We start from the raw sequence: 63,277 nt of genomic DNA, 5'->3' as shown, positions 1-63,277 counted from the left end.
CCCATCTCTGCCTTATCCAGTAAGTTTGTTTTAAAAACTATGTTCACTATCAAATCTTAGAATTTAAGTGTTCAGCATGGAAAACAGATACTGAGTTTTGTATAATAAAAGATTGAGTACCAGTACATGTTATTCCTATATAAAGAGAATTCCTGCTGCTTATTTTAATACCTATTTCTTCTAGAATTAAAATTGCATATGTAGTCTTCGTCAGTACTTTTAGAAATACTCAATTGTTCTTGGTGGAGACAGTTAACTTAAGGCTTGTCACAAAACTGTAATGGGGAAGTACAGAACATTTTTGGTCTATGGTTCCTCCTACAGGCCAGGAGAAAGCTTCTGGAGATATTTTAGGCTAGAGTCAGATGAATATTTACAGACTTTTGAACTTATGGGTTAATTTTTTTCCCATGAGCTAGGGAAAATTTAAATTTGTGATTCCAAATGGAAAATTAAATAACAACCAATGGAAGTGGTTTAAGGAAATGAAGAACGTTAATTTAAAAATTCATTGTTGAAATTTTGGGAATGTTTTTTAGTTATTAGTATTTTCCAAATGTAAAATTAAAGCCAAGGAAAATTTATGTAACAAAAAAATTCTTCTAAGGTTGTCAGTTTTCAGAATAATAGATTTTAATAAAGAAACACTGAGCCAGAGCCACCAGTAATGAAAAAACTGAGTGAAAACAATATAGTTATAATGGAACCATTTAAAATGTATCATTTGAACTTGAAATAAAATTTCAGTGTGTTTTACTCCTGAAAACAGGAGAAAAAGAGAAGACCGATTGTATGGGGTCTTGGGGAATACAGTTTAGTATATATGAATTCATCTTCTCTTTTAAAAACCAGATATCAGAAATGGATTAACTTTCACAAATAAATTAAAGCTACCTAAAATAAAGAGCTGCAAAGTTACATTCAATTCTGTTTGTTCAAATATCACCATCAAATGAGATTAAAAAAAAAAAAATCAGACAATATTTCAAGTGTCTGGCCTCGCTTATGTCGTTCCTAATGCTATCTGAAAAATGTTAATTCATTCGACTCATACCTGGACTTTGGGAAGAGAATTCTTTCCTAAAATGTGCTATGGAGTTTCCTATTCAAAAAAGTCTGTTTCAATGTTTTCTAAGCTTATGAGTCACAGCCTTAGCTCAAGAGGATGAAAAGTCAAGGTGAGAAAGAGCACCATGAAGATGGCACACTGCATGGTGCCCCGGCCGCTTTCTGATTTGTAGGCAGAACTGACATTAACAGAACAACGCATACATAAATGAGCAGGACTACAAAAGCAAAACCAAAAACTCTGTTCTCTTTACCCTTTGAAATACGCTGTAATACAACATGTGTAATTAATGAGAAGATTTCAACTATCTGATGGCAAGTTTTCATTGGCTTCCCATGTGTCCTATTGCACATCAAAAAAAAAAAAAAATGCAATTTCCTGGATAGGAGAAACCCAAATGTTTTTTGTTATTAAAAGTTTTAGAAACACTCTGAATTTTTACTGTATTTTAGCCACATTTGGTTATACTTCGTGTGCTAAGTATAACTAAATAAAAACTAAAGGAAATAAAATCTCAATAGCAGTACTCATTTGAAGGGGCTTCTGAATTTCATCCCACTTCCCCTAAATGACTTTTATTTAACAGTTTAAACTGTTTCCAGGGTCTCATGGCTAGACGTAGTTTCCTACTTTGTTGTTTTAACAGACTTTTTTAGATAGCAAGCTTGGTCTAGTTTAGAAGAGCAGATTAGAAGGCCTATATAACTACTGAGAAAACTGGGGTTTCTGTCAACACTCTGAAAAGAATCTCTGAGAATTGCACTGTGCTCAACTAGTCACCATTTTTATGAACCTTGAGTTTTGATTTGAGGTTGGCAGGAATTCACCTTTCTCCTCTTTTGCTCACAAGACATTCACTGTAAATTTAAGACAATAATTTACCTTGTAAATGGTTACTTATAATCTAGATTTGGATTTAGAGTTCTCTTTTCTTTCTAAAGAGTAAAGTATTAATAATATATCTCAGGTTGAGTGTAGATTTATTCCTATCAATCTGACGAAAGATTTGGATTCATCATCTCAAAGCCCTGTAATAATCTATTTTTTCTTGTTGATACCAAAAACCCTCAGACACTTGCCTCCCATTTCTCACAAGAGGCCTGTCATCCATGTCAACATTGAGAATAAAGAAAACTAAGGTCTGCTTAAGACTGTGACACTTTAGTAACGGTATGTTTTGGAATAGTTCCTGAAAAGCCCCTTCTTAACTCTTTTGCTTGCATTTCTACACTATAATAAGCTTTTAATAATAAATACACTCAAACTAAGAGGTAACAGAAGGTTATTGTCAGGTTGTATCTTTGCTGCCTCCTCAATCCATTTCCCCTCATTCAAAATGCTTAAATATTATTACCCCTTATCTATTTGGAATTTCTTTTATTACATTACAAATTTGGTTCCAAGATACCATCTGTCATTTCCTCAAGAATCACACCTACTATTTCTTCTGTGTCTAGTAAGTTCCTGGACAGCACAAAGGGCAGACTGCAGTTTAAAGGAGTCTTCCTCGGCTGGTTTCCTCTTTGGATAACAATTCCATCTAATTTGTGTTTAGAGTTGTGCTGTGGTCCTTATTTAGGATGATGTTTACAATTTCACCCTCATGCTCTTTCATATGATCCAAGAGATTCTCTTTGCTGGTAGATTCAAAACCACAAATACAACAACAGAAGAGTAAAACGCAATACTCCACGCCAGGAGGGGCCAGACTGGAGTTTTTTTCTAAACTGCATGAGGTATTACTTGCAGGGCTTAGCTTCTCATTCTCGTTGGGACCTTTGACTTCATTGGGAGCCTGGGGAATCAGCTCTGAGGATGACACCAAATTTTCTGAACTTCGAGAAGTGAGAGAATCAGCTCTTCCTTCACTGTTGTTTAATACTGTCTTTCCAGAGGATTTCCCCCGAATCCTTAAAACAAAACACATCAAATAGAGTTGGTTATAATGCAGACTAGTAGATTTAACTCTAACTTCACAGAAAAAAAAATATATGTAACAGTAATTTCTTTATATCTAACAGTAAAGATCGAATACCTGCCACTTTGTGAAATGGCGTCATTAATAGCCTTGTTTACTTGTTCGTAGTTGTAATTTTGGTCACTGGCATGCTTCCACATGTGAGACTTCAAAGAAGGAGGATGGCTGCACACATACCCACACAATGAGCATCTGAAAAACCGACATGAAGGAAATCAGATGATCCCACGATTTTGTAACTGTTAAATTTGTTCTCCTGAGGACTTACTAGATATCACATTTCACTGAATCTAAGATGCCACTGATTATAAGAGACATACTGGTATCAGAGGCTAAAATGTCCTAGTGCAGATCTCTCAGAATCAATGAAATGAAAGTATTTTACATTATAAAGAAATAATAAGAGTCAGGACACAAACATCCCAAATTACTTTAGCTATTACAGTATTTGGAAAGATTTCTAATATACTAACATGCGAAATCTTTGCACTAAATTATTTAACCACACACATTCACAAATAGACAAAATCAATTCTCTATAGTACTTTATTTCTTAAGAAAGCAAAAAGGAATTAAATAATTTTCAACATTAACTCTGTGCTTACTTATAAATTCACAGAAAATGTAAGTAGTAGTCCTGAAATGCTTCAACAATGTAGATTTCATAAGTAAAACAGATATTTATCTTAAAGTTTCTAGTCCAAGTAATAATTGTTTGACGTAATTGGGCACATTCAGTAAAATCTGAACTGAATAAACTACTTAAAAAAATTAACAGGTTATTTTTAGAGCATGCTTATGTTTATCCTCTTTTCCTTCTGTACCCAATTCCTCCTATCATTAACATCTTGCATCAGTGTGGAATATTTGTTTCAACTGATGAACCACACTATCGATACATTATTATTAACTAGTGTCTACAGTTTATATTAGGGTTCACTATGTTGTACAGTTCTATGTATTTTGATAAATGCATAATGCCATGAATCCATCATAACATCATGTTGAATACCTTCCCAACCTTAAACATCCTCCGGCACTCCACCTACTTATCCCTCCCACGCCCTAACCACTGGCAGTCACCAATCCTTTTATTGTCTCCACAGTTCTGCCTTTTCTAGAATGTTGCATATTTGGAATCATACTGCATACAGCCTCTTCAGACTGGTTTCTCTCCCTTAGCCATTTGCATGTAAGTTCTTCCATGTTTTTTCAGAGCTTGAGAGGCCCCCCTCTCCATTGCTGAATAATATTCCACCAAGCTACCACATTTGTTACTGTTTTCTCTTTGTTGTTCTTGTTCTATTATTTTCTTCTACTCTTTTTCTGCCTTTTGGTTTTCACTCAGCATACTGTATGATTCAATGTTTCTCCTTTTTAGCATGTCAGTTATACTTATCTACTTTATATTATTGGTTTCCCTAGTGTTTGGCAAATACATTTACAGCTAATCCAAATCCACCTTCAAGTAACACTATACTGGCTTCATGGATAGCTCGGGTACATTATGATAAAATAAAGACATCTAGTTGCTCCCAAGTTTTGTCAATTATGAATAAAGCTTCTAAACATTCATGTGTAGGGTTTTCTGTGAATATAAGTTTTCATCATTTGTGTAAATACTTAAGAGTAGAATGTTTATCTTTTTAGGAAACTGCAAACATACTTTTAAAAAGTCATTTTTATTAAATACTTAATTACCAATCTAACAAATCAGGTAACTTAACTGAACTCTTCACCACAACAAGAGAGTCAGCAGAGGGGTAAAAGAACCACTTTGAGACATGCCAGAACATTCTGTTCCTAATAAGGTCTGCTCTCAGGAGAAAGTATTTAACCAGAGCTTAACCTACTGTAGTTTTATCAGAGCATAACTGACCTGAGGGAAAGAAATACCCAACTCCAGGACACTCCAGCTATCTTGTCAACCAGGGGCTGGGGAGGTAGGGGGCACAGTTCACAGCTCAGAGGCACAGGATCACTAAAAAACTGAGACCTAGTCATGGACAACAGAGCGTTTTCCCTCCCTTTACTTTTAACCATCACATTTCTAAAGTCCTACTGATAGCAGAGCCTTTTACCCAGTACATCATGCCTGATTAGCAAGAAAAAAAATTATAAGACATACTAAAAGGCAAAAACCAAAGTTGAAGAGACAGAGCAAGCACAGGAACAAGAGTCAGATACAGCAGGATGTCGGAATTATTAGACTGCTGATTTAAAACTATGATTAATAATTCTAAGAGTGCCAATGAATGAAATACATAGCATGGGAAAACAGATGAGTAACAAAGCAGAGAGATGGAAATTCCAAAAAAGAACCAAAAAGAAAGAGATCAGAACCCTACAAAATGAAATTAAAAAAATAGATAACAGAAATGAGGAGTCCTATAATGGGCTTATTAGTGGACTGGATACACCTGAGGAAAGAAATCTCTGAGCCTGAGGATATCACAACAGATAGAAACCTCCAAACCAAAAAGCAAAAAAAAAAAAAAGAAAAAAGACTGGAAAAAACAGAATATACAACTACAAAAGGTGTAATCTATGTGTAATGGGAATACTAGAAGAGAGAAAGGAACAGAATAAATTTATTTTAAACAATAATGACTGAGAAGTTCCCTAAATTAACATCAGCTATGAAACCATAGATACAAGCCTCTCAGAGAACACCAAACAGGATAAATGGCAGAAAGATTACACGTAAGCCTATCAGTTTTGAACTACAGAAAATAAAAGAAAAAAGGAGCCCAAGGGAAAGATAAGCAAAGAAGAATTAAATCTAACTTCTCAGAAACAATGCAAGAAAGTAGAGTGAACTATTCAAAGTGTTGAGAGAAAAATCAACCAACGTAGAGTTTTGTACCAGCAAACTTACTCTTCAAAAGTGAGCAGAAATAAAGACTTTTTCCAACAAACAAAGTTGAAGTAATCTGTTGCTGGTAAATCTGTCTTGCAAGAAAGGTTAAAGAAGTTCTTCAGAAAGAAGGAAAATGATCAAGTTCAGAAATGTGGATCTACACAAAGAAAGGGAAAACGTCAGATAAGGCATGTTGCTGCTGCTGTTTCATTGCTAAGTTGAGTCTGAATTTTGCCACACCGTGAACTGTAGCCCACGAGGCTCCTCTGTCCATGAAATTCCCTAGGCAAGAATACTGGAGGGGTTGCCATTGCTCCCTCCTGGGGATCTTTCTGATCCAGGGATCAAACCAGTGTTTCCTGCCTAGAGAGGAGGAATCTTTACCACTGACCACCAGGGAAGTCCCAGATTAGGTGTAAGAGCGGGTAAAATAAAAGTTTTTCATTTTAATTGATCTGAGAGATAACAGCTTATTTAAAATAGTAATAGCAACAATATATTCGATTATGTATGCTTATGTATGTGTGTGCACGCGCATACACACACACACACACTCTATGTATAAGTGAAATCAAAGAAGTAATGCAGATAATGGAACAGAAGAATTAGGTTATTTTATTATAATGTACTGGAGAAGGCAATGGCACCCCACTCTAGTACTCTTGCCTGGAAAATCCCATGGACTGAGGAGAATGGTAGGCTGCAGTCCACGGGGTCGCCAAGAGTCGGACACGACTGAACATTCACTTTCACTTTTCACTTTCATGCATTGGAGAAGGAAATGGCAACCCACTCTAGTGTTTTTGCCTGGACAATCCCAGGGACGGGGGAGCCTGGTGGGCTGCCATCTATGGGGTCGCACAGAGTCGGACACAACTGAAGCTGGGATACCCATGAGGCCAGTAATGTTACTTGAAGGTGGATTTGGATTAGCTGTAAAAGTGTATGCCAAACCCTAGGAATCCATTAATGAAAAGTAAAAAAAAATTAAGTACAACTGATATGCTAAGAAAGGAGAGAAAATGAAATCACATAACATGCTCAACGAAAACCACAAAAGGCAGAGAAAAGAGTGAAAGAAAAAAAATAGAACAAGCTCAGCAAATAGAAAATGGTAACAAATATGCAACTATGAATTCAACTATTATCAATGGTCTAAATATACCAATTAAAAGACGGAGATTGGGACTTTCCTAGTGGCTCAGGGGATAAGAATTGCCTGCCAATGCAGAGGACAAGGGTTCAATCCCTGTTCTGTGAAGAGACTCCACTGCAATGAGGAGCCCACGCAACACAATGAAGAGTAGCTCCCACTCAGTGCAACTAGAGAAAGCCCGCGTGCAGTCCCAGTGCAGAGCCCAACAGAGACCCAGCACAACTAAAAATAAAGAGATTGTCAGGTTGGATCAAAAACAAGACCCAACTACATGTTGTCTATAAGAAACTCACTTTATAAAGACACATATCAAATGGCTAAAGAATATCTAGAGTAAACCTAGAGGTAACATCATACTTAATAAGAAACTAAAAGCTTTCCTGATGAGTTTAAGAACAAAGCACAGATGTCTTGTCTCACCATGCCTTTTCAACATCATAACTGAAGTCCTAGTTAATGCAATACAAATGTGTGTGTGTATACATGTGTACAGTTTGTTCATGTATCATCTGATTGTCTACACAGAAAATCTTAAAGCATATGCCAAAAAACTCCTAGAACTAATAAGTAATTATATCAAGATTGGAGGACCCAAGATTAATATATTAAAAAAGTCAATTGCTTTCCTGTATTCCAGCCATAAGCAGTATTTGAAATTAAGAACATTTAATCCCACTTACCTTAGCAGTACTGAAAACAAAATACTTAGGTATAAAACTAACAAAATATGTACAAGGTCTGTCTTTATGAAGAAAACCACAAAACTCTGATAAATCAAAGAGGTATAAATGTAGAGAGTGTCCATATTCATGGATAGGAAGACTCAATACTGTCAAGATGTTAGTTCTTCCCAACTTGATCTACAGATTTAATATTATTCCAATAAAAACCCCAGCAAGTTATTTTGTAGATATTGACAAACTGATTCTAAAGTTTACACGGAAGGCAAAAGATCCAGAAAAGCCAACACAATATGGAAGGCGAAGGATAAAGTTGGAAGTGTGCCACCACACATCCATGGAATCAGTAAAAGATGAGCAGTCACCAAGGTTTGAGTCACTGAGCGGGAATAAACAGGTGGGATTCAGCTGATTTTTTTAGGGCAGTGAAACTACTCTGTATGATACTGTAATGGTAAATACATGTCATTATAAATTTGCTCAAATGCACAGAGTGTGCAGTATCAAGAGTAAAGCCAAATATAAACTACAGACAGGATTACAATGATGCGTCAATACTGGCTCATCAATTCTCACAATGTACTACTCTGGTGGGGAATGCTGATAATGGGGGAGGCTATGAATGTGTGGGGCACAGAGTATACGGGAGATCTTTGTGCTTCTGCTTGATACTGCAGTGAACCTAAACTGCCTCTAAAAATTAACCTATTAAAAATAAACTGAGAGTGGGGCTTCCCTGACGGTCCAGTGGTTAAAACTCTGCATTTCCACTGCAGAGAGCATCAGTTTAGTTCAGTCGCTCAGTCATGTCCGACTCTTTGCAACCCAATGAACCACAGCATGCCAGGCCTCCCTGTCCATGACCAACTTCAAGAGTCCACCCAAACCCATGTCCATTGAGTTGGTGATGCCATCCAATCATCTCATCCTCTGTTGTCCCCTTCTCCTCCTGTCCTCAATCTTTCCCAGCATTAGAGTCTTTTCACATCCATCAGCTCTTCACATCAGGTGGCCGAAGTATTGGAGTTTCAGCTTCAACATCAGTCCTACCAATGAACATCTAGGACTATCTCTTTTGGATGGGCTGGTTGGATCTCCTTGCAGTCCAAGGGACTCTCAAGAGTCTTCTCCAACACCACAGTTCAAATGCATCAATTCTTCGGCGCTCAGCTTTCTTCACAGTCCAACTCTCACATCCATACGTGACCACTGGAAAAATCACAGCCTTGACTAGATGGACGTTTGTTGACAAAGTAACGTCTCTGCTTTTCAATATGCTGTCTAGGATGGTCATAGCCTTCCTTCCAAGGAGTAAGCGTCTTTTAATTTCATGGCAGCAATCACCATCTACAGTGATTTTGGAGCCCAGAAAAATAAAGTCTGACACTGTTTCCCCATCTATTTCCCATGGAGTGATGGGACCAGATGCTATGATCTTTGTTTTCTGAATGTTGAGCTTTAAGACAACTTTTTCACTCTCCACTTTCACTTTCATCAAGAGGCTCTTTAGTTCTTCTTCACTTTCTGCCATAGGGGTGGTGTCATCTGCATATCTGAGGTTATTGATATTTCTCCCGGCAATCTTGATTCCAGGTTGTGCGTCCTCCAGTCCAGTGTTTCTCATGACGTACTTTGCACAGAAGTTAAATAAGCAGGGTGACAATATACAGCCTTTACATACTCCTTTTCCTATTTGGAACCAGTCTGTTGTTCCATGTCCAGTTCTAACTGTTGCTTCCTGACCTGCATACAGGTTTTTCAAGAGGCAGGTCAGGTGGTCTGGTATTCCCATCTCTTTCAGAATTTTCCACAGTTTATTGTGATCCACACAGTCAAAGGCTTTGGCACAGTCAATAAAGCAGAAATGATGAGATATTAATTTCTTTCCCTAAAGGCCTACTATTCCAGTGACTAAAGTCAACAGACTAGCCAGCTTCTTCATATTTAACTTAGCTTGTACCTTTAAAGTTTCAGAGACCTTTCTATAAAAGTTTTTTAAAATATGAAAAGCTTTTATAAAAAGAATATATATATATACATGGCATTATTTAAATACTACTACTGTTATTCTTTTAATCTACTATAAAAGCCTGTTTTCCAGCATTTTATTCAGGATACCTGCATTGACAGTCCTAAGTGAGATTGGTATATAGTTTTCTGTTGCCCTTGCCAAATTTTAGTATCAATATTATTCTAATTTTATAAAAAGACTTTGAAAGCCTTTTTATAAAGGCTTTAAAGAAACAAGAAAAAAACTTTTATAAAAAGGTGAAGGGCTTCCCTGGTGGTGCTAGTGGTAAGGAACCCGCCTTCCAATGCAGGAGACATATGAGACGCAGGTTCAATCCCTGGATCGGGAAGATCCTCTGGAGCAGGGCATGGCAACCCACTCCAGCATTCTTGCCTAAAGAATCCCATGGACAGAGCAGACTGGAGGACTACAGTCCACAGGGTCTCTCAAAAGTTGGACACAACTGAAGCAACTTAGCAGGCACTGCCATGTTCTTCATGGGAGGCTTATTTTAGGAACACAGAGAATTTAATAGGAAATATATTATAATAAATCATTATTTGAAAGGATCGGAAAGAGACAAGTCATTTTCACTGATGTTACTGAAGGAAAATTTTTATTATGGACAACTGAAGCAAAAACTAAAGCAGGAAAGCATAATGAATCTCCATTTCTCAACTCCAGTAATTACTGACATTTTGCTCATCTTGTTTCATGTATTCCCTCAAATTGCCCTGATTTCTGCAGAAGTGGTTTATTTGAATGAGGATCCAAGTAGGATCTATACAGTTATCCCTGGGTATATGCAGGGAACTGGTCCTAGGACCTCCCATAGATATCAAAATCTGAGATGCTCAAATCGCTCATGTGAAATGGTATATATAGTACTATACTACATTTGGTTGGCATCTTGAACTCTTAATATGTAATAATTCTTTCTTTTCCCCATCCCCCTCATGCCATTAGTATGTTGAAGACTCCAGGTCATCTGCCTCCTAGAACATTTCACAAGCTGTACTGATTACTTTCTGTTAGTGTCACATTTCTATATTCCCCACATCTTTTTTTTCTTTTTTGTAAGCGGTAGTGAGAGATCTAGAAAAGTTTCTAAACCTTTGCACTTGACATTTGGGCTAGACAATTCTTTATTGTAGGGGCTGCTCTGAGCACTGCACGATGGTTTCAGCAGCATCACTTTCCTCTACCCATTAGGTGCTGCTAGCATCTTCTCTTCCTCTTGTGATAACCAACAATATCTCCAGACACTGCAAAATGTCTCATCTGGGGACTACTGATGTAGAGGTTTTATCAGATTCAGGGTTAGTTTTTTCCATTTCTGTTCTTTTTCAAACATAACTTCATGGGTACAGCTGTGTTCCCTACCACATTTTAGGAGGCACTTGAATCAGGCTGATAACACCTGAACCCAATTAACACTCAATAAAATTTCTCACCAAAATATGCTAGGCAAATAATGCTTCAACATGAAAAAATGTATCTACCTAAACCCCCCAACTAGCATAAAGCTCAAAGCAGAAACATCAGAAGCATTCCCATTAAGCCCAAGAACAAAGTAAGGATGGTCACTATCCCCACAGTTATTTAGAATTGGGGAGGTATTTCGTCATTGCTGTTCAGTCACTCAGTCATGTCTGACTCTTTGCAACCCCATGGACTGCAGCACACCAGGCCTCCCTGTCCATCACCATCTCCTGGAGCTTGCTCAAACTCATGTCCATTGAGTTGATGATGCCATCCAACCATCTCATCCTCTGTTGGCCCCTTCTCCTCTTGCCTTCAATCTTTCCCAGCATCAGGGTCTTTTCTCATGAATCACCTTTTCGCATCAGGTGGCCAAAGTATTGGAGATTCAGCTTTAGCATCAGTCTTTCCGATAGAATACTCAGGGTTGATTTTCTTTAGGATTGACTGGTTTGATCTCCTTGCTGTCCAAGGAACTCTCTAAAGACTTCTCCAGCACCACAGTTGGAAAGCATCAATTGTTTGGCACTCAACCTTCTTTACAGTCCAACTCTCACATCTGTGTATGACTACTGCAAAAACTATAGCTCTGCCTATACGGACTCTGGTCGGAAAAGTGACATCTCTACTTTTCAATATGTTGTTTAGGTTTGTCATAGTTTTTCTTCTAAGCAGCAAGTGTCTTTTAAAAAATTTCATGGCTGCAGTCACTGTCTGCAGTGATTCTGGAGCCCAAGAAAATAGTCTGTCACTGTTTTCATCTTTTCCCCATCTATTTGCCATGAAGTAATGGGACCAGAGGCCATGATCTTAGTTTTTTTGAAAGCTGAATTCTAAGCCAGTTTTTTCACTCTCCTCTTTCACCTTCATCAAGAGGCTCCTCAGTTTTTGTTTTTTGCCATTAGTGTGATGTCATCTGCATAACTGAGGTTATTGATGTTTCTCCCAGCAATCTTGATTCCAGCTTGTGCTTCATCCAGCTGGGCATTTCACATGATGTACTCTGCATATAAGTTAAACAAGCAGCGTGACAATACACAGCCTTGACATACTCCTTTCCCAATTTTGAACCAGTCCGTTGTTTCATGTCTGGTTCTGTTACTTTTTGACCTGCATACAGGTTTCTCAGGAGGGATGTAAGATGGCCTGGTATTCCTATCTCTTGAAGAATTTTCCACAGCTTGTTGTGATCCACATAGTCAATGAAGCAGAAGTAGATATTTTTCTGGAATTCCCTTGCTTTTTCTATGATTCAATGGATGTTGGCAATTTGACCTCTGGTTCCTCTGCCTCTTCAAATCCAGTTTGTACATATGGAAGGTCTTAGCACTGACATATTGACTGCAGCACTTTAACAGCATCATCTTTTAGGATTTAAAATAGCTTAGCTGGAATTCCATCACCTCCACTAGCTTTGTTCGTAGTAATGCTTCCTAAGGCACACTTGACTTCACACTCCAGGATGTCTGGCTCTAGGTGAGTGATCACACCATCATGGTTATCCGGGTCATTAAGATCTTTTTGGTACAGTTCTTCTGTGTATTCTTGCCATCTCTTCTTTATCTCTTCTGCTTCTTTAGGTTCATACCATTTCTGCTCTTTATTGTGTCCATCTCTGTAAGAAATGTTTCCTTGATATTTATAATTTTCTTGAAGAGATTTCTAGTCTTTCCCATTCTATTGTTTTCCTCTATTTCTTTGCACTGTTCACTTAAAAAGGCTTTCTTATCTCTCCTTGATATTCTCCGGAACTCTGCATACAGATGGGTTTATCTTTCCTTTATTCCTTTGCCTTTTGCTTCTCTTCTCAACTATTTGTTCTCAACTATTTGTAAGACAACCATCTTGCTTTCTTGCGTTTCTTTTCCTTGGTGATGGTTTTAGTCACCACCTCCTGTACAATGTTATGAACCTCTGTTGACAGTTTTTCAGGCACTCTATCAGATCTAATCCCTTGAATCTATTTGTCACTTCCACTGTATAATCGTAAGGGATATGATTTAGGTTATACCTGAATGGTTAAGTGGTTTTCCCTACTTCTTTAAGTCTGAATTTGGCAATAAGGAGTTTATCATCTGATCAGCTCCTGGTCTTGTTTTTGCTGACTGTATAGAGTTTCTCCATCTTTGGCTGCAAAGAATATAACCAATCTGATTTCGGTATTGACCATCTGGTGATGCTCATGTGTAGAGTTGTCTCTTGTGTTGTTGGAAGACAGTGTTTGCTATGACTAGTGTGTTCTCTTGGCAAAACTGTTAGTTTTTGCCTGCTTCATTTTGTCCTCCAAGACCAAACTTGCCTGTTACTCCAGGTATTCCTTGACTTCCTACTTTTGCATTCCAGTCCTCTATGATGCAAAGGACATCTTTTTTTGGTGTTAGTTCTAGAAGGCCTTGTAGGTCTTTATAGGACCATTTAACTTCATCTTCTTTGGCATTAGTGGTTGGGGCATAGACTTGGATCACTGTGATACTGAATGGTCGGCCTTGGAAATGAACTGAGATCATTCTGTCGTTTTTGCGATTGCACCCAAGTACTGCATTTTGGACTCTTTGGTTGACTATGAGGACTACTCCATTTCTTCCAAGGGATTCTTGCCCACAGTAATAGATAAAATGGTCATCTGAATTATATTTGTCCATTCCCATCCGATTTATTTCACTGATTCCTAAGACGATATTCACTCTCTCCATCTCCTGTTTGACCACTTCTAATTTACCCTGATTGATGGACCTAACACTCCAGGAATATTGCAATATTGTTCTTTATAGCATCTGACTTTCCTTTCAGTTACTAGTCAGTACAATTAGATAACAGAAAGAATATGTGTAAATATCATAAGGGCATGTTGAGAAAAGTATTTGCAGATAATACAATTATGAACCTGGCAATCCAACAGCAATTAATTACAAGTAATAAGATAATTCAATAATTATATAAAGCTAACATGCTGTATACATCAAGTTTCCCCACATAACAATACTGAAAACTAGGAAATGATCCAAGTTATAAGAGCAATAGAAAAAAAAAGGAATAAGCCTAACAAGTGTGTGTGTGTAGGCAGTCCTTGCCCTGTAATATTTCTGACATGAATGGATTTTAGTTACTATGGCATATAGTTATGAGTCTCCTAACACCACTGTTCAAATTTCAAAGTATTACTAACTGTGAGTAACTGTAGTGTACAAACTTCACTAGGAGCTCTTTGGTCCACTCTGAAAACGATAAAACAAAATATAATCAGTGACTAATCTATGTCATTTCTTTCAAAGTCTGTCAGTGATTAGTCAGTTGCTTCTATTAATTCAGTCACAGACAGCAAAGTGTGTAGTTATGTTGCCTCCTTGTATCCCAGTGATAAATTCACATAACAATTTACAAAAATGGATGATCCAAAAAGAGAACTGGCCAACAACATGGAAGAACACACAGCAAGAAACCCAAAAGTGGTAACGGTGGAAGTGCAATTAGACACGAATGTAAATGGAGTTAGAGAACAGACAGCTGAGCAGAGGAAAGCCGATGCTGCCACTGCTGCCGCAGCTCTGGGTATGCAGCCAGTGATCGCCAGACACAAACAAGGAGAGCCGTGCCCAGGGAAAGTCACGCCAGGGAAAATTTCATGGAACAGAAACTCCTGGAGATGTTTCATGACAGCTAAAGAGCAAAGGATAAAATGTTCGGAGTTGATCCCTACTTAGAAAGGAGTATGGCCACTGGCCAGGGCACAGAAAAACTGCTCAGCCTGTGCTATAAGGCATACAGTGAGAACACAAGCTGCTGCTGCTAAGTCGCTTCAGTCGGGTCTGACTCTATGCGACCCCACAGACGGCAGCCCACTAGGCTCCTCTGTCTCTGGGATTCTCCAGGCAAGAACACTGGAATGGGCTGCCATTTCCTTCTCCAATGCATGAAAGTGAAAAGTGAAAGGGAAGTCGCTCAGTCCTGCCCGACCCTTAGTGACCCCATGGACTGCAGCCTACCAGGCTCCTCTGTCTCTGGGATTCTCCAGTCAAGAGTACTGGAGTGGGGTGCCACTGCCTTCTCCGAGAACACAACCACTGTGCAAACTATTCTTGAGAAGTTTCTTGCAAAGAAATAAAACACTCATTTTCAGTGTTTCTAAGTTTTAAGCTACAGTGTACTAAGTTAATATTACTTTTAGTATTTTTTCATTTCCTTATACATCTGTAACTTACAGTAAAAGAGCTTTTAATTTTTACTTAAAAAAATAATAGAACAATTGTAGCTTTCACCATTGGGATGGCTTTACATAATTTCAGCTTGCCAATCATTTTTATGATCCCATACTATTGGACAAACTGAGAACTATTTGTATACTTAATGCATACATGTATCTATGCATGGATATATACACATACAAAACAAGAAATGTTCACAATAATATAAATGGAGAAAACTCTGCATGCTTATGAGGGACAACAGGTGACTTGAAAAAAATGGAAGAGCCCAAACCTTATTTGTATAACGTTGTCAATTTTTTCTAAATTAATCTAGAAGCTTACCATGATCGCAATACAAATAGCAACAGAATTATTTTTAAGAGGAAACTATGACAAGCTGCTTCTGAAGTTCTTCCATGCACATATGTATTACCCAATCAAAACCTCAAACAAGAAACAGAATTATCCACAAAATCTACATACTTCAATTCCTTATCACCATTTCTCCCACAGAATTTGGAAGTTTGCATATACAATTGGAAAAATGATTTTTTTCTTTTGTGAAATGAAAAAGAGTGATATAAAGTGTCCATGCAATTTTACAAAATGATAAACCCTGGGTTCACAATAACTGCTGAAGGAAAAGACTACCTCTATCTTAAGACCTCGTTGTGGGTTCCTCCAAGATCTCATACCTGTTCCTCCTCAAAAGAGGCATCACTTCTTTGAATTTTGTATATGATTTGTTTACTTTTCCTTAGTTTTACCTTTATGTAGACCATCCCCATGGAAAAGAAATGCAAAAAGCAAAATGGCTGTCTGGGGAGGCCTTACAAATAGCTGTGAAAAGAAGAGAGGTGAAAAGCAAAGGAGAAAAGGAAAGATATAAGCATCTGAATGCAGAGTTTCAAAGAATAGCAAGAAGAGATAAGAAAGCCTTCTTCAGCAATCAATGCAAAGAAACAGAGGAAAAGAACAGAATGGGAAAGACTAGAGATCTCTTCAAGAAAATTAGAGACACCAAGGGAATATTTCATGCAAAGATGGGTTCGATATAGGACAGAAATGGTATAGACCTAACAGAAGCAGAGGATATCAAGAAAAGGTGGCAAGAATACACAGAAGAACTGTACAAAACAGATCTTCATGACCCAGATAATCACGATGATGTGATCACTAATCTACAGCCAGACTTAGAAAGCATCACTACGAACAATGCTAGTGGAGGTGATGGAATTCCAGTTGAGCTGTTTCAAATCCTGAAAGATGATGCTGTGAAAGTGCTGCACTCAATATGCCAGCAAGTTTGGAAAACTCAGCAGTGGCCACAGGACTGGAAAAGGTCAGTTTTCATTCCAATCCCAAAGAAAGGCAATACAAAAGAATGCTCAAACTACTGCACAACTGCACTCGTCTCACATGCTAGTAAAGTAATGCTCAAAATTCTCCAAGCCAGGCTTTAGCAATATGTGAACCGTGAACTCCCTGATGTTCAAGCTGGTTTTAGAAAAGGCAGAGGAACCAGAGATCAAATTGCCAACATCTGCTGGATCATGGAAAAAGCAAGAGAGTTCCAGAAAAACATCTATTTCTGCTTTCTTGACTATGCCAAAGCCTTTGACTGTGTGGATCACAATAAACTGTGGAAAATTCTGAAAGAGATGGGAATACCAGACCACCTAATCTGCCTCTTGAGAAATCTGTATGCAGGTGAGAAGCAATAGTTAGAACTGGACATGGAACAACAGACTGGTTCCAAATAAGAAAAGGAGTATGTCAAGGCTGTATATTGTCACCCTGCTTATTTAACTTCTATGCAGAGTACATCATGAGAAATGCTGGACTGGAAGAAACACAAGCTGGAATCAAGATTGCTGGGAGAAATATCAATAACCTCAGATATGCAGATGACACCACCCCTATGGCAGAAAGTGAAGAGGAACTAAAAAGCCTCTTGATGAAAGTGAAAGTGGAGAGTGAAAAAGTTGGCTTAAAGCTCAACATTCAGAAAACGAAGATCATGGCATCTGGTCCCATCACTTCATGGGAAATAGATGGGGAAACAGTGAAAACAGTGTCAGACTTTATTTTTGGGGCTCCAAAATCACTGCAGATGGTGACCGCACCAATGAAATTAAAAGACACTTACTCCTTGGAAGAAAAGTTATGACCAACCTAGATAGCATATTCAAAAGCAGAGACATTACTTTGCCGACTAAGGTCCGTCTAGTCAAGGCTATGGTTTTTCCAGTAGTCATGTATGGATGTGAGAGTTGGACTGTGAAGAAGGCTGAGCGCCGAAGAATTGATGCGTTTGAACTGTGGTGTTGGAGAAGACTCTTGAGAGTTCTTCGGACTGCAAGGAGATCCAACCAGTCCATTTTAAAGATCAGCCCTGGGATGAGTCAGAATGCTGAGTCAGAAGAAGAACAGAACGTTAATGTATCAATAGAAATCTGTGATATCATGATTTATAACAATATATATTTGGTCTTTATCCCAGTTCTTGGCACAGAGCTCCTATAACCCTTGAATTCCCCAAGAGATAGAGCGATAAAGATCTTCTGTATGTTAATGAGGTAATTTTTTAGAAAGTTTCTAGGTCAGTGGTCCCCAGCTTTGTTGGCAGCAGGGACTGGTTTCATGAAACACAGTTATTCCATGGATAGGGGGTGAGGGAGATGGTTTCCAGATGATTCCAGCACATTATATTCATTGTATACTTCATTTCTATTATCATTACATCAGATCATCAGGCGTTAGATCTCAGAGGTTGGGGATCCTAGGTAACCTAAGGATGGAGGCTGATTGCCAGAGGAACCAACCATGTGATTAGAGGGTTGGAACTTCCAGTCTCAGAGGACAGACTATTGAGATTCAGTTCAACCATCAGTGGCCAATGATTTCATCAATCGTGCTTATGGAATGAAGCCTCCATAAAAACTTGAAGGTTGGTTCAGAGAGTTCCCAGGTTGGTGAACACATGAAGGGCTGGGAGAGTGGCACACCCAGAGAAGGCACGGAAACTCCACCTCTCCTGGCTCTGCCCTCTGTGTCTCTTCATCTGATTGTACACCTGTATCCTTTCTAGCCAATCAATCAAGCCTGAGGAGGGAGTCACAAGAGCCTTGTTCACCTGACTCACGGCCAGCCAACAGCAGCACAGCTAACAGCCTAGACTGGCGACTGACATCTGAAGTGAGGGCAGTCTTGTGGGGCTGAGCCCTTCCCTGGTGGGATCTGATGCTGTCTCTGGGTAGACAATGTCAAGACTGAATTAAATTTGCAGGACACTCAGCTAATGCTGCTGAGAACTGAGTTGCTTGGTGGTATGGAAAACATCTGACATCAGAAAATCCAAGGTTTCTGAATCTGGCCAAAAATCTGAACTGAATTTTTCTACAGGCTTTCTCCCATTGCTAATAGGTCAGTTACTTTAATTCCTACAGAGCTAGAATGTGCTTTAACTACCCTATTTCCGTGGCCTGGGGCTTTACTTGGACATTACTCCAGATCTGATTTAATTAGAACAACTGTCTTGAGGGGCTGCTGCTGCTGCTGCTAAGTCACTTTAGTCGTGTCCGTGCGACCCCATAGACGGCAGCCCACTAGGCTCTTCTGTCCCTGGGATTCTCCAGGCAAGAATACTGGAATGGGTTGCCATTTCCTTCTCCAATGCATGAAAGTGAAAGGTGAAAGTGAAGTCACTCAGTCGTGCCCAACTCTTAGCAACCCCATGGACTGCAGCCTACCAGGCTCCTCCGTCCATGGGGTTTTCCAGGCAAGAGTACTGGAGTGGGGTGCCATTGCCTCCTCCGGTCTTGAGGGGCTAGGCAGAGGAAAGCAGAACCAGATGTCCTGCAGTACTGGAGGTATGGCTTGAACATATGTGAAAAGACTGAAGTAGAAACCTTGCAATAGAATTTGTCTTACCACATTCAATTAGATTTCTATGCTTTTAAAGGATACATAAACTAAGGCCCAGAGAAGATTCACTTTAAATTTTGTGATAAACCTAAGAACTCTTTGTGCCACTGTAAGAAACAACGTCCATCAGTTCATTCCTTCTAAACGAAACACATTTCTTTTCCCTCCAAATTAAACCGTAAGCTAAACTGTTTTCCTTAAAACAAATTCAGGGTTTTCAAAGACTTGAGATTTTTCCCAAGCTAATGCAACTGACTAACAATTCAACATGGTTTCAGATTAAAAGAGATTTAAGAAATCTGTAGGGGGGAAGGCGGAGTTCCCAGGTGGTACCAGTGGTAAAGAACCTGCCTGCCAATGCAGGAGACATAAGAGACGCAGGTTCGATCCCTGGGTCAGGAAGATCCCCTGGAGGAGGGCATGGCAACCTACTCCAGTATTCTTGCCTGGAAAATCCCATGGACAGAGGAGCCTGGCGGGCTACAGTCCATAGGGTCGCACAGAGCTGGACACAGCTGAAGCGAGTAAGCATGCACAGGGTGGAAGGTAGGTTTAAGAGTGAAGGGGCCTATATTAATATATACCTATGGCTGATTCATGTTGATACATGGCAGAAGCCAACACAATATTGTAAAACAATTATCCTCCAATTAAAAATAAATAAATGAAAAAAAAAGAAGTCTAAGTTGGTGGAAATGGTGACATGTGACTTCCATGGTATGTCATAAAAGGTAATACTGCTTTCATCTACTTCTTAGCTAAGCATTCACTTGTGGAACCAGCACACTTGGAAAAGTCCATGTGGAGAAATCACCTACATGTTCCAGCTGAGGCCCCAGTCGACAGTCCAACCAGTGAGGGAGCCCTCAGATGCCTGCAACCCCTGTCATCTCATTACCTTCAGACTTCAAGTCTTCCCTCTTGTCCCAGACCTCATGGAACAGCCATCCCTATAATGCCCTTTCTGAATTTCTGAGCTACAGAATCCCCGAGTCGAATAAAAGAGCTGCTGTTTTACACCACTAAGTTGGGGGTGGTTTGGCAGCACGCCTCATGAAGAGTTCTCTCTGGCAAAGCAGATACAGGTGGAGTGGCACAGCTGACAGGAGCAAGGGTTCAAGGCCTGGCGCTGCCACTTGGGGAGATCGTGGGAGATAGTTTCATCTACCCAGCCTCCTTTCCATATCTATTAATACAACATAAATAGCAGTAACATTCCCAAGTACTGGGCTGTCATGAAGATCAAGTGAGCTGATGCAGCCTGAGTACTCAGCACATTGCCTGGCCCATGAAAAATGTTTTTACAAAAAAATGTTAGCTATTATCATTGTGTCACTCAGTTGTGTCCGACTCTCTGTGACCCCAAGGACTGCAGCCTGTCAGGCTCCTCTGCCCATGGAATTCTCCAGGCAAGAATACTGGAGTGGGCTGCCATTTCCCTCTGCAGCGATCATTATTACCATTTGTAATATAGCTCTATAAAGACCAGACTTTTTACAATGACTGACCACATATAGGAGGCAACTCTGTCATTCCCAATGTCATTTCCATTGCTTAAACCCTTTCTGGGTTTTTTTTTTTTTTTTGAGATTTTTCTTTTACTTTTTGTGTCATATTATAAAACCAGGGTCATTAATGCATAAGCACACAGAATTTTTGACCTAGTGAATGTGAATCCCTGAAAATCAGGATCATTATTTTATAAGCACACATTTTTACCTCTCCTTCCATCATCTACCTTAACTGCACGACCACTTAGAAAAATCAGCATCAGTTTCAGAGTATAAAGATACATAAGGCCTAAGCACAAAGAAAAAGATTAATATATTTGATTACATTAAAACTAGAAATTTCTTTCTTCAAAAGATACCACTGAGAGTAGCATTAAGTATAGAAGATATGGGCAATACACATAATAGACCAACAAACAAACAAACAAAAAACCCTTGTATTCAGAACACATAAAGAGCTGCTGCAACATCAGTCAGAAAAAAGCAGACCACCAATAAAGAAATGCCACGTGAAAAGATGCTCAACTACATAAATCATCAGGAAATGCAAATGAGAACCACCACAACATAGGTACCTACCAGAAGGGTCAAAACTCGAGACTGATAAAACGAAGTATTGATGAGGGTTTGAACTGGTACAACCACTGTATATTGGTATAACCATTTTGGATAACTGTTGACAATATCCACCATACCTCAATGTAGCATGTTCTATTATCCCCATATTCCACTCCTGGGTATACACCAATGGAAAAGAACCCATTTCATGAAAAAATATGTAAAAGAATATTGGCATTATTCAGAATGGGGGAAAGTCTGGCCAATAATCCAAATATCCATCAACAGTAAATAAAAAGTAAATTGTGATATAATTTTAAAATGGAATACTACACAGTAATGAAAAGGAACACGTTAATTTTACACTGAATTACACACAATGGTGCTGAATGAAAGAAGCTAGATGTTAAAGAATATGTGCTATATGACTTCACTCATATTAAGTTCAAAAACAGGCAAAACTAATTTGTGATGTTAGAAGTCAAGATGGTGGTTTATCTGGTGGGGGATAGGGGTAGTGAGTGGAATGGCCAAGAAGAGGGTGCTGCTGAGAAACTGGCAATGGTTTATTTCTTGGTCTGAGGAATTACAATGATGGGTTTAATTTGTGACCATTCATCAAGCTGTATGCTTTTGATTTATGTAATTTTCAGGATATATGCTGCATTAAGTTATAAAGTCTATTTCAAAATTTTCAAAAAGAGAGAGAGACTTAAGAAACATATCAATCAAATGCAAAGTTTGGACCTCCTGATATAAACAAAATAACTCTAATAAAAGACACTTCTGAAACATTTAAGGAAATACTGGGTATTTTTAGACTAGGCATTAAAATAGGATTGGTACTAAAAAATCAACATATAGGAATATATCTGGGCGACTCTTCTACTTAAGGAAGAATATTGCCACATATTTATTTTCAAAACACAATAAATATATAGAACCAGAGCCTTTTTATAGATGAGAAAAACTAAAGTATACAGATAACTATCTGTCATTTGAGCCCAACACTGGGCTTCCCAGGTGGTGCTAATGGTAAAAAACCTACCTGCCAGTGCAGGAGACCTAAGAGATGTGGGTTTGATCCCTGAGTCAGGAAAATCCCCTGGAGGAGGGCGTGGCAACCCACTCCAGTATCCTTGCCTGGAGAATCCTATGGACAGAGGAGCCTGGAGGGCTACAGGCCATACAGCTGCAAAGAGTCGGACACGACTGAAGTGACTTAGCACACAAGCACATCAGTCGTTTACTGAGTATCTACTATGTGTCGGGCAGCGTGCCGAGTGCTTCAGTCCAAAGCCCATGTATGTCCCTCTCTGTCATGTCGTTCCTCCTGCCCTCCGTCTCGCCATGTAGTTTTGGAACCCGAGTACTGGTATAATTATGTTTCTAAGGGAAAATGGGCTCAAAGCCACAGTCAGGAGGAACCGTGGGGACACGAGGAAAGTGTTTTGTTGTTCCATCTCTAGCTAGTCATTCATGAAAGTGGTATTAGAGGAAGGAAACCAGCAGTAACTCTAGTACTGCACTATTAAACTAAACCAGAGACAATCTAATATCTGAAAATTTTGAATGCACCTTTTACTAATCTGGGGGTCAATGTCATAATTATCATAACTGGTATGTGGTTTACTTAGAATGTTCCTTACTAAAGCACTGAAAATAACAAAGTTTGCTACATTTGGTAGATGTGGGACAGGATGAGGCCTTTTTCCATCTTCCCCTGTCCTAACATGGGAATGGAAAATAGCTCTCTTCCTTCTGCAGTGAGGACAGGGTTTCTGAGATGACCTCATGAGCCAGGCCCTTCAGTGCTCCAAGAAACATGCTATCAGAAATGCGCAGTATACACACTCCGAGAAAGCAAGCCTCAACTCTGACCGTAAGTGTGCTAGGCAGCAAAACTGAATGAAGCATACATGAAACAAGCCAGGAAAACTACAATAACTCAATACTAAATGAGATATCAAGAAGGCTGTGCTTTCTAACAGTAAGTCCTAGAAACATACTGGAAAAGAATATGGTAACCCATAATGCTCTGTAGAGTGCACATCTCATGAAGACAAAGGAAAAGTATTTAAAGAAGATTAAAAGAAGAGTCACAGGATTTGAAAGTTGGGAAACAAGTGTTATGTGAAAGGTAATAATTACATGGAGGGCTTGGTGTGACAACATTTTTTCTAAGGTACTCAGGTCAAACCCAGTGAAAAAGTACAGTGTGAACAAATTTGGAAAATAACCTACTAAGGCTTCTCTGATGTAACAGGAAGAAGATTCTCACTGCATGTATTAATTATTTAAAACCATACATAATTATATACTCTCTAATTAAACCACACATATATATAAAGAGAGTGAGAGAGAGTGTGCCATAGCATGGGATCAAGCAATGGCAATTTAAGGTATAGTCTGCCAGGTCCTCATTTAGATATTAATACAGTAACTTTCCCACAGTGACCTGGGTCACACCTATAAAACCTGGGAAGAGAGTTAAAACAGGAACCAAGTTTCGTCAAGGGGATAGAAAAGCTCAGGGCACTGCTGAGCACGATCGGTCACGGTGACCTGGCTTAGCTCTGCCTGGAAACTTGATGTTCCCTGATGGCTACCAGTAGGAAACACTGCTCTGTGACAGCTGGACAACCTTTGCAAAAATATCTGTATCTTTACTATACATAAACAACAGGTAGTTTATTCTCCAGAGGCAAAGTTTATTTAAGCAGTAATTACTTCTATTTATCAGCCTATCAATCAACTGAGAACACCTATATTTTCTGAATACATATTAGAATGAGGTTTTGTAAAAAAATCAAGTAACAAAATTAAATGATCTTACTCTATACATGGTAAGATTTATTTTCAAAAATAGAAATCTTTCACAAGGAATTTTATTGCTTTTAAGTTTTAAGAGTCTTTTGCTGGAATATTGAATACTTAACAACCAAATTATTGAAATGTACTCTAAGCAATGAAAATTGCTATGATAATTTATACCCACATGAAACTGACAGATATAGGCATCTTCTTTTATTGCTACTAGGCAAAATCTAGTCAAAAATAAGCCTATCATCCTGAGACTAAAGCTTAAAATTCAAGTTCTTTAACAAACTACACAATACTCGTGAAACCAGGAAGTGAAAGTTTCTTAGTGCTTAACCTATGCTTAAACAACTGTTCTGAATTTTTAATTACTTCCACTTTTTTCTTTACAGTATTGTAATACAAGTATTAAAGCTCCAGGATCATCACACTTACCTGTAAGGCTTATCAGAGTTATGGATTCGTCTGTGGTTTCTGACACCAACGTATGTTGTACTTGTATAATCGCATACATCACATCTATACTGTTTCTGGACTGAAGACTTATTCCCTGGACAAAGCATTTCAGTTTTAGTGATGTGGTTGGATTAGATTAAAACAACAATATTTACATTCCACTGTAAATGAGAAGTTATACCACACAGTATTAACGTTTCAATGCGGGCTTTCTCACTGGTTAATAAAGTCAACAAGCTCGAATCTAGCTTTACTGGTTCTCCTGCATCTGCACTCTCTGTGGATATAAAGTGACTATCATCTGATCTGTAAAAATACATTGGGTTAGCTTCTACATAACCTTGTACAAAATTCTAAACTATGATGAACCTCATGCCAGCTGCCCTAATGACTGAGTTGCAACTGATTTAACCAGAGATAAACTGTGAATCTGAAAGGTGTTGGATTCATCCATATAGGATATAGCCTTCAGGAAACACTGATTTTCCAACCAGCTGTAATTTAATACTATAATCCAGTACTATAAAGTACAGCTACAACAAACTCAATATACAAAGTCCAAAGCTTTTTCACTCTGTAGGTTTCCTTTGTTTATAACTTACAACAGAAGGAAAGGCAAAGGCAAATTATTAAGTGCTATGTAATGCAGTGTAATTATACCCCGTAAACTGACAGTTTACAAGGACTAAGGTGAACACGCAGCTCTCTGAAATCCAGGAAACACAGATCCATGGAATTAGGCCCTGTTACTAAACTTACTCTGCAACAAGGGGCAGGGTGCAGGGGGTAGGCAGGATTCAAATCAGGGTAAGCAAGCAGAATGACTTGATCATAGAAAACTGTTCCTGAAGATATTCAACAATTTATTTACTCTTCTGTCAGCACAAAGTTCACAGGCCATTCATAGCCTGAAGGCTTCATATTCAGAATCAGAGCGAGCATAGAAATTGCAGAACAAGGCAGAACAGGAAGAAAGCTTAGGTGGAACACAGCACACGCTGCAGAGAAGTAAAATTGGTGATACAGAAGAACTCCCATACGGAAATTTTAACAAAACAAAGAAAATCCTTAGGTTAAATTTAAGCTTTCTAAAATTGCAATCTTCTTTGGCTAATAACTACTTTTGCCAGGCGGAACAAAATGTCCTAATTTCCTGGTATAAATCTGTAACATTAATATACACACTAATCATAATTATAATCTAAGTACTGCTCTTAATTGGTGGGTTAAAAACTTGGACTTGATTATAAGTGGCACTACTCCAGATAAGAGTTTAAAAAAAAAAAAACCCTGAAAAACAGAAGTGTGAAATATTGTATAATGGTTCTGTGTGAGAAATAGTGCAGATCAATGACAACTAATAAAAATGACAGATGGGAAAGCTTAATATAGCACAGGATGAGAGGCTGTGCTACTTCAAGCAACTGTTTCCAACGGAAAGGATACTGGATTTACATTTCAAAACCTTGGGCTCAGTCCCTGCTCTGCCACTTAGTATGAGTGTGATCATGGGCAAATTATTTCCCCTCCTGAGGACCTGGTTTCCTCACCTACAAAATGGGAATCCTGGAACCTCCTGGCATGGTTTGTAAGCCCAGGAGCATGCTTTACTTCACCGCAGTCTGTATGTTACCTGTGGGCTGGTGTCAAGTCTGACCCGTCACTAGCTGGAGCCTCCCTGAGGGCAGGGATCTGCTTGTTCTGCTTACATAAAATCCCCAGGGCTTGGCAAATCATAGGTTTACAATAAAGAACATTTAATTAAGTTTCGTTAAGAAACTCCATGTGAAAGTGCTCTGTCTACAGCTCTTTGAGTATCTGTGGTGTTTGTTAATGTACTCGTTAATACCGGTGTGCGTTCCTCACTGGGCTGGGCCCCTCGAGGGCACTGACGCCTCGACTGCACTTCAAGCGCTTAGCACAGGATCCAGCTCACGATGGGCACTCCATACCTTCTGGCAGAACAAATGTCTGAAGTGCTATTACACTGGGCCTCAGTCAAAAATGAGCTACAAGTTACCTGGGCTATCATCGTGACAAGAGACTCGAAGCCACAGAAATATACATCTCCCCTCTTGTTTAATAAGTTTATTAAATGGTTTAAAATGTTTGGATAAAATGTGAATCATTTTCACCTTCTTTGTGAGCTAAAAACTTGTTCTTCACCCCAACCACCAGATTCTGAAATATCTAATATAGAATCAATAAAGTGTGCACATTAAGCAAGCAGGAATTCTGTCATCTGAATTGCTATCCTACCTGCAAAAAGAGTTGAATGGCGGGGCGGGACGGGGGTGGGGGTAGGGGGGCCGGAGGCATGAAGAAGCAATTTAAAATCTATACGTGGAACCCTAAGACACAAGAGTTTGAGCCACAAAGGAAAGCTGCTGCAAAATGGAATATGGTGGAGAGATGTAATGCTATGAAGCCCAAACTGGTTATTCTAATTTTGAGCTGACATTTCAATCTTTTTAATTCAAATTGTGGGTTTTAATTTGTTAACCCATTTGGACAGTTTTAAACTACTGCTTTTGGAGATGGTGCTAGAAAAGACATATTCCACCGCTGGTAGTAACCGCAGGCGGTACCAGTGAGTAGTACTTACTTTATTCCTTCATTAGGGATTTACGGTCCAAAGATATCAAATGTTTTAATGTCTCCTTTAAAGGGGATATGGAAACATAATGAATTAAAATAAAAGGAGGCAGTTAGGGCTATTTTGTACAAAGGAAACAAAACAGTTTTAGCTCAGCCATCTATTGCGGGAACAGATGCTATGTCATAAACTCCCTTTGTTTTGGATAGTTTTACAGGGATGACATCTGTTTGACAAGGGAATTTTGGTGCTACAGTGGTGTCAAAATCAGTTCTTTCAGGAACATTCTAGAATCAGTTATGCTTTCTGGGGTATAATTTAATGAAACATTATGGTAAAACATTTTACTCTGCAGTTGTTTCTAACTTTAATTCTGAGGAAATCTAAAAAGGAAAGTCACCCCAATATGTTTTATTTCCCATAAACGCTATGTACCACAATTGAGACATTTAAAGTATATCAATTTAAGTGAGCTGATGCAAGGAAGCACAGCTTATTACACTTTATCCCTAATTCTCCGGATGTGGCATCCGCCTTTTCATGGAACTCTAATTAAATCTTTTGATTCTAATATTACTATTAGCAGAAACTCGGCCGACTGGCACCTAACTGGTACATAAAAAGAGCCTGTGTTGTTTTTTTTTAAATAATGCAGATGAAATCTGGCAGTCACACTTGGATAAGAATAAGATCACAGCAGGAAGCCTCAGTTAAAGTTTGAGGTGGGGGCCTACCATCTGCAAAAGCTCCATTCTCAGTGGGTCAACCGGTGCTGAGAGAGGGAGGAGGCTTTCCTTCCACGCTGCAGCTTCCCTGGCTTGCTGGCTGTCACCTCAGGGTTTCTGCTGTACCTGGCTCTTAAAGGACAGCGTGAATTTCAGAGTACATCTACCTAGACAGGTAAGCTGAGTACTTACTAACAAGATTCACTTAGTACTCAAGAGAGAAGATTCACTCACATAGTATAAAAACAGAGAAGAGACGCAGCCTTAGTCCTGAAAGTAACACACGTGACAACAAAGGGCATGGTTTTCACTTCGTATGCTAGTCAACCTCATCTATATATACATTAGAAGAATGCAGATACCTTCTTGAACACATTTTCCATCAGTTTTATCACTGGAAATTCTGGACTCATTAGAAGTTGCTATTGACAAGGTATCTGGAAGACTGTGTTGCTCCCTCTCATGGTTCCTCAGTTGACTCTAAAAAATTGAGAGAAATTAATATGTAGTTTTCAATAAACACACCTGCACAGTTAGTAGGAGGCTACAGAGAGGAGGGAACTGCTTTCATGGCCTAGTACCTAGAACACATGACCAGTATTTAAAAACCAAATGCGCTAAAAGATAACCTGACACATTTGACAACTTACAGGAAGAAATTCACTAGAGAAAACACAATCTTATCAAAAAGGCAAGTTAGTTCCTCTTTCCACGTTCTCTGAAAGGAAGCCACTGCTGTCTTAGGGGCGCTTGTGCAGAGTGTGTGTACGCTTCCTGAACCCCTGCTGAGCCCAGAGGAGGAACAAGCAGTCTTCAGAGTAACTCAATACCTTCACGAAAATCAATCCAATCAGTTAACTTCTGCACTTCTGCCTTTAAATATCAACTAAATGTGTAAAAGAGACTTAACTGAATTGTGACTCCAAGGACCTCTTCCTCCTCACCCCCACCCCCGTGAATCAAGTGTATCAGCAGAAGAAACTCCTGGAACTTGCCTCTGCGGCTCATCTGTATGGGCTGCTAGTCCAATGGCCAGAGGCCACTTCAGAATTACATGAGAGCAATCCAAGTGACAGTGACAATCTCTGACTCAGAGGCTTTTTTTAAACTCTTGATTACCTATTAATTACCAGTGGACCTGGACCCCAACACCAGCTAATCTAAGAGCAAAAATCTACATCTCAGTTACCCCTTTAGGGATACATTCCCTCCTCCACCCCCTCAGCAGTCAACTGGCACACTGAAGAAAAGTTCTAAGCCAGTGATTCAATGAATGCAAATTTCCTTTACAAAATCAGTATTTCATACTGGTTGCTGGTTTTAGGTGGCACATAAAATGAAAACCAGCCAAGGTAATCCTGGAAAGTCCTGTAAACTTCCCATAAAATGCAACACTCGTGGCTCCGTTTCCACTGCACTGTCTTTCACTGTATCTCATACAGTCCGTTTCTCCCTGTGCAATGGTATGACTCACCCTTGGCTCGTTGTCTAGCAGCTGAAGTGAGTGACTTGCATTTAGGGGCCAGGTAAGATTAAAAATAGGTATTTTTGCGCATCGATGACATGAGGCTAAATGTGAGTCAGATGTGTGTACAATGTCCCTCCGCAGTACATCCCCTTGCAATTCCCTTGCACTTTAAAATCAACACAATTTTAAAAAGATATACACACGAAAACACTAAAGCAATAAACACAGAGTCTGTTAAAGATGCGGCATGCGGGGGAAAAAGAATCCTATGCCAGACATCCTGACGACCCAGATTCCAGTCCCAACTTTAACACTAATTAATAGGGATCCCCTGGGCACATTACCAAACTATTGTGGGCCTCAGTTTCCCTATCTATAAAATGAGGTGGGTGGACTGTACCTAGAAAGCTCCCTCTTTGCTCTAAAATGCTACAGCCTTCTGAAGCACTTCACGCGCCCATGCTTACCTTATAATGGAAGGAGTCCTCACACTGCTTGCACTGGTATATTCTTGTTTTGCAGTGGTTGATCATGTGGCTCTCCAGGTCTTTGCTGTTGTCGGCAATGTGCTCGCAGATGGGACACTGGTAGGGCTGTCTCTGCCGATGGACTCGCAGGTGCTGCTTGATGTAACCCTTGTTACCGCTGCTGTAGTGGCACAGCCGGCAGCGGTAGGGCTGCTCGGCGTTAGGGATGTACTCCACCACGCTGCTTCCCGACAAACTCGCATCGCTGTTGGGTTGGCATTGGGCGTTATCCTGCAACTCTTTCAAAATGTCATCGTCGGAAGCATTTTGGTCTGTCCTTTCCCGTAACTTTTCAATCACAGTGAGTAGGGACATGCTGATGCCTGTCTTAACCTGCCCGTCTGCCAGCTCCTGCCTACCCTCTGGGAGTGCTACTAAGGTAGAGTTGCTTTGGTTGAAACTAGCTAACCCCTCAGGAGTGTTTTTCAGTGGGGACATCATTTTAGAATATGCTGCCACTGTCCCGTCTACTGGCCTTTGTCCGGTGTCCGGATCTAAAAGGTTTATATTCCCATAGTGCCCAAGGTTGGTTCGTGTTAGTTCTGCAGCTCTTATGGGCATTGTAACCAGGGCTTCTGCAGCTAGTGAGTGTAGTCTAAGAGACTCAGAATTCGTCCTTCTTCGGCCCGGTGGGGCATTCTCATCAGTAGCCAATCCTTTGTTTATTAACTCGCTGTCTTTCTTCTCTGAGTTGCCCCAGCCTATAATCAGCCCCCCGATATCGACAGTGCATTTATCAGCGTGGTAGACTTCATCTCTTCCTTCGCACCCGATCTTGGCTTCTGTCGGGTGCAGGCTCTTCCCCTCCTCGATTTCGGCGTTCATGAGGAAATGCTTCTGTGAAAGCGCTTCTTCAGCACTCGGCAGGCGCTCCACTATCACGTTGGCGTGGCCTTTTTTATGTGGGCTGCTGCTGATGATCTTCTGTGCTGACGAAAGCAGGCTGTCAGCAGCCAGGTTCTCCTCGGCATCAGAAATCACCTCAAGCATTTCTTCCTCGTTAGGGTCCAGGGTAACTGACTGACTGAGATGAACCCCACCTTCTGCACTGTGTTCTAAAGGGGAGGAAGATGACAATGCCTCTGAGCTGCAAATCTGCACCTGCACTGATGGCCCGTTGTGGATACTCAGTTCATTGTCTCCAATGGCAATGACTACTGCGTGGACACCGCTGGCTGCAGCAGCCACTGAGGAATCCAGTAGGCCTAGGGGCTCATTCTCATTTTCAAAGATTGGATAGGAGCAGTCGACCTCCCCGGCATGTTTCCAAGCATGTGTTTTCAACATTCTCTGCTGGCCACAAGTGTAACTGCAAAACAAGCATCGATACATGCCATACTGTTCATAGGCATACCATTTCCTCTTACCTATTTCCGCCATGGAAGCCGTTTGGACAGTATGAGGCTGTGGGTTGTCCACACTTGCTGGGATGTCAGGAATCGTTTCATTCTTTCTTTCTGAGGTTCGGTGACACAAGGGGTTGGTGGGGCTTATGCACTGTTGGGCTTTGGACTGAGTGTGGCTGCTGGCATCATTTTCGTGGTCATTTACCACGTGAGCTTCAAGTTCCTCTTGGCTTTTTGATGTAATATGGCACTCTGCGCACATTAATATCACTTCATTCTGCTGACCATGCTGCTTGATATGATCTTTTAACACAGAAAAAGATGATGATAGAAACTTACAAAGGCTACACTGGTAAGACATAGCCTTCCCATCACTCTGGGCAGGAGAGTCAGGGGTAAAATGTATTTGAGACATCTCAGCCCTTCTAATATCAGTAGCAGGTGACTGGGTTACTTTAGCTGGAATCTCACAAGATTCTTGACTTTCAAGAAGAGAGTGTGCTGCAGCACTGGCACGTGGCCGTTTTTTGCCAATTAAAAGGCATTTTTGTGACTTTTCATGTTCCACTATCTTGCTTAACTTCTGGATAACATGGATTAATGGATCTGTTTTGGCTTTTCTTTGTTCATCAATTTCCAGTGATGAACTGATGACAGTTTTGGCAGTCAGCATAGCTTCCTGTTCCCCAATATCTGACACCAACATGGCGACACTGCTGCTTTCTTCCATATCTAAAAAAACAGAATATATGACAGAAAGAAACACCAGGTTACAGGATCATTATAGGAATATAATTCAGGAAATCTTAACTACTCTTTAAGAGTTTAAGCTGATCTAAGTATTTTCTAACCTGGGAGCTCCATATTGATATACCTGGCTATCCTCAGCAGAGACTTAAATTGCTTAGAATTTTTCTTTGGAGTGTTGTCCCCTATTGAGACTGATGATCAAGGTCTTTCAATCCTTCATTTCTTTCTTTGGAAATAAGTTAACTACATCTCCTTTTTTCTTGACTTACTTTCCCCTAAACATCTAGCTGGACCTAATCAGTACTCCTCTTTTGTACAATGCCAGATTAAAAAAAAAAAAAGGCTGCTATTCCATTATTAAAGGGCTATAGTCATTCTCAGGGTATGTGCAACCACCTCAAGTATTATGAAACACCATTCTGTAAATTCAACACATGAATGATGCAATTCTCAGGAGACAATTTCTTGCACCAAGTATGCTGCTGCTGCTAAGTCGCTTCAGTCATGTCCAACTCTGCGCGACCCCATAGACGGCAGCCCACCAGGCTCCCCCATCCCTGGTATAATTGTGATTTATTACTGTAACCATAAACTTTTTTTTCCTCCCCAGATCTTCAGAACTGTGAAAGTATGGGCATGTAACTTTATGTAAAGGGCATAGAGAATTTTGAGAAGTATTATACAAATGAAACTAAATAAAAGCAATGATCCAGTTCCTCCTTTTATTTATTTTCCTGACGATAAACCACAAACTACGCTGTGGTTTTTTTAGAGGTCATATTAGTGGTCAACTATTACTCATACACACACACACTCATATACATATATATATATATATATATATATTTTTTTTTTTTCTGAAAGGGAAAGGGGCAGCAGAGAAAGCAAAAATTGATATCCTAGTTGTGTTTCAGGTCTAAAAAAAGCACAGAGGCCTTAAAAGGGGTTATCTGTAGGTTCAAGTAATATGTCATGGCCAAGGAAGGCATTAAACATGAAATGCTTTATCTTTTAGCCTAAATCTTGAATGTTTTCTGGCAGAACTTTCAAGCATTTCCTTTGGCTTAAAGTGAGATTAACTTGTTGACTTGGAACACATTTTTAAGTTTAGGCTTTTTTCCAGCACCAAGTTTTGTTTTTCCACATTTTAGGTGCATTCTGGAATCTTACTCACAACATTCAGTAAATGCCAGCAAAATTACTAGTAGAACTAGCTACAGGCCAAAGATCACATTCTTAAACCTCAGTACAGGCTCTGAATTCATTTCAGAAGGTGAAGCAAGGCTCCTCTTCCTGCAGGTGGCTGAATCAACTTTTAGGGGCCCATTAGCTGCTGCCAAGATGGTACCTGGATTCCTGTAAGACCTCACCAGTCCTCTGTCAGTTTCAGGCCCTTTACTCCCCCATGAGCTGACAGCAGTTATGGCCTTCCTGCTCTTATTTTCTACTCTTTGCGGCACACTAACTTTCTATAGCCAGATCCATATCAGGCTAAAGGCAAGCATTTTACTCTCAGTTTCTTTAGTACCACTTCTCCCCTCCGTCCGGACACTCTGCCTTGCGCGATGGGGTTTTTCTCTCTTCTACTTCTAGCTGGACTCCCAGCAGGGTATGCATTCCACAGCCATTACAGCAAAGACAGCTATGCCAGCTCCCCCAGGCTAGTGGCCCTTGGGTCACTGTCCCACTAAACAATCTGAGGGCGTTACCTCTCAAAAGACTATCTCCCTTATATCTCTCTCAAGCAGGAAGAACAGGGGTGATTTTAAATCTCTACAGTCAATCTTAAGTCACTAAAGAAGGGACTATTGGGAGAACAATTTGTTTCTTTAGAAAAATCCTTTGTGGCTTCACAGTGAAAATGAGTGTTAGTCGCTCAGTTGTGTCCAACGTTTTTGTGACCCCATGGACTGCAGCCCGCCAGGCTCATCTGTCCATGGGATTCTCGAGGCAAGAATACCGGAGTGGGTTGCCATGCCCTCCTCCAGGGGAATCTTCCCCACCCAGGGCTCGAACCCGAATCTCTCGTCTCTTGCATTGGCAGGTGGGTTCTTTACCACTAGCACCACCTGGGAAGCCCACACTGTCTGAGAATTCCACATCTGTAGGCCAAGGGAAGCTTTGGCTCTTCAAGTGATTACTGATTTCCCTCTAGGGTCATTCACTTAAGGCTTTATTTCTTTCAGTTCAATTGATTAATGCAAATTTCTTAAATAATAGTTACTAGGACTCCTTGAACATTCCATTTCTTACGTAAGATTTGGTGCCCTACTACAGATGGAAGGTCTCCTTCCCAAGAAATGAGACAGCTACGGAGGCTGATTGATAATCTGGAGGTTAACAAGTGAATATTTGCTCACAGACTCTGCACACCCACAGGGTTACAAAGGTGACTCATATTATCCTTCTACTATTTAATGACATAATAGGAGGGAGACAGAGCAGTACAAATTGCTCCCTGAGGATATTTCAGCACGTACCTTAAAAGAAAGTGAAATGAAGAAGAGGAGGAGCTCATCTCATTGCAAGAAAAAGACTAATACAAAAGAATCTGACAAAACATTCAGATTTTAAAGCTGTGTCTGCTCAGGCATTAAGAGCTAATGGAAATTTGCAGCAGATGCTCCAATTTTCCCTGAACATTTATGCAAGTATCTCATTTTAGAGACTGCATACATTCGGGGGAAAGTACAGAAATGGCACCTATAAAACAGATATCACAACATAAAATACATCAAGAAGCACCTGAAAAACCAGTCTGGGTCCACATGGCAAAGTCGACACACAAGCCTCATGATAACAAAAGCCTCTGTTAGAAAAGGTTAGATAAACAGCTCATAATAAAGTATGCTAAGAGAGGAAGTTAAGGTGAATACTGGCCAACTCTTAAAATTTTCACATAAAATTTCACGTAGGCCACCAATGTGCATGTGCATTTGAGATCACATGTCCTAAGGTAAAATCTGCATAATAAAGAAGATAAAAATAAGGAGTACAGATACAATCCCAGTGGCTCAAGAATGCTGACAACCTGGATTAAGATAATCTGCATACTATCCATGGCCTCCAAGAGATCAAGGCAAATGCAACTTAAAAACAGCATCACCAAGGGTGGAGGAGTAGGGGCGCTCAGGCTGACAAACCAGGTAAGAACAGCAAATTTTCTAACTGGAATGATGAGTCCCTTGGAGTTCATTATTATTCTTTCTACTTGTGTAAACCTTAAAGAATTTTAAAACTAAAAAGCTAAAAAATAAAAAAGTTATGCACAAGGCATCAAGCTAGGTGTCAAGAAAAAAGGGAAAAAATTGTATTCACACAGTTTAAAACTGAGTTGAGTGGGAAAGACTCACATACTTAGAACTTAAAAAGAATTAACCACTTTTAAATAACCCAGCAGTACCTAAGGTGAGAAGGTCAGTTTTCATTCCAATCCCAAAGAAAGTTCAAACTACTGTACAACTGTGCTCATTTCACATGTTAGCAGAGCTATGTTAAAAATCCTTCAGGACAGGCTTCAGCAGTAGGTGTACAAGCTGGGTTGAAAAAAGGCAGAGGAACAGGAGATCAAATTGCCAATATTCCTTGAATCTGGAGAAAGCAAGAGAATTCCAGAGAAACATCTAGTCTTGCCTCACTGACTACAGTAAAGCCTTTAACTGTGTGGATCACGACAAACTGAAAAACTCTTAAGAGATGGAAGTACCAGACCACCTTACCTGTCTCCTAAGAAACCTGTATGTGGGTCAATAAGCAACACTTAGAACCACACATGGAATAACTGTTCAAAATTGGGAAAGCAATACAAGACTGTAATTGTCACCCTGCTTATTTAATTTCTACTCAGAGTATATTATGTGAAATACCGGGCTGGATGAATCACAAGCTGGAATTAAGACCGCTCTAATGGCAGAAAGTAAAGAGGAATTAAAGAGCCTCCTGATGAGGGAGAAAGAAAAGACTAACAAAGCTGGCTTGAAACTTAACATTCAAAACACTAAGATCATGGTATCTAGTCCCATCACTTCATGGTAAACAGAAAGGGAAAAGTGGAAGCAGTGACTGATTTTATTTTCCTGGGCCACAAAATCACTATGGACAGTGATCACAGCCATGAAGTTAAAAGACGCTTGCTCCCTGAAAGGAAAAGCTACGACAAACCTAGACAGTGTATTAAAAAGCAGAGACATAACCTCGCTGATAAAGTTCTGTATAGTCAAAGCTATGCTTTTTCCAGTGGTCATATATAGATGTGAGAGTTGAAGCATAAAGAAAGCTGAGTGCTGAAGAATTGATGCTTTTGAACTGAGGTGCTGGAGAAGACTCTTGAGAGTCCCTTGGACTGCAAGGAGATCCAACCAGTCCATCCTAAAGGAGATCAGTCCTGAATATTCATTAGAAAGACTGGAGCTGAAGCTGAAGCTCCAGTACTTTGGCCACCTGATGTGAGGAGCCGATTCATTGGAAAAGACCCTGATGCTGGGAAAGATCAAAGGCAAAAAGAGAAGGAGGTGGCAGAGCATGAGATGGTTAGATAGCATCACCAACTCAATGGACATGAATCTGAGCAAACTCCAGGAGACAGTGGAGGACAGAGGAGCCTGGCGTGCTGCAGTCCATGGGGTCGCAGAGTCAGACATGACTTAGTGACTGAACAACAATCACCCAAGGCGAAATAGAAGGAAACAGCCAATGACCAAATCCTAACAGACTGAACTCATTTTGGTTAGGAAGGGAAACAAAGGCTCCCTGAAGAGGTAAGATGCATACTGCATTCCGACAGAAGAGCCTTCTGGATGTCATCCATCTACCCCTGTGGGCTCACTGACTGACTCCACTCTGCTCTCTATTCCAGGAGGAATTACATCATTAGGCTCCCATGCCCTCTGGCTGAGTTATGCCAACGGGGCGCTGTAACAGGAAATCAGGCGGAGGCAGCAAAGGGAGATCAGATACTCATTTTTTTGGTTCCCTCCCTTGAGGTCACCTTGAACTAGCTGTGATCCTCAACAGAAGGCCATTATCTCCAGGCAGGCTGTTCTACAGGACTCTCCTTTCTCCTGATGCTGCTAGCTCCAGATAACTGAATGATTCCTGGGGCTTGACTACATAGGTCCTACATCTTTATAAGTATCTTTTAAAATACATCCTCCCTGAATTGTCCTAATCTGAGTGTGCCTGCCATTTGCTTTCTTGGAATTTGGTGACAAGAAAGCAACCATAACATCAGTAGATTTTCAGAAGAGAATACGCATGCTATCTAGCGATTAGAGAAAAGACCAGTATGGCTGAACAGTAAGGTTTACTAGGATGAGGAAAGATTACAGGCATCAGCAAAACAGGGTGTTTCTCATTTGAAATCTTTAGACATAACATTTGACCAAATATATCAAATTGTTATAAGTAAATAAATGTTGTATCCCAAACCAGAAATGTTCTACAAGCTTTTCCACTTTCCTAAACAATAGACTCCCACAGGCAAAAGCTTGTAATTAATGTCTTTCCCAAGAAAAGAGCCAACTTTTATCAGCTGTCTTTATTTCCTTACAATTTGCTATTTGGCTTATTTGTACATCTAATTAGTTCCTTTCATTTACAGCAGTATGGTTATCATAAGTAAAAGCAAGTTGAACAATTCATGTGGGCCTGGGTGGGACCGGATAAAAGCTGTAATTTTCTGTGGAAGAAGACAGTTCAGTATGTTATATCAAGCATCTTTTCTTTCAGACTAAGATTGTTCTTCCAATTATTAAAAAAAATTATGTTACAGAAGTAATGGTCAATTCCTCATTCTTCCACATTATTGTAATTCTGAAAGAGCAAAGTATTTATTTTGCTCTAGCCAAAAGGTGGCAGGGGGCATAGCTAATGGGTTCCTCTCCTAGAGGAACCTCAGTTGTGTGACCTTTGACAAGTCACTGTTTCTGAGCGTTTTACATTCTGCAGCTGTAAAACTCCAGAGTTGTGCTGGACAAATTTTCATGTTTCTGGGTTATAAACTGAAAAGTTACTTTGAAAATGCTTACATGTTATTTGTAGATTTAACTTACTAATGCCTCTAATATACTTGAGTTAAAATCTCCTTAGCTTAATGTAATTAACTGCCCACCAAGAAAAAAAATGAGTGTAAATATTAAAGTATGTCTAATATTCCTTAGCTGGCATCTAGCCTGACAGAATATTCGAAGTTGGCAGCTGCAATTAAGACATAAGGTGAAACTACTGTTAACCAAGATTCAGATTTAACACTCACTGAGCACCTATAAAGTGCCAAGCAATGTGCTGGAGACTACCAAAGTAAGAGGGAATCTGTGCCCTTGAGGTGCTCAGACCAGAGAATAGTGCCAGCACAGATTCTTGTATTACTAATATACCTGGTAATACTGGCCTCTTTATTTGCAGATGAGGAAACTGAGGCTCACAGATGTAAAGTAATAGCTAGCTTAAGAATTAGAATACAGGTCTATCTTATTCTAAATTCGTTTCTCAGTTCAGTCGCTCAGTTGTGTCCGACTCTTTGCGACCCATGGACTGCAGCACACCAGGCCTCTCAACACACCAATTTTCCTCCTAATTCTCAGCGTGAACAAACAATGTACAAAGTATAAATACTGAAAAGAGCAGTAGCCCCTTACAGCTAGGCAGTATGAAGCATGTATGTTTGAGCTTCATTAAGTCTTTGTGACAGGTTACCTGGATGTTACATAATTCTACAAATAACGGAACACTCAGTGTTCTTGCCTGGAGAATCCCAGGGACAGCAGAGCCTGGTGGGCTGCCGTCTATGGGGTCGCACAGAGTCGGACACAACTGAGGCAACTTAGCAGCAGCAGCAGTGCAGTTTACGTGACTTACCCAAGGTTACATGGCTGTTAAATGGCAGAGCCAGTGTCTTTCAAATCAATTCCTGAAATTAATACAGTCCCTTGGATCAATCTTCAAAATCCAGCTGTAGCCAAGAATGAAAGTATACAGTATCAAACATTTCTCTTTCTTGGTGAAACCAAGTAGTAACTTTCCGGGTGGGGGGGGGGGCGGGGGCAGGGGATGACAGTGAAAAATTACCCAATATTTCATGTAAAGAAATTCAGAGGAATGTTCATTGAACCCAATTATGTGATGCAAATTTACAAAATTTACCTAACAAGCAGACTTGAGGATTTGGCACAAGTTGGAAAAAAACAGCTCTGGAAATTTCTCCAATAATCGTATATTTCATGTTTTAGCTCAAAATTTATCTAATTGACTCAAAATACTATGGGCTTTACTGATATAACTTTCTAATGAATAAAAAGCAATAAGCTGTACACTGCCATTTTAATCTTAATCAAAAATACAGTCTGAATGGTTGATTCTGCAAACTTCCAACAGTTCTACAACTGAAAGGCAGCATGAACTGATAAGTCACAGTCGACTGACCTACCTATATCATTTAAGGCACTTTCCTGCCCCGGTCTTACATATCTTTGCTATTTCTTATACTAGCTAGAATGAATTTAAAAGATCAAAGAATAGTATTCATTTCACCTATAATGCAACTTTATCGACTATGGTTAAGTAAACAGTTCACTGCCAGGGCAGAAAGCACATATTTGGCTGTTCCCTGAAATTAATTTTAAACGAGTTAGTGGGGTAAAGGAACGCAGGACCAGACTTTCTCTTTAATCAATAATGCAACCCATACACTGAGTCACAGCAGAGGAGAAAGTACAGACTGAAAGAGGTGTTAAGTCCAGTAATTGCCGGATAAGAGAGATGCAGACCGAAAGCAAATTACAGCCCACTGCGGTAACTAAAGAGATCGCCTGCGGGTTGGGATGGTGGCCTCGGCCTAATTAATCATACAGGCCTTCCACACACAAACCGTTCACTCCGGATGCCCCCAGGTCTTAACGGTGGGGAGCTTTTCCCAGTGATTTCAGTGACTGATCAGTAGGGAGACCACTTACTTCATCGAAATGGTTCGAAATAGGTGCAGAGACCAGAACTGCTTTTCTACTAGTTCTTCCTACATCAAGCAGTGGCCGAAGGGCAGGGGCGACAGGGATTGAGAAAAGTAATCAAGAGACGTGGGGAGGACACCGTTTTCGCTCCATCCCGTCTAGGCGAAGCGGTTTCACCTGTGCAAAGGGAAGGAAGCGACGGCCGGCGAGCCTGCCTGCGGGCCAGGCTGGTGAGAGTTAAGCCGGGAGCAGCAGGTTCCCCCCACCCGCAGCTGCAGGGCAAGCCCGGGGTCTCCACAGTCCTTGCTGTGGACGGGACAAAGGACTGGAAAGGGACACGGAACTTGGGGCATGTGGCGAGCACCGGGAGAGTGTCGACCTGCTGAGCAGGAAGCCGGCGCCGGTAGAGGCCTGAGGGGAGGACGCACATGGCCGGCGGCGGCGCTAACAGCGGGCGGAGGGACGGCCCGGGGACGCGGTACCTGCGGTCGGGCGGCGGCTGCTGCTTCCGCGAGCCTCTTTTGCCGGCCAGGAGCCGGCCGTGCCCTCGCCCTCGTCCTCGCCCACCTCTCTCACGGCTCTTTTCCCTCTTTTACCCCGCTTTCCCCATCCTCATCAGGAGCTCCAAAATGGCGGCGCTGGGGACGGATCACGTGAGCTGCGGGCAGGTCAGGTGACCCGAGTGGCGGGCGGCGAGGGCGGGGCGATGTTTAGGCCCCGCCCATGGGCATTCCGGGTCCTGGGGCTGGGCGGGCGCGAAGGCGATGCCACACCCACTCACTGCCATCCCTGCCTTCTGGGTGGGTTTAAGGCGCCAGTTGTCGGGCTTCTAAGGTCCCATGGCGAGGCCTTGTCAGCGGTCTTTGGTTGTTGAAGTCAGTGACTCTTCTCTTTGGAGTCTCCACATGTCGCCCAAACCCTCTGTGGGCTGTCTTTATCACCCCATCCTCTCCCTCACTGGCTTTCAGCAGTGGGCCTTGACATTCTTTCAGCCCCATACTTATGTGTTTGCTACTGCTTTTGGCTGGGCTATACTTTTTTGTGGTGTTCTTGGCTAAAATGTAGAGGTCATACCTAGGTTCATGGCTGGACTTGAAGTGCGCTTGGTGAGGAGTAGAGCTGGCCCTGGGAAATCTATCTGTTGGTGAGATTGAAGATTTTCAGGAAAATCCCGGAGGTTGTAGGACCAGGCTTGGTAACTTGCTTGACCCAGGAGCACAACTGCAGTCCTTTGAGGGCAACATAGTGTTGGTCATTTGCATCTGTCTTATGGCATACACACCAGCTTTATAAGCAATCCTGTTTTGCCCTGGCTAACAGAATAAAATGCAGTGTGAGTGAAGCTTTCTGCCCAACTTCAGGAATGCTGTACAGGTTGAGTGTCTTAGCAACTGAACAGCAGGGTGCTTGGATTCGGGCTGAGAAGGAGGGCCGTGAGTAGTAGGAAGGGAGTGAAACTGAAGATCCCACTCATAGTGATGCACTTTTTCATTGAGATACAGGTGTACCTAGAGGCCAGTGTGGATTTGACCATTGCACTGAAGTTGAGATGAATTGGTTTCCCAGAGGATATAGAAGTTATATTTATACTCGACTGTGCTCTAATAAGTGTGCAATAGCATTGTACCTAAAAAGCATTATTTGTTGTGTTGTTGAGTCACTAAGTTGTATCTGATTCTTTTGTGTCTCCCCCCTCCGCCCCCACACAGGCTTCTCTGTCCACGATATTTTCTAGGCAAGAATACTGGAGTGGGTTGCTGTTTCCTTCTGGCAGGAGAGGGGGAGTCTTCCCAACTCAGGGATGGAACTCATGTCTCCTTCATTGCAGACAGAGCAAACGCTGTTGAAAAAATGGCACTGGTAGACTGAGTTGATGCAGGGTTGCCACAAACTTTCAATTAGCAAGAGACACAGTATCTGCAAAGCTCATTACAAGGAAAAGATAAATGAAGTGCAATAAAATGAGTTATGTCTGTATCTCTTGGGGATTTCCAGGTGTATACAGAGACCTTTGCAACAGGCTGGGCCCTCAATTATCAAGTGGGAGAAAGGTCCGGAAAAACCTAGTCATTGTTGAGACAGGTCAGTAATTCCTGAGATGAGGTATCTGAGGATACAAATTCATCTGAATTGGGTGGGTGGGGGCGAGGTTGGGAAACCAGCAAAGTTAGAATTCTCCTAGTCCACAGAATTCTTTGCCAGGTGGACTAAATAGCTAAGAAGAAGGAAAGATAAAGGGGTGAGTAATTTTTTTCAATAAAAGAGATTGAACAGGAGACTAGCATGGAAGGGTGGAAGGAAGAATAATCGAGGAAAACCAGAATGCATGAGAGGAAGAAAGTGAGGACAAACAACTAATGGGCAAATTTCTTTTTTTTTTTTCTTCTGGAGCTACTGACACGAACAATCCTTGTTTGTAACTATTGGAATAGAGGCTTTTCTTCAGTACTGTCTTAACTGTAATGTCCATGGATATAAAAATGGACAGAACAGAAATCAGAGTTATTTTATCAGAGTATGAAAAAAAGGAGAGAAACCGTAAACGAGGGAAAATAAGGGAATTCTAAAACAAGTGAGAGGTTCAAGTCCCTGTGGTTGTCTTTTCTAATATTCACAGGCTATTTCCCAATGTTCCCCTTCCAACACGAAGTAAACTTCCTGGCTCAGAGGTGTGGCCTGTGACTAGTGTTGGCTAATGAATTGTGTTGCAGAAGTCAGAGCCACCTCTTCTGTCCTGGAGCACTTATTGCCAGGGCAGTTCCCTCCAGAGTGCCCTTTCCCTGCTGGCTTTATGACCAGCCAAATAATGAAATGGTTTGAAATGGTGGCCACCCTGTCAGCCCACATTTTATGTTTTTTGGTCATGCCGCACAGAATGCAGGACCTTAGTTGCCTGACCAGGGGTAGAACCATTGCCCCCTGCAGTGGACATGTGGTGTCTTAGCCACTGGGGGACTGCCACTGAAGTCCCCCAGCTCACATGTTAGAGTGGTGGTGATGAGCTAAGCTTCTAGTTGACCCACAGCATAAATGTAGAATGGGGAAGTCACTGAGGTTTTGGAGCTGTTTGTTACCACAGCACCATATGGTCACTGCTGATTGACACTCCTCTTCCCTACACTGAAGCAACTGGAAGAGACAGAATCAATAAGAAGAAACCATTACAGGCAGATAGGAATGTTAATAAAAGAATTAGGACCTTAATTCCTGAGTGCAGAGAAGGTATGGGATGCAAAGTCCCATAGGAAAACCTAGGCAACTTCAAAAACTCAGTGGAGCAAAACTCACTGTTTTGCTTTCATATCCAAAAGCTCTCCAGAAAATTGCAGTAAACATTTTTATGTCGGGGAACACAAAGACATTCAGGTGTAGTTCAACTGAACTTGTGGACATCTCACCAAAATCTCTTCTAGGCACCTTCTGCTTGCCATAGCATATCATTTGTCATGATTTAATTAACCAATCCTAGTAAGATTTAGGGTTATAGATAGGAAACTTGCTTACCCAGTTATCTAGTACCTACTCAGTGGAATCCTATGATGTCTCCAGATGAGAGATGACCCAGATAACTGAATCCTATCTCCACACATCTCATTATTCTACTTTGGGGTCATTAATTAGCTGATCAGCTTAAAGGTTTCACTTCTACCATCCTCATGGGTCTGTATCTTTTAGAGTGAATAGGTTGTCTGATAATACATTGTGTGTGCTTGACAACTTAAGCCAGAGCACAGTTTAAATTTGGGGAACATTCACAACAGTGCAGTGAGCAAGTTGCCAAAGTGATGACTGGTTATAAACTGAATGATACAGGGAACCAGTTGAAACTTGTGGAGAAGACCAACTTGTTTCCACCCATGATATTCATGAAGGACACCTTGTCTTTGGTGTAATAGGATTAGGTTAGATTTCTTTTAAAGGGATGATTATATAAGTCTTTGGCACAGCACAGAGTTACAGGAGACATGTTAGCCTGCATTTCTTTTAGTTGTCATTTTTATCATGACCTTTAAAAAATATACTTTGGATGAACTGCCTCAAAAAAAGGAAAGTTTAATAGACCCACAGACATAGAAAACAAATTTATGGTTCCCAAAGGGGAAGGTGTGAAAAAGTGAAAGTGTTAAATCGCTCAATTGTGTCTGACTCTCTTCGACTCCATGGTCTGTACCAGGTTCCTCTGTCCATGGAATTTTCTAGGCAAGATTACTGGCATGGGTTGCCACTCCCTTCTCTGGGGGATCTTCCTGACCCCGGAATCAAACCCAGGTGTCCTGCACTGCAGGCAGATTCTTTACCATTTGAGTCACCAGATCAGGGGAAAGTGGGGGGACTGGTAAGTTAGGAGCATGGGATTAATATATACATGTTATTATATATAAAACAGGTAACCAACAAGGACTTATTGCATAGCACAGGGAACTATATATTTTATAATAACTTATAAGGGAAAGATTCTGAAAAAAGAATATACATATGCATATATAGATATAATTGAATAGCTGTGCTGTACACCTAAAACTAACATGACACTGTAAATCAACTGTACTCCAATAAAAAAAAGGGAAGATTGTGGAAGGGTCAGAGATGGCAGGGGACTAAATGTGAGGGGAAAAGGATGTGATGGTTTGAGTGGAGAAGGTACACGCAAATTCTTTTCTTGACTTTCTATTTAGCCATTGTGGGGCTGTGAGCAGGTGGGCTGTGTCTTTCTGGTGTTTCCATCCTGTCTGTAAAAGAAGTTCAATTTATCCTCTTCTTTAGCTTCAAATGTCTGGTATATGGAAGTACAGAGTTTAATTATAGGAGTCCTTTGGGTTCAAAATGGGACTTCATCATTAAGAATAATGGCAAGGCTTGATTTTATTAATGAATGAAAAGATTGCTTGATGTAAGTCAGAAGGAATGTAAGATTAAAAGACATGATATATTATTATATATACAGCTGTCAGTAATAAATTAACATTAGCACTAGGTTCCTTACACTTTGCATCCTGAATGTACACCTAGAAATACTTCATAATTATAGTTCAGGTCTCAAGAATCATCATAAATTATCCATCTGTCATTCATTCTCTCCTAAAAGCCACAGACCTACATCATTTCAATAGCAGACTGGCATCTAAAATCTCTGGTGCTACGAGGCGCACATATTAATTTATTTCTTATTGGGGACTGGATTAAACTAGAAGGATACACAACTGATAATGGCCAGGAAGAACCGGAGGAGGAGCAGGGGGCATCTGTTTGTGAGAGGGGGGGTTTGTTCCTGCTTAACTTTCAGCTCAGCAGTTTTGGGTCTGAGCTGTTAACTGGTTTGGAAGAGGCCCCCAAGGAACTCAGACCGTCACAACATCTGAAGCAGCACTGTGGTGCAAATGGTGATGGAATTCTGTATGGAGTTCCCTTAACCCTGGACTGCCTTATACCAGCACCTGTGAGTGAGGACAGGCGTCAATGGTGGTGACATCTAGTGGCTTACCTGGGATGTTGCAGTCAAGCCACAGAGCCCTCCAGTGGGAAGCAGGGAGTTTGCCTTCTCCAGCTCACCCAGGTCTGACCCCTGGGGCTCTGAATCAGTCTAAGAGATTGCTTTCTGATGGAGCTGCCCTGCATTCATGTTGATTTATGGTTGGGGTCCAGGAGAGGCACTGGCAGGCTGAGAGTGGAGGTGGAGCGGGGCTATTCAGGAGGGTGTCAGGAGGCTCCCTTCAGTCTGGTCTGCATACGCCTTGGACTGTGGGCTGGGCGGAACTGCATGGAGGAGCAGGGAGCTGGTCTCCTCCGCCAGACTGTCTCTCTGCTTCAATGCAGACTGGTTATTGGAGCGCTCAGGCAATTTTCAGTCGTCTTTGTCAAGAAAGTCTTTTCCACCAGCGGAACGAAAATGAGATTTTGAGGCCTCTGGAGGGCTGTCTCCTCTGGGCACTTTATCTGCCCAGGAACCTCAGCTGAGTTGGGTGGCAGCTGTTCACTGTGTGCACAACCCTGTTGACAGGTAATACCACCTGCTTCTGAATGAGACAGTGTGATTCTAATAGGGCACTGTTAAATTCTTCTCACAGAAGCGGTTTCCTTAACGCAGTGACCTTTATTGATGAGAGGGGTAGAGGAAGAAAATGAAAAGGAGGAGATGAAGAAGGACACTAAGAGGAAAAGTAGCTGCTAATCAAACCAAGAGGGCCTGGCTAAAGGATAATCCTATGACCTCCAGATGTGTCATTTGTTATTTTGACAGGTCCTCTCGAGGTGATAGACTGGGAGAAACCGGCAGGGAGTGCCACCTCTTGCTTCCTTAAGACATTAGTAACTGGATAACCACAGACAGTAAGTAGAATACCTTCTACGGTCCTCCAGTCTGAGCTCTTCATATACTATGGGGGACCAGGCATAAGGAATGTTATTTGATCTTCTGGGATGTTTCTTTCTTTGAGAAAAAGACATGAGTGAGAAAGGGAAGGGAAAATGCATATAACACTCAGAGATGTTCTACACTGTAACTGTCATGCCTTTTCTGGCAATGAGGCCAGAACTGGTCATCAATGGCTCCAGCAAGCTATAAGTTTGGGAGGACCCACCAGAAGTCTATTGCGAGATGGGAGTGGCATATCCAGGGTCAGGCATGTGTGAGATTGCAGGGCACATGTGAGTTTCATGAGCAAGTTTCCATGTCATCTTCATGCAGGGCACAGGTGAGCTTCATGAGCCAGGCTTCCATGTCATCCACCTCTCTTGCACCAACATCTCTCCCTCAGCTTACAACTCTGGGCCCCAGAGAGGGAGATCCCTATGCCCGGATGATGGGAAGGGAGAAACTTGAGCTAAGGTCTTGGTATGTGGAAGAATATGGACAAACATGAATGGAAGTGTGAGGTGAGGGTGAGCATCAGGCATCTGTCTGGATTGTGCAGACACGTCTGCCTGACATAGAGGGATTGGAGTGGGGAGTAGGGAGATCTTTGGTCTGAAAGGCACACTGGGGTTGAGGCTGACCTAGGTAAAGACGAGCAGCGAGCATCTGTCGGGGGACCTCGTGGTGTAGGGCCCTGTGTTAGGGGCTCTGCTTGTCTTGTTTCACACGTCTTTGTGGACTTGGCTCAGCGATCATTAATTACTTACATAATCTCTGCCTCAGCATCTGTCTACCTTGGCAGGGAATGAGTTCCAAGAGCCCAGGGAGCTTGCCAGTCTTGTGCATCAATATTCCTTGTGGCCTAGAATAAGACCCTGAATGTAGTTATACTCAGTAAACACTCGTTGATTGAATGAAAAAGTGATTTCATTCAGCAGATGTGCTCCCAGACCTGAGATTTATTTGAGGAGCTTCTTGAAAGCTGTGTTTGGGGAGCTCAAGCATTCAGTTGAGAACTAGGGGCCTGGGAGGGACGGGGAGTTGGCCTCACCGAGGTTCTGAGAATCCAGGCTGTGGACTGGGTATCATCCTGAGCTTCCAAACCTATTGGCACTCACTGGCTGTGTGATCTGGGCCAAAGAACTTAACCTCTCTGTACTTCTGCTACTTCATCTGGAAAATGAGGATAGGGACACCTATCTGGCGAAGTGGTTGAAAAATTTTAAAGGACATAATGTATAGGAACCACTGATGTGCTCGATTGATAAACAAGTATTATTATTGTAAAGGTTTAGACTAGAATAGCATGAAGTGGATGGAAGAGATAGAAGTGGGACTGTGATCAGAGAGCATGTAGCATTTGAGGTTAATTGCAACTAGGGTATGAAGTGGCGGGCAAGTGATCACCTCTGTTCTTTCAGTGTGCCCTGAGTGGGAAGGACAGACAGCTCTGGGCTCCAAGACCCATGACAGAAGCAAGCACAGAAGTCAGAGGACACGCGGAAAAGAAGGGGGCAGAATCACCCAGCTACTCTGCAATCAACTCATCAGTCGTTAGCCCTGTTTGTCATGTCACATATGACTACATGGGTTTCCAGCCTATTTTTCCTAAACGCAGATTTTATTGGCAACAGAATGTGTGCTGACACCCTAAGATTTAGTTACATTATGGTTAAGAAGTCCAGAAGACTTTGGACTTGGCTTTGAAAAATTGAAAGTGAATTGAATTTGCATTATTTAAGTGGTTTATTCAGATTAACACTGCTATCTCTTCAGATTTAGAATTTTAAAGACTCAAGATTTGATATTTCAGCAGCAACAATGACATCTAGGGGTTGGTTTGTACAGGTTTAATCTTAGATATATGTCCTCTACATTTTGAAAAAAAGGGGTGCTCACACATTGATTCCATCCAAAGTGTCTGGACTGTGTGAACTTGGTCGGTGGCCAGAGCAACACTGATGGATCAAAGTAAGCAAAGAGCCAGAAGTGGCTTCTGCTTCATCTAAGAAAACGAGTTTCCTTCTAAAACTGCAGCACCTTTCAGCTTACTGAAAGTACTCATTTCCCCCATGACCTTTTAACTAATGATATAATAGCATCCTTCTCCGTTCTCCTGCTTGAGTCTCGACTGCTCTTCCTGGGAGTGACAGAATTGCCTTTCCTGCTTGGAGAGGGGCTGGGACCACAGGTTCTAGCTCCTTCCAGTTTTTTCCATTCTTTGATTGTTCACCTCTTTCTATGCTATGATTTTATCAGATTCTTTTTTTTAATGCATCAGTCTGTTGACTTTGGGGCTTTGACTGTCAGACTCAGAGTAAGCTTTTGGTCTGTTGTCAGGGAGTCAGTCAACTGACTGTTGATTGAACACCTTCTGGGTAGTCTTATCTGTGTGCATACATGTGTGTGTGTGTGTATATATGTGTGTGTCCCATGGGACTGATAGGGGCCCAAAAAGCAATCCTCCTAGATTAAGTCCATGAAAAACAGTTTGTTTAGAGGATACCAAGCATACATGTTAATAGGAAATAAATTATACATGAAAACTTCTATGAACATACTAGAAAAATTCACAAACATTCAGATGATGTTTAAAGTTCCTCTCAGCCTGAAAATTCTGTGATTTTGTGCAGATTAAAATTAGTACCCTGTTACACTGATGCATAATAATGTTGGTAGCAGTGCAAGAATTATAGTGTTGCTTTTTTTTATGTTCTAGTGAAAGCAATGCAAAATTGGATCCATCTCTGTGGGTGAATATGAGCTGACCTTCATCATTATCAAGCTGTGAGGCTCACTTCTGATTTGCAGACCTGTACAGAGTGAACTGGGAGAAGGCAATGGCACCCCACTCCAGTACTTTTGCCTGGAGAATCCCATGGACGGAGGAGCCTGGTGGGCTACAGTCCATGGGGTCGCTAAGAGTCGGACACGACTGAGCGACTTCACTTTCACTTTTCACTTTCATGCATTGGAGAAGGAAATGGCAGCCCACTCCAGTGTTCTTGCCTGGACAATCCCAGGGATGGGGGAGCCCGGTGGGCTGCCATCTGTGGGGTTGCACAGAGTCGGACACGACTGAAGCGACTTAGCAACTTAGCACAGAGTGAACTGAGGCTTCCCAGGTGACTCAGTGGTAAAGAATCTGCCTGCCAATGCAGGAGATGCAAGAAATGTGGATTTAGTCCTTGGGTCAGGAAGATCTCCTGAGTAGGAAATGGCAACGCACTCCTGCAGTATTCTTGCCTGGCATGGACGGTGGAGCCTGGCGGGCAACAGTCCATGGGGTCTCAAAGAGTCAGACACGACTGAGCATGCATGCAAGGACAGGGTGAGCTGAGGGTTGGGGGAGCTGGCCCAAGTGTGCCACTCTGGAAATGCGCACCCTGACTGTTTAACTTTCTGATTATTAAGATGGGCCGGGAAATCTTTTCTTATCAACCTTTGCTGTTGAACTTCTGTCTCTTTAGCTTGATTGTCCAGTTTCCTGCCATAGCGAATGCATAGGACTGACTGTTAGGCTGTCCGTTTCACCTTCCCAAGAGTCCTCGAATAGTTCCCTTTCTGATGGTGCCTCAAAGTCTCCAGTGGCTCCTAATAGAGATCCAGACCTTTCTCCTGTCTTCGATGTCTGTCCTGATGCCTGTGACTTACTGCTCCAGCCACGGTCCCATCACACCTGCCCATCCTCAGATGTACTTTCTGGTCTCCCAGCTACACCTGGTGTCCTCCAGCCTCTTACCACTACTCTTCACATGGTTATCTCTTACTCTGCCTTAGGTCTCAACAAACAGCCATTTTCTCAGGGAGGCCTTCCCTAACTTTCACAACCAGGTTAAATCCTTTTACCCTCTCTTAGAGCCTTGTGCCCTTCCTTTGATCACAGCTCTTGGCATTGCTGTAGTTTATCTCTATGTCTATTGCCTCCATGTCCATCCTCCTTCATAAACATTGGATTCAGTGGCATCAGCCAACATGTGTTAGTGTAGTGCCTGGCACTAGTAGATGCTAGTGAAGAAATGAACAGTGAATGAATGAATGATGAATATGGTGGTTTGTCGTAAATGACCGAGATTCTTATAGTGTTTCAGTTTCATTAATCTAATATCAAATCACTCTGATTTAGTCCATCCCAGCTGCTACCACAGAAAGCCATAGACTAGGGACTTATAAACAACAGAAATTTATTTCTCACAGTTCTGGAAGCTGGAAGGTCAAAGATCAAGGTGCCAGCAGATTTGGTGACCAGTGAGGACTGACTTCCTGATTCATAGGCAGCTGTCTTCTTGCTGCATCCTCACATGGCAGAGGGAGCAAGGAAGTGCTCTGGAATTCCTTTTATAAGGGCACTAATTCCATCCACGAGGGTCCCACCCACATAGTCTAAGTTCTTCCCAAGAATCCCACCTCCAAATACCATCACACTGGGGATGGGTTTCAACATGTGAATTTTGGGGGAACACAACATTCAGTCTATAGCATTCCATTTGATTGTACAAAATAGAAAACTAGATGGTAGATAATGTGGCTTGTATGTATGTGAGTTCTAAGACCCACTGGGGAAAATTTGATTTGAATGACTATTTCACCATGTCTCAGTGTTGATATAGGAAATCCTAATCACTTGAATAGTTTCACTGATCAAAGGTCCTCCTGAATATTATCAGTGAGATGCTGTAGAATAAAGAGGCACCGAGGACTTCCCTGGAGGTCCAGGGGTTAATACTTTACCTTCTGATGTAGAGGGAGTGAGTTCAGTCCCTAGTCAGCAAGCTAAGATCCCACGTGCCTTGGGCCAAAAAAATCAAAATGTAAAACAGAACCAATGTTGTCACAAATTCAGTAAAGACTTTAAATATAGTCCACGTTAAAAAAAAGATATTAAAAGGGGACAGCCCGGGCTTCCCTGGTGGTCTAGAGGTTAAGAATCCACTTGCCAATGCAGGGGACACATGTTTGATCCCTGGTCTGGGAAGATCCCATGTGCCAAGGAGCAACTAAACCCATGCACCACAACCACTGAACCCAAATGCAACTACGGAGCCTGTACCCTAGAGCCCATGCTCTGCAACAAGAGAAGCCATCACAGTGAGACGCCTGCACGCTAGAGAGTAGCCGCGGCTCGCTACAGCTAGAGGAAGTGCTTGCAGCAGTGAAGACCTAGTGCAGCCATAAATAAAAAAAATAATCAATCTTTTTTCAAAGAGGCACCTGGTATAACTAGTTTTGCTCTGATGAAGTTCATCGACGTTTTTTTGTTCAGTCACTAAGATGTGTCCAACTTTTTGCAACCCTGTGGACTGCCGCACACCAGGCTTCCCTGGCCTTCACTATCTCCTGGAGTTAGCTCAGATTCGTGTCCATGAGTCAGTGATGCCATCTTTGTTATCAGGTGGCCAAAGCACTGGAGCTTCAGCTTCAGCGTCAGTCTCATTGATGTGAGTTGAGAATTCTTATGATCCAAACCCAGGCGGAGTCCAAGAATGGGAGTTGCATTCTTACCTCTTGAGGGAAGCACTCCTTCCGCTCTCTCTTGGAAAGAATTTTCTAAAAATCTTTTGCCTCACTAACCTCAGGTTGGAATCTCACTAGCCTCAGGTTTGTATAGTCTTAATGTTTTATCTCTAAGGGAAAGATGATCAGGTGACATCTTAATTTGGAGCAGAGATTTGTCATTGTTTATCTGTTTTGGAAAAAATAAGAGTAAACTCAAGGTGACATAGTGTTAGCATCCAAAGGCTTTTCTCAGGGTATTTTCCTAATTGTTTGTGTATTTATCCTAGATTTCAAAGTCAAGAAAAATGGCACACATGGAGTTTAAGAGCACAGAGTCTGGGCCATGCCTGGGTCTATTTCCTGGTTCCATCACTCACTAGCTCTCTAATCTTGGGCACATCACGTTGACTCATTGTGTCCTGATTCCTTGCTTTCAGCATTCAAAGAACAACATTCCAGATCTCACAGTCATATCATGTGGGTTTTATGACTGAATACCCTGGAGAGTGCTTTAAACATGCCCCAGTAGAAAACATATTTCAGCCTTAGCTACTACTCTGTATGAGAAGTGGGGGGAGATATGCTTTTCCCTATTCCAATGCATGGATGGAATTTGTGGTTTGCAATTTCTCACCCACTTGTTTTGTTTTAAAGCACCTAAGGTATGCGTGGTGGTGAATAAGATGCTACTTCAGGGAACTTATCACCTAATTGGAGAGAGAAGGGCCCTGTAAGCACAATTGCAGAATGTACTGAATCCATTTATTCAGTCAACAAATATTTCTTGGGACTTCCCTAGTGGTGTAGTGGTTAAGAATCTGCCTGCCAGTGCTGGGGACACAAGTTCAATCCCTGGTCAAGGAACTAAGATCCCACATGCCCTGGAGCAACTAAGCCTGCAAGCTGCAGTTACTGATCCTGCACGCTCTAGAGCCCGCATACCACAGCTAGAGGAAGCCTGAGCTCCACAAGGAAAGATCCTGCAACAAAGTTCACCTGTACCTCAACTAAGATCTCGCACAGCCAATAAATAAATAAGTAAATAAAATACAAGTATTTATTGAGCATCCGCTGTGTGCCAGGTGTTATTCGAGGCACGAGGAATATGGCGGTGGAAAGGACTGACCAAGTCTCTGCCTCTGTCTCCTTATAATCTAGTGTTGTTGCTCAGCCTCCAAGTTGTGTTCGACTCTTCGACCCCATGGACTGCAGCACACCAGCGCCCTCTGTCCTGCACTATCTCCTGGAGTTTACTCAAATTCATGTCCATTGAGTCAGTGATGCTATCTAACCATCTCATCCTCTGTCGCCCCCTTCTCCTCCTGCCTTAATCTTTCCCAGCATCAGGGTCTTTTCCAGTGAGTTGGCTCTTCGCATAATGTGGCCGAAGTATTGGAGCCTCAGCTTCCACAACAGTCCTTCCAGTGAATACACAGGTCAACAGGCAGACCAATCATAGCATGGCTGCGATCTAAGAAGAAATAAGAGCAGAATGAGAGGTTAGAAAGTACAGGGGAGGTGAGAGTCGGTCACTGTTATAGACAAATGAGGTGTCCAGAAGAGGCTGCCCAGAGGCAGACCAGAGGGATGAAATCTGGGCACTGATTGTTTCAGGCTTGGGGGACCACAAGGTGAACAGAGCCTGGACTGAGCTATGCCAAGCACAGGAAGGCCAAGAGGAGACCCAGACAATCTTGAAGAAAATGGTAGGCATGGACCAGCAGAGTGAAGGAGGAAGGCATTTCTGTATTCTGTTGGTGGGACCCAGAGAAAGGGCTCCCTCAGGGCAGTGCTGATTATTTCTCCCTGACTGCTGGGAAGGACATCGTTGGGACTCTGAGGTTCCTAGAGCTCATGCCCCAGTGCCCAGCACTTGCCATTTTCTGCGGCTGGTGCCAGGTCCATCTGAACCCTTTCTCCTCTCCCTCCCAGTACTGGGAAGCTGAGGCAGGTGCAGCGACGCCAGTCGGGAGCCCAAGAGCAAATGGGATTTTAAAGTTGTTAGGGCATTTTGGCATCCAGTTCCCTGAGATGAACAAAGTGTCTTGTCTGGTAATTGCAATTAATGGCTCTGCTATTCAAGCATATCCGTCAATAAATCTCCTCTAATAACCGATTGGGCACAGTCGTTGCCATAGTTATGTCTCTAAATTGAGCCCAGGGTAGTTGGCCATGACACTGACCTTACAGGGGTCAGGTCTGCTTCCTGACTGTATGACTCCACATCCTAGGAATTAAAGTTACCCGCCGAATGATTGGCTTTGGGCCAGCTGAGAGACAAGCCCAGCCCCTTGCCTTAACTGCCTGGAGATTTCCTGTAAATCTCTTAAATGCGGAATAAAAATCTTCAAAACCCTATAATGTCAACAACTGTAGTCGTTAATGCCATCCGACCCACTTTTGTACAATGCTGGGATATAGTTAGCGGGAGGCCACCCATCAGATCTGTGATCACCGGTGTTATTCATGGCAGGCCCTCACCTCAGCATCCCTGCCGTTGGGGTCAGCACCCCGCCATGGAGTCCTTGTCTTCAGGGCCTCTCGTCTAGAGAATTCCTTCCCCCAGCCTCAAGTTCTGTCTTCAGGAGCCTTCCCTTTCTCTGGGCCATTATTCTGCAGCCTCCTGGGTTGGCTTGTTCAGCTAAGGGCTTGAATTTCTGAGGCTCCTGCCATTACTTTCAGAGACCAAATCTGGTCCTTTTTCCTCTGACTTATGGCACTCCTTGTGTCTTCAGGAGATCTTGGATTTCTGGAGCGCCATCTCAAAACCGAATTGGGAACACCTAATGAGGTGGGGGTATTTTTAAATGTGTCTATTTATATGTTTGAGATGATTGCTGTTGATTGCACAGAAGGTGGAAGAAGGGACCTGGAGGCAAAAGTACTCAGTAAAATTGTCTCTCTTAATTTGTATCTGTGTAAAACAGTTGGTGATGGACAGGGAGGCCTGGCGTGCTGCGATTCATGGGGTCGCAAAGAGTCGGACACGACTGAGCGACTGAACTGAACTGAACTGAAAACCCTGGGTGAGGGAAAGGAAAGACAAAGGAAACTTATTTTCTGACTCTGGCTGGAGTCAGATTTAAGCATGTCTTGATTTAAATGTTCAAAGCTCCATTTTCATTGTTCCTGATTTTTGCTCTCTTTCTCTCTTTTGTTTATTTATTTCTGGCTGCGCTGGGTCTTCATTGCTGGGCACAGGCTTTCTCTAGTTGCAGCAAGCGGGGGCTGCTCTTTTGTTGGGGTGCAGGGGCTTCTCATTGCAGCTGCTTCTCCGGTTGAGGAGCACCGGCTCTAGGGGGGTGTGGGCTCCAGGAGTTGTAACCCACTGGCTTAGTTGCTCTACAGCATGTGGGCCATTCCCAGACCAGGGATCAGACCTGTGTCCTCTGCATTGGCAGGTGTATTCTTAACCACTGGACCGCCAGAGAAGTCCCTGTTTTCCTTCTCTTCCATTGCTGTTAATTTCAGAAAGAATGGTATAGGATTTTAGGGCTGGAAGGAGCCAAGTAGTGAGGTCGTGGGACCATGGGGCCCAGAGAACAGAGGCGGGGTCTCACTGGTCCTGCCGTGGGCCCAGTTTCTACACCACCCTCCTTTCTGAAGGATCCCCCTCACGTGATGAGGCTGGGTTTAGTATGGTACCTTCCCTGGGCACCTCTCTCTGAGAAAAAGGGAGAGGAATTTATCTATACCAGCCATCTACAAAGGTAGTCCCTCTAAGATAAAATAGTCCCAGTTTATTGTTTTGCCTCTAACTTTTTCAGTAACCTTCAAATATAATAAAAATAATGGTGTTTCCAAAGTGGATACATTTTGCAACATTTCATGGGTCAGTGCAGGGACGTTCCTAATCTTTTGAACCGTGACACTTCAGATTAATAACTGAAAGGAAATCACACAGCCCAAGTGTGGGTTCAGTGGGAAATGCATGGGCTTTTATTTTCTAGTTATTTATTTACTTAATTTTTTTTATTGGATGAAAGAGTCTTTGAATACTACAGTGTTCTAGAGTTTTCAAAAGTTTCAAAATGTATGTGCTTTTAAGATGCTGCCTATCAGTGGATCAGCGGCTTAGTGTTTTGGTAGATATTTGATGGAATTTGAATTATTAAGCAATGTCAAACAGAATTTTGGCTTCACTGTTAATGATGTGTCATTGAAAGGAGCTACAGACATAGCACAAGATTTGCTTTAATAAAAGGGAAAAGGGAAAGACAAATGAAATCCAGTAAACGAATAGAGCTGAGCAGGTGGAGGCACTCACTTCCTTTCCTCACCTCTCTTTTCTCTCTGCTGAGTTTTCTTTACCACCTCGACTGAGATAGTTCACAGCCAATGAGTGCCTGGTGACCCTGATCTGTATTCAAGAAATGGTGGGTGGACTCCCTTCCCGTTGCCTCCTCCTAAACTGTGAGACATCTCCAGTTTCCTAGATTCTGTTCCAAATGCATTTCGTCTGCATCCTGGCCAGTACTGTTCAGTGGGCAGATATAGTGGTCATCCTCGTGGTGTCTGGGCTTAGAGAAATCAAAATACACACAATCTCTGCTGTACTTTGAGTTCCGGTTGAGGGCAGATGGCCGATGGAGCTGTCCACTGCCACGCTGCTGCTTCACGTTGTGTATGTCCAGGGTGCACATGGCATGTCCCTGGCAAGCCTGGCCACATACTGGCACACCGAGCAGGAGGGCTGCTTCTTGGCCTCCTCATACTGGGGGATATAGGGAGTGAGGATCCCTAGAGAGAGAGAGACCAAACACAAGGAATTGCAGGGAAACTGGAATGAGAATTGACAGCTGGGAGAAGAATCAGAGGAGAATGAACAGAATGGGGAGACTAGAAAAGAAATGCTTCCCTGGTGGTGAAGAATCTGCCTGCCAATACAGGAGCTGCAGGTTCGATCCCTGGGTTGGGAAGATCCCCTAGAGAAGGAAATGGCAACCCACTCCAGTATTCTCCATGGATGGAGGAGCCTGGCAGGCTACAGTTCATGGGATCACAAGAGAGTGGGACAGGACTTAGTGACTAAATAACAACAACAGCAAAGAAAAGAGATGCCAGTTCAGGCTGGATCAGAGCAGAGGAAGAGTCTAGGGGAAGGCGGCACCTCCAGCAGGCCCTGACCTCAGCACACCTTCCCTTAACCCTACTCCTGCCTCTGTCCTTCCTTCAGGACCTTCTTTATCTCCTCTTCATAAATTTGGCTTTCACCTTGAATTACAGCCTAATGTTTTAGTTTTATTTATATACTTCAAGTAGTTAACACATATATACAGTATAAAATTCCAGACAAAAAGGGTATACAGGGAAAACCATCTCCCCCACCTCTGTTACTAGACCCCCAGTTCTTCTACAAAGGAACCATTGTTAAATTTATTGTGTGTTGTTTTTTTTTTTTTTTCAAAGAAATTCTATGCAAATACATACATACAAAGCATACTATATACATTCTTTTGCACATTGATTTTTTTCCCCTTGCTTCTCCACATGATCTTGGAAATTGTGCCATATTGGTACGTAGAGAGCTGCCTTGTTGATTTCAAAGGCTGCACAGTATTCCACTTTATGCATTTACTGTAATTTACTTTACAAGTCTTCTGTTGATGGACATTTAGTTTGTTTCCAATCTTTGGCTGTAATAAATTTCCTTGTGCAGACATCTTGGTGCACATGTATGTATGTATCTGAAAAACAAGTCTTTAGAAATGGGATTGCTGGTCAGAGGGTATATGCATTTTAAAATTTGAAAAATATCACCACATTTCCCTCTTTTCTAATTTACAGTACCACCTTGCCAAACCAGTGGGATCAAAAGTTGATCTTTGACAATCTGTTAGGCAAAACATGTATCTCTCTGAGTGAGTCGGCGCCTTGGCATTTCCTCCTCTGTAAACTGTTCGTTCATGTTAAGGGTAGTTTTGATAAATCCATTTGGAAGAGAGTCAGGTTCAGAGAGGTCACCAACTGGGAAAGATTTAAGAAGGAGAGGAAAAGAGCCAAGTAAGCTTTATGAAGGAAAAATAAACTCAAGGACTATTTCTTTTCCTAAAGAAACCACTGTATCTGGATTATGCCCTGTCAATATGCCAGTTATGCACAGATGGCTCTTCAGCTTGATGAATTGACATTTCTTCCCCTGGACTGTGATAATAAGAGCCTTTCTTCTTGCAGACCTGGTACTCACCATACCGTCCTAGCATTACTAGAGTATGTTTTCTTTGCAAATCGCATATAAAACCCATTGTTTCACTGCAAATAAAAGTTTAGATTTACTGCGACATGACCGCAAATGTGATATTTTCATCCATAAAGCCCTCAGTTACTCATGTGCTTTAGTGCATTAGACGGAAGTGAGCCATCTCATTTTCAGTGAGTGACCTTGAGGTGGCAGCAACATTACATTCAATTCTGTGAGGCACCAAGTCCATTACAAAGTGAAAGTAAAAATTGCAATAAATCAGAATAATACTGATTGTTATAATTTTATTATCAGAGCATTAAGTCAATAAAACTTATCTGAAATGTCATTTGCATTGTATACAATTTTTACTAGTTAGCCAGTTTGTCTTAAAAGAATGTTTCAAACAACAAAATGAAGAAATTGGTGATAAATTGTACAAAAGCTGGGGTTTGTCTTTTGCTGTAGTAAAACTAGATTCTCTTGATTCTTTGCTTTGTAAAATATTCTTTTTGCAGACTTTTAACTATACCATAATGCCTTATAATCTGCCCAACTGTATTTAGTGCCCTATTGTCTGATTACTTGTTTCCTGGCAAGTTGTCTGGCCCTTTTTCACTTATGATTTTATATAGGAGGGTCATCTAGTATATGTTATCCTTTCAGAAAAGGAGAATGTGGTTGTTTTTTTTATAATGAGGAATAATGAAACATATTTATGAAGTCAGAAAAATTTATTGAAGAATCACTATAAGAGAAACATGCAAATTAAAAAAACCCTGCTTAATAGCATATTCATTACCAGGGAGCTTCCAAGTAATGAAATAGTTGTGTAAAAGGCAGGATATTAGGTGATGTAATATTGCTTGTGTCAGGTACAATACATGATTACTATGCATATTTGTCTTGTCAATTGCTATTAGATTATCATAGTATTGCTGTGTAATTACTTAAGATGCAAGACGCAAAAAGTGTTTAGACCTATATTTTTACAACTGTTTTTTTTTTAAATTTTGTGTGATGGATTGTTGACATGTAAGTTATAGGAAGTTGGAAAAATAGATTCTGAGTGTGTCCCTAGTTTGATAGTAGTAATGATGTTCTGGTTATCATGTTGACCTTGATCTTTCTTTAAAAAAATACTTATTTATTTGCACATTTATTTATTTATTTTTTGGCTGCACCAAGTTTTAATTGTGCCATGCAGCATCTTCAGTCTTTGTTGTGGCATGCGAAACCTTTAACTGTAGCACATGGGGTCTAGTTCTCCAATCAGGGTTTGAACCCAGGCCCCCTTCACTGGGAGCGTTAGCTACTGGACCACAAGGGAAGTCCCTGGCCTTGGTCTTTTTAAGAAAATGCAAAGTTAAGACTCTCAGCTGTGGTGTGCAGATGTCGGACCGGAAGTCAGGAAGCTTGGGTCCCTCTTCCAGCCCTGCCACCATCAAGTTCTATGGCCTCAGTTAGTGGCTTGGCAACTGTGAGCTTCGGTTCTTTTGTCTTTTCAGGGGACTGGCCTTGGAGGAAGTGCATGTATGCAATCATTCACTTGCTCAGCAGACATCCATGAGTGCCTGCCTTGGGCTGGAAACTCTGTTGAGGGCTGCGGGTCCTGAGATGAATGAAGACAACCCACAGCACGAGAGAATCCATGCAATGGAGAAGGAAGGTGTATATAAACAAAGCCTCAGAGCAGGCACCACGCAGGGTGTAGTGGTGTGGGTCCCGGCAGGTGATCATGACTCGTATAACAGAACCGAACACATACTCTGTACCAGGCATGTGGAAGGGCTTCACACGCACTTAAAAAAGTATTTATTAGAAAATTATTTATATATCTATTTGTCTGCTCCAGGTCTTAGTTGTAGCGTGCGGGGTCTTTCAGGCATGTGGACTTTTAGTTGCAGCGTGTGGGATCTAGTTCCCTGACCAGCGATTGAACCTGGGCCCCCTGTGTTGGGAGCATGGAATCTTAGCCACTGGACCACCAGGGAAGTCCTCACATGCACTGTTTGTTATAACCCTCTCCCTAACCTCTTGTTGCAGAGAAATAAAAACCAATCCCCATATTCCAGGTCAGTTTAGTCACTCAGCTGTGTCCGACTCTGCGACCCCATGGACTGCAACACGCCAGCCTTCTCTATCCATCACCAACTCCTGAAACTTGCTCAAACTCATGTCCATTGAGTCAGTGATGCCATACAACCATCTTACCCTCCGTCATCCCCTTCTCCTCCTGCCTTCAATCTTTCCCAGCATCAGGGTCTTTTCAAATGAGTCAGTTCTTTGTGATCGGTATTCTGATCCCCCTATTACAAATGAAAAACAGAGGTATAGAGACTTGACCCTTATCAGGACCTTAATCAGTTAACAGATGATGGGCTGGGATTTTTGCACAGGCACTCTTCACCCACATGCTGCACATATCCACATGTTCCTTCCTCCGCTTTTATTCTTACTCAGAAAATGCCCTTTGTCTAAAGAATTTGATGGACTGCTGCTCCGTCTCTTGCACGGCACTCCTAGGGAAGGGCAAATACTTTAGAAGGAAACCACAGTACAGAGAACAGCAAACACGTGGCTTGGGCCTTACTCAGGGCCTGTGTCAGCTGTCAGTTGTGTGGCATCTGTGTGACTCCGATTATTTATCGATTATTACTCACAAGAAGAAAGGAATCTTGGGCATCTCCTTTTAGCATGAATCAGCCCACTAAGAAGTAGAGCCATGCAGTGGTTAGGAGCAGGCCTCTCAAGACAGACTGCCTGGGTCAAATCCCAGGAATGAGACACATAACGTCTCAGCCTTGGTTCATCAGCCCTAAAATAGGAATACCGATCACGACTTCCTTGTAGACTTGCCTGAAGATTAGACAATCCTGGTGATGGTTTGAGCCCAGAGTCTGCATGGTAAAAGTACTCAAGAAGTATTTTCCATAACTGTTCTTATTCTTGATGGTCTTTTCCTCCTGGGCAATTGGCATCAATAGACACGTCAAAGGAAATCTGAAACAAAATTAAATTAGAAGCTCATATTTTATCTCAATGCAACTGATACAAAGATTGAAGTAATGTACAGTTAAATGTAAATAATCTAGAAATGCCTTTTGGTAATAGCAACCACCACTGTGAATCTCAGATAAGTTGATTATTAGATGAAATACTTATTCTCATCTCACAAGAAGTATTGATTGAATTCTGGTGACAGTGTCAGTTTGAGGGGGCTGATTGAATATGTTTGGCAATGCTTGTGTAAAATGGTCTAACAAGACAAGTTCTTGAACTGCACAAACAACTGCATGTGTTTATGTAGTTCAGAATGGACCTGCCTCCTGACTGCTGCTTTGTGGCTAACATGTGTTTCAAACTCCTGGAGCTGAGTTTGAGCATAACCCGGAGAATTGACCCTTATCAGGACCTCTCGGTATTGGATTCTAGAGCAACTCTTGTCTACCTTGCCATATACTGCCTTGATAAAGCTTATTTACTTTTTATGGGGGCTTCAGTGGTGGCTCAGATGGTAAAGAATCTGCCTGCAGAGGAGACTGGGGTTTGATCCCTCGGCCAGGAAGATCCCCTGGAGAAGGGAATGGCTAGCTACTCCAGTATTCTTGCCTGCAGAATTCCATGGACAGGGGAGCCTGGCGGGCTACAGTTCGTGGGGTTGCAGAGGTGGACACATTTGAGTGACTAACACACATACTTGCTATGGAACCACCTCACAAACCAAGCAAAATACAAGTCCCACATGGCTTTGTTTCACTGAGTTCTTTGAGAGAGGCACAAGAGAAATACCCTTTTTGGGGAACATGACTGTATTTGCTTGAAATACTCAACCACAAAGATTAGATCACAAAACACATAAAAGCAATTTGTGGTTCTCCAGGGCACAACTGTTCAATGTGCCCGTGTTGGCATAAAACCAATGAGCCCCACAACTTCTGGGCCTGGCCCACAGGGACACAGGGCTGGGAGCACATAAGTTCCATTTGTGATCAGTTGCCAATGTGAGTTGAATCAGGTGCGTGGGGTGGTCTGGTGTGTACTTCCTGAACCTCCTAACAGTATTTGTCTGCTTGTGGTCATCTTTCTGTTTTGGGTAGTTGAAAGAGACTGTACAGCTTGTCAGAAAATCAGTGGACAGTTTGGCTTCTAATACTTTGAGGGAATGTCTCTTGCATCCACAAATATACTCACACACACACTCGTGTGCACTTATGTGCATGATACTCACAAACGCATGTGAATATGCATACACTCACATTCCTTCCTGACTTCTCTAAGCTAAGAAGAACTTTCGTTTTCATCATAAGTCAAAACCATGTTACTGCCACCCAAACCTTTTTTATAATTGTCATTTAAGTTTCATGCATTGATGGAGGATAGCTTTTATCATCTCCTGTCAGCAGCCCAGTGTTCTGATTAGCTCTTCTCATTGAAGTAGCAGTTGCAGCTAAAACTCAGCAAACCAAGGCTCACCCTCCACTGAGACTGTAACCACCAGAGTTGTCTTGCCCTGACCTTGTGTGAAGGAAGGGTGGAAGCAAGCTATTTAACCCATCAAATGTCCCCTTGTAAAGGGAGCAGAGACATGCATTTCTGAACACTTCCTGGTATCAAAGCTGATATGCCCTTTTCCCTTCTGTTCTGCAAAGAGGAGAAAGAAGGTGGAGAGGGTAACCACAGACTTTTCAAGGTCAATGGCAGACTCTAATGTAACTCAGTGAGCATGCTCAGAGGTCAGACTTAGCTCAGCCCAAGGTTTTAAGTACATTTGAATCAACAAGAGAGTCCAGGCACAGACTCCTGCTGGGGATGTTTCTTTTTCAGTCCCCTAAGGAAGAAAATAACCTGCTTTCCTGGTGGTGTCATACGCAGGAGGACTTTTCCATTTACAGTTGAGAAGAATGAAGTCTATTGCCTTTGCTCCTAAATTCTTACCCCCCTCTCCCCCAACACCACCCGTCAGGCTCCGTCTGCCCCAGGCCAACCTCCCAAAGTGTCCTGCTTCTTTCAGGGTTCTAAATTATCTTGAGCCTGAAAGGAAGGAAATGGACAGGCCTAGTTTTCTCAACAAGAGCAGAGGACCGAGAAAGGTTGAAAAATGGATTGAGCTCTTCCTTGGAATGATCCAGAAAAGATTAAAAAAAAAAAGGCCCATTATCTGGGTCATTTTACCTGGATGAGTTCAAGATTTCAAGATG

General features: G+C 41.8%; 1 protein-coding gene across 1 annotated transcript; it reads right to left on the bottom strand.

Annotated features, from left to right (window-relative positions):
- Positions 1 to 2,609: 2,609 nt before the first annotated feature.
- On the bottom strand, positions 2,610 to 32,084 carry ZNF507 (zinc finger protein 507). The gene is made up of 5 exons (XM_068993491.1): positions 29,949 to 32,084; positions 28,376 to 28,493; positions 24,672 to 24,786; positions 3,105 to 3,239; positions 2,610 to 2,979 (listed from the first exon to the last, which is right to left on the bottom strand). The coding sequence occupies exons 1-5, from the start codon at positions 32,082 to 32,084 to the stop codon at positions 2,610 to 2,612; spliced, it is 2,874 nt and encodes a 957-aa protein (XP_068849592.1).
- Positions 32,085 to 63,277: the final 31,193 nt, after the last annotated feature.

This window comes from Capricornis sumatraensis, chromosome 20 (genome assembly GCF_032405125.1).
Source record: "Capricornis sumatraensis isolate serow.1 chromosome 20, serow.2, whole genome shotgun sequence".
NCBI lineage: Eukaryota > Metazoa > Chordata > Mammalia > Artiodactyla > Bovidae > Capricornis > Capricornis sumatraensis.
This window is presented reverse-complemented; position numbering and strand designations above follow the sequence as displayed.

Excerpts from the sequence above, each read along its gene's own strand:
- ZNF507 (XM_068993491.1), bottom strand. The coding sequence starts at position 32,084 with ATGGAAGAAAGCAGCAGTGTCGCCATGTTGGTGTCAGATATTGGGGAA. Across the intron at positions 3,240-24,671 it reads AACTCTGATAAGCCTTACAG|ATGCTCATTGTGTGGGTATG; the intron begins GTAAGTGTGATG and ends TCGGTTTTTCAG. Across the intron at positions 2,980-3,104 it reads GCCATTTCACAAAGTGGCAG|GATTCGGGGGAAATCCTCTG; the intron begins GTATTCGATCTT and ends TTTTGTTTTAAG.